This window comes from Lepisosteus oculatus, chromosome 13 (assembly GCF_040954835.1).
Source record: "Lepisosteus oculatus isolate fLepOcu1 chromosome 13, fLepOcu1.hap2, whole genome shotgun sequence".
NCBI classification, from domain to species: Eukaryota; Metazoa; Chordata; class Actinopteri; order Semionotiformes; family Lepisosteidae; genus Lepisosteus; species Lepisosteus oculatus.
In genome coordinates, this window is record NC_090708.1 from 22,793,555 (window position 1) to 22,865,643 (window position 72,089).

General features: G+C 37.5%; 1 protein-coding gene across 2 annotated transcripts; it reads left to right on the plus strand.

Moving 5' to 3' along the window:
• Nucleotides 1-5,110: 5,110 nt before the first annotated feature.
• On the plus strand, nucleotides 5,111-21,249 carry pudp (pseudouridine 5'-phosphatase). Of its 2 annotated transcripts, XR_001480148.2 has the most exons (5): nucleotides 5,111-5,217; nucleotides 6,318-6,536; nucleotides 8,997-9,226; nucleotides 15,795-15,914; nucleotides 20,908-20,994. XR_001480148.2 is itself a non-coding variant. In XM_006637912.3 (4 exons), exons 1-4 carry the CDS (start codon nucleotides 5,148-5,150, stop codon nucleotides 21,082-21,084), a joined length of 696 nt encoding a protein of 231 aa, XP_006637975.1. In that variant the 5' UTR covers nucleotides 5,111-5,147; the 3' UTR covers nucleotides 21,085-21,249. The 2 variants fall into 2 exon arrangements, 1 of the variants encoding a protein (XP_006637975.1); XM_006637912.3 differs by lacking the exon at nucleotides 15,795-15,914 and having other exon boundaries at nucleotides 20,908-21,249.
• The last annotated feature ends 50,840 nt before the right edge of the window (nucleotides 21,250-72,089 follow it).

Sequence of the window (72,089 nt, forward strand, 5' to 3'; positions counted from 1 at the left end):
AGGAGCTATTCATCACACATCAGTAGTATCACCACCTAAACTTCTTAAATCCTTACGCTGGTGTGGTACTTTCCAATTGCTTGAATGACAGCCTTTTATATAATATAGTCAAAATGAAAAAACAAGAAACCATAAAAATGTGTGCATAATGCATTCTTGCAGCAAAATGTAACTTCAGTTTTGAGTATCATGTAACCAACATGCTGTGAACTTAACTAAATATACATAAATTCAGTGTGTCATTATTCCTAAGAGGTCTTGAGTGTCACATCACACGATATTAGTCTAATATGTGATATCATTCATCCTGAAAAACCAGCAGTGCTAAGTGACAGCCAAAAGCATTTGCTTCTAAAACAACCCACCAGATATCAGAGAGCCCCACACTGCTGAAACTGGTACTGAACCAATAGGCCTCATGGGATATTAAACATTATAAGACTGCAGGGTGCAATGCTGTTGTGTCATTTTCATGGCTGTGAAATAGCAATACAGTAGAATTACATTCTGTCTGCAAGCCATTTGACTGTAAGAATTCAATCAGAGTAAACTGTATGTGCAGCACGATGATAATCAGCATATTATCCTTAGTGATTTCTGTTTAATCCTTAGTGATTTCTGTTTAGTGACCACATCACATTTAAAAATATTTCACTTTTGAAAACCTCTTTGATGGATGCTGTAGTACCACCTACAGTATGTAGCTTTATAAGCAATGATATTGCTCATTTGACAGTTAGGCCCTTTGTCCCTGCAAGGTATGATCTGGAGTAACGGAATCATTCAGAGTAATTTGAGGATGAAAGAAGACAAAAACATGTTCCCAGGACTCAGTTCTTTGTGCTGGTGTTATGACTGCTGTACTATTTTCATGTTTTAGATGTCACATTTCAAACATTATTCAGAATGAGACTACTACTATTACTGCAATTAAAAGTAGATTCATGTTCTGCATACTGTTAAGTTTCTAAAACACATTATTGAGTGTGGTCCACAATTTACAGAGTTTGGAAAGTAAAAAAAAACTAAAAAGTGAATGCAAAAAATAAAGAAAAGTTCAAAATTCCAGTTTCTCTTAATCTTCAGTTTCTTCTTACCAGATCACTTATTTTAATGATAATAAGCTGCTAATGGTTACTTTAGGGGATGGTTGAGGAGTTTTGTGAGGAATGTGCACAGGTGCTGAAGACCATTAAATGCAATGATTCCTCATAAGTACTTGGTCATCAAAGATAAAGTTGGGATTATAGTTGTGCATACCTTTTATGTTCTGTCAGCATCATGCGTTAAAGCCTCTCAATCTTTCATTGCTAATATTAAAAGGCTTGCACTTCTGTCTCTTCATGTGCAGATTTAAACATTATTTGCAGATTTCCCCAATTACATACAATATCGATTTTTCCCAGGGCTTCAGTGACAAAAGACACACTTGACTTTTAAATCTCAGTCTGTCTTTATCATAATAGATTTTATCATATGGTTCAGTGAATCTATTTCTCATTTATTTAGTACAGTATGTAAAACAGTGCAATACAGCTGCAGACAAAGTAAGCTCATATTTAATTGAAATATAGAAAACTTTAACTTTCAGATGCAGAAGTAATATTCTGAGTTTCTTTCCCGTGCGATTCAGATATTTTGACTAAAATCAAGCTGCTTTTTTATTAGTAAATACTTACTATATTTAGCTTAATTTAAAACTAACCTACCTACATTCAATTTAGGTTTCCACAAAGGAAAGTACCCATGTGAAGTCTGTCCTCCGGTCCCTTTGTTTTAACAACAAATTTAAAAGTGTATCTATGTAGAAACCATCTTTATACACCTAGCAAGGATGTGAACAGAAGTTCAATGGTCTTTACATCCGCTGATCATTTCAGCAAGAAGTGCACAAAGCTCCAGTCCTGGAGGGCTGCAGTGTCTCTGAGTTTTCATCCTACTTCTGCTCTTACCGACCTAACTGAGCTGATCATTATCTTAATTGTACCGGTTCAACACTCTTCAAAGGTCATCAGCAAACCTGCTGGATTATGACCCCCGAGGACTGGAGCTTTGCAGCTATGATACGCTTGGCAGTCTTCATGCTAACTCGAGTGCCGTAACTTAGTAGCTACTTGTGCGCTTGTGCACCTGACCCAATGTTACACTGCTTCTTCCATGACGCACAGAAATAGCTGAACACAAAAAAACGCTAGTTAACGTTCCCACATCAAGCCTGAGACCCATGCATTTGGACGCTATCTTGCACATCCAGGCTGCACACTTTACCTTTCACACATCACACTCAAACAGGCCTCCCCCACCTGGAAGGGTAAACTGTTGCAAGAGAAGCTGTGAGGCCGGACAATTACACAGTTGAAAGGGAAACCCCCTGCCAAGAAAGCAAAAAGTGTCTGGCTTTGTATCACCCTCATTTCTGCTTTAAATCTCAGCCTCCAGGGCAGCAAGCACTTGGCATCTCTGAACACATGGGTCTTCACACATTCATGCACTCTTTCTATTGTCATGTCTTTAAAGGTACAACAGCAGGGAAAACAATGTGTCCATCTGGAGAAATCATATTTTGCACATGTACAACAATTAAGTATTACCCAAGAAAGGGTTTCATTCATTTTACTTGGACTAAAGTGAATTTACATTGTACATAAATAAATGGCAGGGTATATAAATGCTTCATCAAAACCAATAAAACTGTATTATGTTTAAAATGGTCTAAAAATAATTAATTTCGCACAACCTTGTTCCTATAGCATTCTTTATTATGCCAAGGTGTTTTGTCATTGGGATGTGTGTCATTAAGAAATTTCACCATTCAAGCATAAATCATACAAGAAAAAAATCAGAATGTGAGTAGTTTCAAAGGCAGTCAATGCCGTGCAATCTATTCATAACTGATTTTTTTTGTGTATAAATCAGCAAATTAGCAAGTCTGTCCTTAATATAACCAATTACAACGAGCATTGAAACCTACCTCATCCTTAGTATTGTGATCTTTACGTCAGAGTGCTGACATTTGTTGATATCCTCTATATTTCGATTCTATTTTAATATAAATCATGTAATATACTGTGACCAATAAATTGCTGTAAACTGAGAAGGGTAACAAATTTACATTTATGAAACACATTCTTTGATGTTCTAGTTTAGAAGTGGTGATGATAGTGTGACTAATGGAATTTCAGGCAGTATCTGTTTTTCTCTAAAGGCAAAACCATGAAAGCTTTGGAGATTTAGTACCACAGAAAGCATTTAGAAGTCTTTGTAAACAAAGAAATCATTGCCTTTTTGTATTAGAAATATATTTTCCATGGGCTGCATGAAAAGGTTACAACAATACCTGTGAAAGGAAAACCAACACAAAGAAATGTTTTGTGTAGGAAAATACAGTATGAATCCTATGTATGAGTACAAAGTTTTACCAAATTTCTTGAAAGCTGCCAAGGAATATTAAAATGTTGTTATGTATTTAACCTAATCTGTCAAAATTTAAAAAATGTAGGACAACTATTAGACCACATTTTAAACCGTCATTCAACTGTTAACTATGTTAGATGTTAGATGTTAAATATATGTTTTCCATTCACTTTGACATTTTCACATTTCTAAAATGTACTTTTCATCACTGATGAAACTCATACCTCCCTATACAGGAGTAAATTTGGTTGAGTCACTCAAGTGTCATCATTAATTCATTTTTTATATAGTTTCATTTTTTTTCATTTTCATGGATATTCTAAAGTGAAATTTTAATATCTGTCCAAAAATAAAAATTGACCTAAAATATTGTAACGCTTACGGCCAACAGGCACTGTGTAAGAGCCGGCGTACCAGAGCGGTGACGTCACCGCCCTTCCCTGTGATAGCAGGACCACAGCTACTGGGCTGTGGAGAGATCTCTCTTTGGCTCACGGGGCTAGGTCGCTGCAGAGAGACGTGGAAGTCCCGGGTTCGAGCCCCGGACGGTGCAGGGGCCGACCTAATGCGGCAAGGGCGCCCGCCTGAGCCCCCGTTGCGTTACATTGGTGTCAGAAGTGGGATGGGATAGCCCTTCGCCGGGGACGGCGATTTAAGCGGGGGAGAGTGTAACGCTTACGGCCGACAGGCACTGTGTAAGAGCCGGCGTACCAGAGCGGGTGACGTCACCGCCCTTCCCTGTGATAGCAGGACCACAGCTACTGGGCTGTGGAGAGATCTCTCTTTGGCTCACGGGGCTAGGTCGCTGCAGAGAGACGCGGAAGTCCCGGGTTCGAGCCCCGGACGGTGCAGGGGCCGACCTAATGCGGCAAGGGCGCCCGCCTGAGCCCCCGTTGCGTTACAATATGAACAACAGGACCAAAAAATCACAAAGCGACTAAACCCCATCACCTCATAAAGAACAGTTGCATATGGAGTGGGTAATTATGGTGGCTTTTACCGAAACAATTTTGTTTTATTATGCAATGATTCCGCATGAATTTGTTTATAATAAATAATAAATGTAATTTAAAATGTATTTTAAATTTATTATACATTTATAATAAATAAAATGTATAATACATAAAAAATAAATGTATTATTTATTATAAACAAACCTTTATTTTATTATACATTTGATTTATTATACATTTATAATTGATTTGTTTATTGTATTATTCTTATCATTATTTTCATTTATACATCACTTTCCAATTTAACATTTAAAGAAGTATTATTGATCTTATTTTCTAGTGGAAAAGGTAAGGTTATTTATAAAACAACAGGTTGCGAGAGTTACTTAAGATTTTTTTTTCCCGTAACAAGCACCAACCATCAGAAAAAACAAATCTGACAATTTCCGAGTAGGTTAGTAGAAATACTCCTAAAGCTACCAAAACAGTGGTGGACGTATATTGTTTGGACTACGTTTCCCATCAGTCACCACGATAGGCCAAGTATAAAAATAACGGAGTGACTGTAATATAAAACATTTACAGCGTTCATCCCCCCTTTAATTATTTAATATCTCTATATATAACTATTCTAACGTCTAAACAGGACTTAGATTTTGTTAAATTTATTTAAAAATATCGGTGATCATGTAAATATTTTCAGTAGGCCATCGGTTCTGCAAAAGCAACTTTAAACTGAGGTAGACTTCCTGTAATTTTTTAGTAGTACTGAGCGGAAGTATGGAAGATACAGTAATGAAATTTCAGCCCGTAACTCATGTTATTTTCGACATGGACGGGCTCTTGCTGGGTTTGTACACACTATTTAACTGACTATTATATTTTTTGGTTTTAATATTCCTGATTTGAAATACATATCTTTAATCTAAGTACTGCACTGTAAACTGCAAATGTACAGCACTTTCCTAAGCAGGATAATAAGACGTCTAAAGAAACCGTTTCTCTTTTCTGTTACTATTGGTTACGATTTTCGTTACCTTCTTTCTTAACTGTATTCCAAGTATGATATGTAGAGAGAGTAATGCTGATCAGAGTTTATTTTTTAATAAAGTGTGTGGACATTTCACACAAAGAACGTGCTCATGTCCATACATATCATATCACGTAGCGGCAGGCACCGTTGAAAACTCCCAATACCCAATTAGTAGAGCTGTGAAGACCCCTTTAGCAAAAAAAAAAAAAGATTTTTCTACTAACTTCTATTATATTTGAGAGCATCTCCGTTTCCTTTCGGTCTGACTGCCTTCTTGGCTGTCTTGCTCCTACAGTGTTCCTCCCTTTTCATTCATTATTTTAGAAAGATGTTTCCCCTGCATTGTCCTTTGGTGATCTTGCTTCTCGGTCACTCTCAGTCAACTCTCAGTGCTTATGCCACTCGTTCCTTTCTGTCTTATTCAAGCACAGGATAAAATCTATTATTTGTATTTTTTTCCCTACAGCTTATTTAACATTTTGGTTATTCTTTTTTTATGTGAAGAAAATATCAGAGTAATAAAGCATTTATTAACGACAGTACCTTGTTTTTGTTTTTAATAAGTGCTGGGTTATTTTTGATTACCAGTTTGTTTTTGTTTTTTGTTTTTTTCAATTTAGGTGATAAAACCTTTTTCAGAATATAAACTAACCTAAAGCAACCTCCTTGGTGAATGTGTAAGTTAAGGTGTATATCGACTGAGAAATTAATTTAAATGTAATGATAACAAATTTCATTTTAAAATGTGTAAAAGTTCATAGTGTTTTGATATATATAATTCACTGTTTCAATGTGCATTAAAACAGTAAGGTTAATGGTGAGCTTAAAATCACAGAACATTGAGTATTTTAATATGTGCTTGATTAACTGGTTGAAAGGCAGAAAATCAAAATATTACCCTTGATCTCTTTTTGCAGATACAGAAAGACTGTATACAGTTTCATTTCAGGAGATCTGTGATCGTTTTGGAAAGAAGTATACATGGGAAGTTAAATCCTCAGTAATGGGCAAGAAAGCATTAGAAGCTGCTAAAATAATACGAGATTCCCTGGAGCTCCCAATGACCGCTGAAGAACTTTTAGAAGAAAGTCAGAAAAAACAAGAAAAATTATTTCCTTCAGCTCAACTGATGCCAGGTTCTTTTATTATTACTTTATTATTTGAAATACTGCTGTTTCTGTTTGATGTTGATTGTGCACAACATGAGAGTGCTCTCATTTCTAACGTTCTCTTTTGTAGCACTATACAGAAGCCAGAAGTGGATAAGCAGAATGTACACTTTATTGAGTAATTAGTTATTTCTTTATTTGAATGTAAATGATCATAGAAAAGATCAGCTCAGCCTCTTTTTATATCTTGTGTGTGTGTCTCAAAGACATTACTAATTTTACTACTAGGGAACATATCATTATTTACAATACAGCCTGCAAAATGTTAATGTGACACATGATTCCTAGCCATTAGGAATCTACAGATCAACCTTGATGTCCTGTTGTTCCCTTTAGGGCAGTGGTTCTCAACCTTTTTATCAACCGGGCTGCCACCTGGCTAAAAGCAAGTCTCGCGGGCCGCATATATTAATCACTACTAGGCCTACCTTATCTGCATGCATAATAGCTATTATTATATTATAATGTATATAATATATATCATTATAATATTAATAGTAATGTATAATATTGTATATATTATAATATTAATAGTAATATATCATAGTAATTATATAATAATAGCTATTAGCCATGTGTGTATATACATATATTAGGTTTATTCCATGCTGTAAAGAGAAGAAAGAAAACACAACGTTTTGGCCATGGAGCCTTCTTCAAAAGTTTACATTCATGTGGAAATTTACATTTCCTGTGTGGAAAAATCAAATTGCACTTACTGAATCAGTTAAGTATTACTTAGGTCAAAACTGTGTTTTATAACACTTTTGACTTTTATTTCACAGTGTTAACTTTTAGTCAGCCTTATAATACATATCATATCATATGTATTATTGTTGCGCAACATTTTGAAACCAGTGCAAAAGCAGTGTTGTTTTGTTTAGAGCTGTCTGCTCTGACTTTACCATAACAGATGTATAACTGATACAAGACAAAGGCAAGATACATTTCTAAGGGGAGATTAAAGATTTAACTGAATTGTCCTGATAGGTTCACATCTTTCAATTTTAATTAACAGTTCTGCTTTGAAGTAGTTTGGGTATAGTGTCTTAATATTTTTTTTTACTGTCCACTAAAAAACTTTTATAATTCTGTATGCAAATGCTTAGACTGACCTTGTTACTGAAAATAAGGTTCTAATAATGAGAAAAGAGAGAGAGAGACTGCCTTGTAAGGCACCCATTAACTTAAACTGACTTTTCCTCTTGAAATCCTGTAAACTATTTGATTTGTGCTTTTTGTGTGTATAAAGTGGATTATTAAGAAAACAATAATGCATACCCATTTCTATCCAAAACTCTGCAGTACAAAAAGGGGTCATTTTACATGAATGAACCTTGCTTGCTACATAACAGAATTAAATACCCATACAGCTTACAGCTGAGTCAATTTTCACTCTCTTGTGTATAGTAGCAGCACATTCACTAGTGCAAACAGAGTCCTTGTTAGGAAACACAGTACAAATCTCCACAGATTGTTTCTCCCAGAAACATGCAATCCGTATGCATAATGTATATGAATATGAAAATAGGTACTTTTAGATACTTAAGAAGTACTTTTATTTGGTTTACAGGCAATTCTAAGTGCATAGATGGTTTATTGTTGCTATGCATAAAAGCCTAAAATATTCATGTTTCCTTAATAGGTCATCCTGTGCCAAATCAACCTCAGTTCTGTGAAAATATCAACTTACATTTTTGGATTTGGAATAAAATTGTTATGACATTAGCAAAAGCGAAAATCTTAACTGTACAGAAATTACTTTCTGTACCCTAAGTGGAATATAATACACCTGGAAAATGCACATTTGCTTTAAAAAAAATCATATACAGTAATTGATTTATTTGTCTCGGGAACAAACGTTTTTTTTGTATGTAAATCTGAGGTGGATGCTCCTATTCCACATCTCTTTTACTACCCATTTATGCCACTGCTAAAAAAATATCTTGCTGACCCACAGAGCTGTTATTTAGCCTTGGAAAGTATGTTTTCCAATTCTCTTTGAAGTTTCAAGGGCTCTTTTTACTGTCATTAATTTCTTAGTGTTGGTAAAGGAGAGAAATCAATGTTGATATTCATAGTTTAATACTGATGTACATTGTCTCATTGGTTTTTGATTTGTGTTATTGTGTTATTCCTTTTAATCTGTACAGTTGCTCAGAACTTTGCCAAGATGTTAAGGTGGTAAAGAGAATTTTATAACAGTTTTCTGTGGACTTTTAGGATGTGTTTCACTACGGAGCCGCGTTGTAACTCTTTTTGAGGTGGTTGACTAATTATCTACTTAAGTGTAGGCTAGGATATTTTATCGCAGACAAAAGTTCTTAGTCCACCCGTATGGAACTGCCATACACCAATAACATAGACACAGGGCGCCTGGAGTACAAATGTGCAGTTTCTTATTGATAGTCTCTTCCTTATGTGCAGGAGCTGAAAAGCTGATCCACCATCTGCACAAACACCACATTCCCATGGCTGTCGGCACCAGCTCTGCGAGAGTGACATTTGAAATGAAAACAAGCAGACACAAAGAATTTTTTCATTTGTTTAATCACATTGTGCTGGGAGACGACCCCCAAGTAAAGAATGGCAAGCCACATCCTGATGCTTTTCTGGTCTGTGCTGAAAGATTTAACCCACCACCTTCCCTGGAAAAGGTAAGAGATGCCAAACACATAAGGTGGAAAAAAGAAGTATAGTTATATTAGCTATCAGTATAGCATTAGTCAGAAACATGTGACTTTTTGGACATTCAGGATTTTACTCGGAGTTTAATGTCCAATACCCAGTGACAACTTTCCAAACCAAATCTGAAGGTATCTGATGCTTTTGATTTTGAATTTAATTATTGGACTTTTTTGTTTTTAGATAAAGCTTTCTTCAGTCTACAATGCATTGTGAAGTTTACAAAAATTGCGGACATATAAGACCTTTATTTTTGTGCTGATTAAAGTGTCTTTGTTTTTTTGCTTAAATATAAGGTAAACTGTGCCTGTTATTAGTACATTTTATGTGAATGTTTCACCTCCTAGCCATCAAGACATTCTTTTAATATTTAATCCTGGGAACATCCCCAGCCCTTGAATTTTCATTAAGAATTTATAGATAAGGACCCTTTTCCTTAAAATATTTCTTAAATTAGAATCCGGCACAGTTTAAAGAAAACACAATATTGTATCTCAAAGCTAACACATTGGTTTCAAACCAGCTTAATCAGAATAAATAATCAGAAATATCAATGTTGTTTTCAGTACAGGTGATCTAAGAAAAGGTCATTTTTTTCACAAAATGTCTTATCCTGGTAATCTTGGAATGAACATGAAATGTTTTCCAACAAAGAGAAATGCATAATGTATGTCCCAAAAACATTGATTTAACCAATCTACCCTGGACAAACAATATAATACATTATAGTATGATACTTCCCAAGTGTAGCTAAACAGTAACAACTAAAATACTTGCAGATGTGTAGCATTAATTACCGTACACAGCTGTGCAGAGTTTATATAGGCATTTTGGCAAAGATGTTTCTTTTGTAAGGGTTGTCTTATAAGATGCGAATTATAGCCTAATAGGGTCTTGTTCTTCAGGGCACCCTGATTTTGACTTGCATTTGTCTTGATAAAGTATGAACCAGCTGCTAAGGGACTTGACAAAACGTGTTGCGGAATAATAAATTACATTCCACAGCCCTCTGCCCTTCAACGTGACAGGCGTTCCTGAGAACCCAGCAGCAGCTTTTACTTAATAAGCCTCATTCATATGTTGCAGGTTGTTGGAGCTAAATTAGCAATTGTTGTAATGAATCCACAATGAATATAATCACTATTAATCATGGTAACCAACCGGAAGGGAAAAAAAATGTTTCTGTGATAAAATGTAGCTCACTTCTTCAGAGACCCGCAGCAGTTTTTTGGTGTAAGTGGTTGCAAGGAATAATTAGGCTCTAATTAATCATGATTCTCTATTCTCCAACTGGTTAGCATAAGCTATGGGTAATAGTCAGATGAGTTAAAAATTAAGTGTATGCAGTAAGACAGATTATAATTATCTTGCTTTCTATCCCATTTTAGTTATAAAATGTATTATATGTATTTTTGCAAAACCAGCAGTACTTGTATTTGTGAAAAAAGATTTATAAAATGCACTCATTACCAGCGATTAAGGCGAGCCTGAAAAATGTTTTTTTAATTCCTCATGACCTTGACAGTAAAAAACATCCTTTGTTGTTATTTTATTATGGCTTCATTATGGGGTCTGTGTCAGTTCGGTTTAGGTTCTTAGAATGGCTGTAAATATTGGCTCATTGTTGGTTACAGAATGGAAGCTTTCGCCACGTGAATCATTGTGAACAGTGTATTGGCAGTGTGACAGTAGATGCATGTGCATGGCTGTTTTCATTGGTTGTTTTGTCCCATAGCCTTGCCTTTAAGTGTTGTAGAGGCTTTAATTATGGGAATGTAAAAACTAAACTTTGAGATATCCATCCATTCATTTATTCATCTGTTTTCGAACTGCTTTATCCAATACAGGGTCCTGGGGTCCCAGCAAGGTGCGCAAGGTGGGACACACCCTGGATGGGACTCCAGTCTATCACAGGGAACACAGAGACACAGACACGCACACTCACACCAGGGCCAGTTTACTCAGAAGCAAGGCAGCAATGCTAACCCCCGCACCAGTGTGCCTCTTAAAACTTATAAACTCTTGGAAATATCTCAAATATCAAAATAATCTTTTCATTTGTCAATTAGAATAAATGGAGTATTCTGATGTTAAAAATCAGAACTCTTGAATGTATAGTTTCTAATGGTGCAACCCCTTTTATGATAATGTTAGTGATTTCTTGCTTTCTATATGATCATCAAATTAAACCACACCTTTTAATTTAAATATCTTAAACACCAATAATGATGTTCTTGATTTATTCCTCTAATACATGTGAGGGTTGGTTGTTCATTTTTTTAACTTCATTACATAATTAAAAGAACAGATTAAGGAGTGTCACAAGTTACATAGGCTTCATGTACAGTAGGTCTGTAAGGCACCACTGAAGAATTTGGATGCTATACATTAAATGGAACAGAAGGAGTGTCTAAAATTACCAGATCAACATGTATCTTCCTTCTGTTGCAAAAGGATGCCAAATTTCAACAGAGGCATTCTTCCAGAGGAGTTCATTTTCTTAAGTACTGTACATTCTGTTTGTAAAGTAGGTTGTTGTTGGCTTATATTGGCTTAAAGTAGCTTCATTCGGATGTGAAATGATTGGTGCCTAAAGTTTACCAAAAATGATCCAAGTCTAAGTTCAAACTGTTTGACATTCAGAAATGGTTTTTATCTTGTTAGAGGAATTCTGTAGGATAGAAGCTGTTTTGGATTTACTTCAAACATGAAGCAAGAAGAAACACTTAGTTTTTGTTTCATACCTGGAAAGCTGCTGAAACGAAACATTTGTAATTCTGCGAAAATTACAGGAAGAGACTAATACAACTCCGAAACATGGCTGTATTCCATTGTTTCCCCGTTACACGCATACAAATAAAAAATGACAAGCTTTACAAAGTTAAAGAGGATTAAGTGTGTGATATGAGTTCTTGTATAGCTTTGATTTGGACTTCTGAATAATTCTCGCTCAAATGATTCAGAAGATATAATATAAATACTAATGAAGTTGGAGAGCTAACTGTACACATTTACGGGTACACATCTCATGAACCAGTGAGCTGAAAGAAAGTTTTTTTCCTTCTAAAAACACATTTGCTTTTCCTTGTTTCATTGCTTTTTTCAGTAGAAATTCAGTTCTCTCTTATAGCCTTCAAATTCCAGATGTATCATGGTGGTATAATGGTGTTGTGCCTTCTTAAAATCACTATTTCACCCTGTAGTGCATGACAGAGATGTTTTTGGTGCTTGCCTTGTCATGTCTGCAGTCTTATTCATCAGCCTCCTGGATATAATATTATCCTGTAGGCTAATGAGCATTAATTAAATTACTTATACAACTACAGTGTTCTTTTTATCTGTGTTTCACTGTCATTGTGGTTCATCGAGAAAAAAAGCCATGTGGGTGCTTAATAAATAATTTCTGTTCTACTGACATTTGTGACTGTGAGGTTTTGAAAAAGAAACCCCAGTACCTTGAGTTAATAAAACAGTACTTGTAAAAATCACTCACTTTTCAGTTCTGAAGACCAGAAAAGAGATTAGAATAGATTTTAAGATAATAACTGAAAATGGCATGACTTTTCTCTATGGGAAAACTCAATGTTTGTAGTAGTGATATGTGGACAATGTAATATAAAGTTCTTAAGGAGATTTACAAAATTTTGTATCTAGGTAAGTATAGTTGAACTGTATACAGGATAGTTTTTTCATCACTGGACCATGCATTCTTTTCTGTAAGATTTTAGAGATTCGTTTTTTCCATGCACCTTCTAAGAAAGGTGGTTTTCCAGTGCAAAATGTTTGTAATACAATTTTAGAACCTTGTCTTCGCTTTAGGTATCCTGTTAATAATGAGCATTTTTTGCCACCTTGTAACTGGATATTAAAAGACTGGAGATGGATCTCTTTATCATGTGGCATGAACATTTATTTCACTTTAAAGTAAAGTGATGTCTACATGAAAGAAGAAATAAATATTAATTTAGATTAATTCATTATTTTTATTTAATTAAGTAGACTAACAGTTTTTTGTGTAGGGTTTTGACTTTTTGTAGATACATATGTCACACTGTGACATTCTGTATCAGTCAAAGAAAAAGGCGACAGAATTGTTAAATGTACAATATTCTTTGAGACCTTTGAATCCTACCCAAGTTGAATATTTTCAGCAGCTTTGAAGAAACAGAACATATGCGCTACATGTCTTTGTGATGCTTTAGTTGACTTTGGGAGCAGTGTACTGCCACAGACGTGTTGGTAAAAGAGCAATGCAATGCTCAATGGTCTCATTATATAGATCTTAGTGTACTTTTGTGCAATAATACTCTTCAAATTCATTGCCTTTGCTGTTTAGACATATTGGTGTGTGTTAAAAAACTCTAATATCTTTCTTAATGTCAGCAGAGCAATAACTTCAACCATAACCTTGCACTTTGAAGGCTGACATCAATGTTAAATGCATTCATCCTCTGATTTGTACAGTATTAGAAAGCTCCAGGTGTTTTACATAATAATAAGCTACTCCTGTGTGAATTAAGTTTTTCATCTGAAGTACACGATTTTCCATTATATTGATGATAAAAGGTTATATGTCTTCTTCAGCTTGCCGTGGGCTTAGTGATCAGTTAAAAGATATAGTGTATAATTTGTCACTGTCTCTGGTTTTCTGTGAGTTTCTCTGTTCACTGCATAATGTTTTTTTTTTATCTTCACCAGTTCTTTTTCAGACTGATCTCTGCATTTTTTACCCTACGATGCATCTGTTTTAATGAATAAAATGTAATGATAATGCAGTTTTGCAAAAAACACATGTACTTTAAGTTCTTTTTCTCTGCTATTCATACAATTAATATAGTGGTATATACAGTAGTTGTGTACACAACAGAATCAGTTATGGGAAGTTCATAATTTAGACATCTTTCAGTTTCTCTTATATCATATATTTAGGTTTCTCCCCAGTAATAAATTACTTTAAGTTTTAGAATAATTGCACAGTTCTTAATAATAACATTTATTAATAACAGATGTTTGACATTTTGCTTTAGTGATTTTAAACTTCCAAATGTTTTACAATTTTATACCCTCTCTTTCATTTTGAATCTGCCAATCATTACTGAACATTACTGTTCAATGCTACAACAGCTCCCCACCCAGCCATGCAGCGGAACAAGGATAACACCAGCACTCTCCCGCACTAACACAGTCGAGCAGTTTGCCATTTTACATGCCGTGATCTCTGAAGTGTTTTTATTGTGGGACTTTGTATCATTTGGAATGATCAAAAGTTTGGGGCTAGCTCACATCGGCCAAACAGGTCCCATGAGTAACTGTTGCTTGGCATGACGTGTAGAATTCCAGCCTACCTCACCTTGCATTGCAGCTTGGGCATAGCGATGTCACATAAGAAATGTGTCTGACGAGAGGAGGCTTCTAGGTCTACCTAGCCCACTTGGCAGGATGTCACTTTCAACGACATGGCTGGGTATCTTGTTCCAGATTCCCAGAATGTGCTGTCAGTGGCTATCACTGTCTGCTAATGACTTCTCCAAAGCTCAGGGCAGTGGTATCTGTCCATTGAAGCTCAATATAAACTCTAAGCAAGCAAAATTGCGACTTGAGCCATGTAAGAATGATGAATTTTTCGTCTCTCTTTGAGTAAATCATCTATTTAATTTCAGCTGCTAAAAAGTTCCTGGGGTATGCTTTCATTGTTCATTGTACATTCTTCATTGTTCAGAGTCATAGGCTCTTTAGAATCATTATCACTCGGGCACAATTTTGTCATGAAAAAAATGTCTTTTAATGTACTGGGCTGCAAGTGGATCTCCAGTTAAGGACAAAAGGATGAGCTGGTGCAGGATTAGACGTCTAACTGTAAATCTCTTGAACCACAGCAAGAGTGACTGACAGCCAACTTGTCTGATGTGTGGGAGACATTTTGCTGTTGATCCTGACAACTTTTGCTCTGCTGTTCTGAAACAGTTAGAAGTGTCTGGATTTAAACCAGGGACATTTGGAAAAAAAGAACAGCTTGAGAGAACAAATAGGAATCAAAGTGGTAGACTTGTCACGGGGGGAAATGGCTTTCATGAGGAGACAAAGCTTGCGGATCATTGTGGATGCATAAAAATTCAGCAACAGTGTTTTAAATGTGTCACATTCTGTATCTGTTCTTTAATATTTATTTGTGCTTTGAGAAAATTCAGACATAATTACATTGTATCATATTGCCCGTTATGATATTGTAGCTGATGTCTGAGAGTGAGGACTGGCAAAAGGAAATATGACACAGTCAAGTGCTGATAATTATGTGTGAAGTTTAAAACAATTTCCATTAGTTAAATATGTAATACTTTTCTTAAATCCTACCATAAGCCTTTTATTAGCTCTTCTAGTAAAGCACTACTTCCTTGCTGTAAAAAGGCAAAACTTGCAATCCTAAATTGTCCAGTTGGAATCTTCTCAGACTTAGACTCTGATCATGATGGGAGAGTGTGGTTCCTTCAAAAGATAAGAAATGAGAGAAAATGATTGTTTTGCCCCACTGTGCTTTACTAGGGTGATGAAGCTTCCGTTGGCAGAGGCTATCTACTGTGTTTCAGTCCCCCAGAGTGGTAGCAGCTGGATGGTATGAAAGCTGTAATAAACACACCATTCACCAGTCCTCTCAGGTCACAGGTATGGCACACCTCTCATTTTGGACTTTTTAAAATAACGCTTGTATCCAATTCACTTCATCTGAAACATATGGAGAATAACACAATGTGCCAGTAAGGAGAATACTGCACTTCTCCCTCTATAAAAACAGATTTTATAATGTACCTTTTATTTTAGTTCCTTGGCGATTTTAGCAGAATCTCCTGATTCACATTACATGTTTTTGTCTTGGTCCAGGAGCGGGATGCAATTGGCTCTCTGGTCTCCTTCCACTACACTGTAGTGTATTTTCCTTCAGAGCTCCTGTCTATATTTCACTTGGTCTGGGGATTTATGTTCTTACATTAATTTATGACTGTGAGAAAAAAAATCAATAAAACTGCTTCAAGCTAGGATTAATGCATATGACAGTTTAGGCATTTTTTAAAGAAACATTTGCAATTAGTTCACATACTTAATTTTCTGTTTTAAATAAATTTTGATTTTTTCCCCCAAATCAGAGAATGTACAGTATATGAAGAATATTCTACATTATTCGAAAAGAAAGTCTTTAAATCAAGATGTTCAGTCTTATTCTTCAGTTTCATAACAACACTATAAAAACTGTAACATGCATATGTATTGAATATGTGCATACAGTATATAGAAAAATCAATGTAGCCATAGTTGGAGATACAAAAGGATACTGCATTAAATACTGATCCAATTTCAGGAATATCATCACAACAGATTAAGTCCTTTGATCAGATTTATTTCATAATAAATATATGAAAGTGTGTATTTAATTTACCCTTTAGAACACTAAATCAATACAAATACTATCACCATAATCACCAAATTCCACACTGACCCGGCCCATTCCATTCATTCAGGTTGCTCTTCACAAATCCCTGAAGCCCATTTAAGGAATTACAAGGTGGGACCCTGGATGGGACACCAACCCATAATTCTGGGCTAAGGGTATACAATTATAATAGAAATAGACTGATATTTTGTGATATGGTAAAATTATCTAATACACATTAACAGTATTACTTGAGATTAAATTACTATGCAAGGGCATTGTTTCAAAAGGAGACTTTACACTCATTAGCTAGTGCCCTTTACTAATGAAGTGTAGACAATTACTCTTTTAAAATTAACTTGAATAAGAAAAAGTCGCCTCTACGGTGTACAGTATATACAGTATATAGTGTATATATACTGTTGTTGCATAATTACCATCAGAAGAAACTTATCACTATTATAATTCATAGATGTTTTCAAAAAGTAATGTATGAAGAATTTGGAGATTGATTAACTTTTTTTGTCTTCACTGTGATAAATTGATCATTCGTAACTGACCGCAATACACTCAAGTGAATTTGATTCATTAGAGAGGGAGCTGATAGGGCACAAGTCAGACTTGTGAGACTTAACTTGTTCAACCAAGGAACCAATAAGCCAAACATATTTAGAGAACAATGCCTTCATGCATAAGTTGGAATGAAACCTCAGGTGGATTCTCCAGCAGTAGGGCCAAATGCAATTTAGGGATGAATCAAGGTCTTTAGTAGACCACCCTGATGGACATCGATGAGTGACACTTAGATGTGCAGAATGACACACTGCATTTGTGACAAGAGCTGGAAGGCTCAGACAACACTGAACAGCTACAGTACATGCTTATCAAAGCTTTACAAGAGGAAAGGGACAGATTTCCACAGGATAGAATCATCAGACTGGTGTAGACCTATTGCAATAAAATTGCAATAATTTGTGTTTACGCAATAGTTTCCACTGCTGTATCTATAGCATTTTCTAGCTATATATTTTCACATTATAACTCACATTATTAACCAGATCGTCTTTTGATCCACTATAAATGATCCAGCAAAATACATTTGTAATATACTGTAGAACCACTGTAGTTTGAGTGATATTATTTCAGGTTTTGGGAATCAATAGATATTTTTAGGCCTAAGGTTTTAGCTGTATATGTACAGTATACTTCAGTTCAGTAACAGAAAAGGGCAGTTTAATGAGATTTGCTTTCCTGCTGCTCTTGCTATATTTAATGATACTTTTTATGTTCTTTGAAGTGATGTTTTGAGTATTAGTCACATTCTTGCAGGGTATGGAATAATAATCTGCTGCCTGACATTTGAAGTCTGCCTTCAGCTCAGAATGGTCCACTTTTCCTTTGTCAGGTCAAGTTAATATCACGTGCAAATGATGGGCATTATTTATAACACAGGTCCTGCACGTGAAAGAGTTGTAGCAATTGATCTATTGAAAATATTTGTACTTATTTTGTAAAAGATATATGTTGGACCTTAAATATTTTGACCATACTTAATGGGGACAAAGTCCCCAAATAATTTAATTCCATTAACCATAAACATGGTAATTCTCTGGAACAAAACCAATAATTGTCACTGTATCCATGCAAACAAGTCTAAAATATATCTATTTTTGCTTCACATTTGATAATATACAATTGTTGAAATTCAGTATAGACAGGTATTTCAATCTAAAAGGTGTCTTATAGTTAGAAATGATAAAATGTATATTCATTATATACTTGATTGATTTAAAAAGCAATTTTTTTGCAGTTCATTTGTAGGACAGACTTTTGCATAGCAAGCTTTGGGAGATGCTAGAGCACTTTGGGTCCTAATGGTTTTGAGCAGTTGTCTTATAGTCCATAATAACTTCTCCTTCTAGTGGAATTGAGTGATTTGTATTTGTTTTGTCTTGTTTTTCTGTAAATCATAATTGATCCATTTTGTTCTTTGCTAATTTGTATATGGCAGGGTGCATGTACTATATTTGTAGCATGCTATGTGCAGTACAAAATACCCTACAGAACAGAATACTTATAGGGTTGAATGTTCCTTGATTACTTAATAGGCTAAAGGGTTTGTGCTGAAGTACAAGGAATTCTGCTTCTTTATCAATCAACTAAATAGATAGGAACTCAAGTGGAATAACAATCTGCAGAAAATGCAACTCTTCAGAAGTTGAGTACCCTTGCAGTATAACTTTAAAGTCCAAGTGCAAATATCAAAATAAATAAAAAATGTTGCTTGTAGATAACATCACACTGGAATGACCAGAACATGTTGTCATGTCATACAGTATTTGAGCAACGATTATTGGACTTTTAAAATATAGTTTATTGGCTTTGCCATATGTATAACATCCACAGAAATCAGTTTTATTACACAAGCTTAAAATGCAGCATTTTGACATTCAGTGAAGATGTTTTGTGACATTTGTGCAAATGTGTGCAGAGGTGTTGAATTTTATGAAAGCCCTTCTTAATTTCCTGAGATTAATGCTTGCTGCTTCCAAAGTAGGTGTCAATACAAAAAAGACTATAAGCATGATGCATTTATTTTCTCTTACAATAAAACCACAGTAATTATGGGTCATTTGCCTAGCTTCTTTAGTAATTAAGAGTTTTAATTGCTTCTAGTTCAAGGGAATTAGTTAAGCCTTTCCATTGTGCATATTACCTTCCGTAATCATCATCTGCTCTCATACAACAAGCTTAGTGACATCACGGAAGTCAATTAGGTCTTTCATGGCAGGCTAGTCAAATACATTTCTTTGTGCTGTCTGGATATAAAAGGTTTCTGAAAAGCTCTGATAATGCCATTTTGTGAAGCTTTAAAGCTACTTTTTTTTTTCCTTTTTAAAGGCAAAGCATATCTGAGATGTGCTTGTGCAGCTTTGAAATCTCATTGAGGGCCTTAGAGGCCTTGGATTTATGCCATAAACGAGGTATATTGTTAACAACAAAACCCCAAGGCAAAGCCTTTCTTGTTTTTGACATCAATTGTTCCAAACATAACAGTGTCAGAAGCGCTGTGGTTTCTAAACTTCTTGACAGGATATTGTTTCCTCATAGAGAGTCCAAAAGAAACTCTAATGAAGATTTCAGGATGTACAGTAGAAAGAGGTTTAAGGCAAAAGAGAACCTTGGACATGGTCCACCTACAACCCCTTACTGAAACTAATTATTTCAGTTTTTACTTGTAAATGAAACCAACACAGTAGAGGAGCTTTGTTTTTTCATTCCGTTATAAGAAATCTTCATGGGATAGCTACATGCAATCTTGTATTTATAAATTGATATTATTCATGTTAATTGTTTGTTAAGATGTAGCAGTATTTTAACTGAGCTTCTGTCTAAGAACACTAACATTAGCAGCTTTTTATATCTGTGAAATGCCATAATGGATAAAAACAGATAAAACTATGCTGATGCTGTTCATGGGTTTTGAAGGATTTGCAGTAATATCCAATGAGAAAGCTACTGAAACTTAAGAGTAAAATAACTGTTAACTCTTATAGTTAATAGTCTTTAGGTGTTTTAATCAGCAACAAACTGTAGGTCCTCTCCTGATTATTACAGTTTTAATTTGTTTGCACCCCTTATTCTATATCTTCATCGTCCTAAACTATGGCATCAAACTCGGCCTCCGTATTGGTTTTGTTGAAAGACTTCTTTCTCTTGACAGTTCATTGACTAAACTCAATAACCAGTACTGCAAATGGATTTTACACCACTCAGTATCCCACCAACATGGAACTGTGCAGACCTCTAAACCGCGTGCATGAGTTGTTTGTGTAGCTGAAGGGAGACATCAAGTACTCATTCTACAAAGTTTATTCAAACTACATTTAAGTTGTGATGCCAAATATTACCAAATATTTTATGAAACAAAGCATTTATTTTCCATCTGTAGAGAGGACACCAAGCACTTATTTTACTTACAATCAATGGGCAGATTTATTTTTCATATACAATTGATTGTCATGACCTTGAACAGACAGCCAGAAACATCTTTGGAAAACTGCGTAACTAAAAAAACCATGAAATATTCAGAGTAATTTGAACATTTGTTCTCATTTGAACATATTTAAATCTATCTATTGGTTAATGTCCTTTTATCTATAGACTTAAACAAACAGTCTATGCTTTGCTTTCTAATAAATGCTGAACATGTGCTTTCCTTTAATACAGTGCCTGGTGTTTGAAGATGCTCCAAATGGTGTCCTTGCGGGTCTGTCTGCAGGAATGCAGGTTGTGATGATCCCTGATGAAAACCTCAACCCAGATCTGACAAAAGAAGCTACCTTAATCCTGAAGACAATGGAGGACTTTAAACCAGAACTGTTTGGTCTTCCACCTTACAACTGAGCTAACATGTTTCCAGCTAAATATTCACATATCACTCCAAACCTGCATACAACCCAGATGTTAATTATTCTTATGATACTCATATTTTGTGTGTAAATACATAATGAACATCCTTTCATTGGATTCACATTGATTTATCAGATGAATAAAGGGTTTTAATACTAATAGTTGTGGCAGATCTAGTGCTTTGCATTTCTTTGTATTTGATGTAGAATATATACTGCTCAAGTTTTGATATTTGTATGCTTTTCATGCTTTAGGAATTCCATACATTCAATTTCTGATTGCTCCAATGTATGATGAAGAATTTTACTGGCCTCCTTGCAAAAGGAGGTTAGCGGTTAATTTAACATTTCAAACAACTAAATCCCAGCAGAATTAATAACATTTTAAAAAGGGTTCTGTTTGTTTGCACACAATCAATTCTGTATTGTGTCTGACATGAGACAATGACAATAAGTGACTTAAACACTCCACTAATCAACCTTAAACCTTCCAAAATCCTTAAACATTCCACTAATCAAATGTGGAACACAGTGTAGATCCTAAAACATATTTGATGTTGACAAGCTTTGTCATTGACCTGGTTAAGCTGACTTCGGTGGTATAACTAAGGATGGAGAATTTCATCCTGGTACTTATCAGAATACTCTCATAGATGAGATTCTTTCTTTTGAAGTTCTTTTTTTCCATTTCATTTAATTGTAGTTGGGTTTGTTGTCCATGAAACTTGGATGTTTGAGATTCAGACCTTTGCTCACTTTGCTAATGAGTCTGTGATGTGTATGTACTTTGAAAACACTCACTATTCAAGCTTCAACTTTTAAATAGAGACTATTTAAAAAGCTAAAGCTCTGATTGTTATTGAATAGGTTGAAGAATATACATTGTGGATTCTAAATTCCATGCATTCTTCATTCAAGTACTGTAGCTGTTTGTCCAAATTTTATTTGGGGCATAAAAAGCTTCGCCCTCTCTAAACGTAGCTGATCAAAAACTAGGAGGTGGAGTATTCACCAGGATGGAGTTGATAGTTTCTGATCTTAAAGCCTTTTTGAGCACGTCATCAATCCACTTGAAAGCATCAGCACATCACTGTCCTGGAGCCATTCATTACACTGAGCGGAGAATCGTCCAGTGTGTCTGTCCTGTCTTTGTCTTGTCTTTTTGTTCTGTAGGAACATGTTACAGAGCTTTCTTGTAATTGCAAAGGAACAAGTAATAGGTTTATTCCATGCTGAAAAAAAGAAGAAAGAGAACACAACGTTTCGGCCGTGGAGCCTTCTTCAGGTGTGAGAGAGACAGGGCAGTAGGCAAAGGTAAAGTAGCGGGAGAACAAAGGTTGAGAGGGAGGAGGAGTGAGAGGCGGGAGCAGGGGACAGAAAGAGAGGCCAATCAAGAGGTGTGAAGTCAGAATGGGTGCAGAGAGGTGTGAAATGAAACTTCCAATGAATGGAGAAAATTTAAAAGAACAGTAATCTGTCGTTAAGGGAAGGGAGAATGTGTGATCCTAGCTGCAGAATAATTTTAGTTTCGGTGGTCTTTCTGATGTATGAGTTCGGAAAACCGTCTTTGAGAACACAGACGGAGAGATTAGAGTGGTCGTGGCCGTCAGAGGTGAAATGAGAAACAATGGGCTTGGAGAGATCTTTAATCTTCACAGCCCTGACGTGTTCTCTGAAGCGGTCTCCGAGTCTCCTTCCTGTTTCCCCAATGTAGATGGCTGGGCATTTACTGCAAGAGATACAGTAAATTTCTTGTAATTGAGCTACTACTGCATGTTGGGAAGGCCATAGACCATACTAAGAAGTCCCCCCCCACACCTTCAATGGAGTGGAGGCAATTTGTTTTGCACCAATCTTGATGGTCTTGTTGACCATTCTTCATTTCCAATTAAAAAGTAGTACAGTGCCAAATTATTTCCATGAACCCTGGTGACTTTCTCATTATTTCAATGTGTATTAATGTTTTTTTATAGCATACATAAAATGCACAGAACGTGTTTGTTCTCATTTTGTTTACCCACAAAACCTGTACCTTTTGCAACCTGATTTGTGACTCAGTGAAAGAAAGAAGAATTGTGTCCTGTTGTTTTTTACCCTCACTTTACACATTTACCCTCACATTTTATCATTTATTATATTCACCTACAGTTATGGTGTTAGCTTGAAAATAAGAACATCATGATGTGATGTGGAAAGTATCAGGGGAATATTCACAAGATGTTCTCTCTTGACACAGAATGGATTATTTCCCATGAGTTTTCCTTTGCAGATTTTGCACCTCCTTTCGTCTTGAAATGAGTGTAATCAAATTCTCCATCCTTTTCATTCATTTACATCACTCTGTCTATTAGAAGTAATTTTCTGGTAGAAGGTTATGAGGCTCCTTTCAGCTCAGAAATAATAAAAAGGTACTTTGATTCTTATTTTATATCTTTATTTTAAGGAGTGTAGAAGTCTGTGAAAGCTCCATTCCTGGTACTTCTGAGGTTCAGAAATGTGAGAAAAGCACTAAAGCGTTAGTTATGATATGTCCCTGAAAAAGAAAAAGGACAGATAATTATTTTTCTTTGCTTTAAGCTGAAAACTTCCTTTAATTCTTCCCTCAGCAATGTGAGAACACAGCAATTTGAGCATGTCAATGAGTAAATCCCTGCACTGACAGCAAAGAGAGTGTTAGTCTTATCATTCACACTGGGGATTCATACATACGCTCAATGTAAAGAAATGTGATTAATGAATACCTTATAATACTATCTTTTTCAGAGATTTAGCCTTTAATGAAGTATGATTAAACGGAACAGTGACTTTAATATGATGTTTTTTTGTGTGTACCAATTTTGTGTGGTTTTGATGCTATAATATACCTGAAATAACATTTCTTCATTTTTTTTTCATTTATGTTCTGTGCAGATGCATTATAAAGAGCTGAGATCTCAATGAGGACAAGAGTAAATTGCTGGGTCTACATTTTTTTACAACATATCTGTAAATATATGTTGAGTTAACTCACAGCAGTCTAAAAGACTGAAGCAAAATATTTTTGTATTTTATCATATGCAGTATGTCTTTGAAAAACCTTGCTGATGTGTGAACTGCATCCAATTTAAAATCCTGTTTACAGTTTTGTTTTAACAATTGCTTCAATGCGTTTTTCAAATGATAATACCAATTTGATGATTAAGACAGTATATCATGTTTATGTTCAAAACTCAGAAATGTTCATTATTAATTCTTTAAATGCTGTTGTCTTAGTATTTCAGTTATAATTTCTATTCATACTAAATGTTCATTATTTTATCCTCTTGTAATAATTGCGGCTCATTACTGCACATGGGCTCAATACATGTGAGAGGCCAAGAAAAAATGAATTGATAGTCACTACATCTCTGACAGACTGTGTGGAAACAGTGGCCGATTTGCTTCATGGATGACACATGAAGTTGCTGGATATGGATGTGGTTGTGGTCGAGGTCAACAACAAATATACGCCATTATCCTGAATGAAATCAGAGCAACTGTAATCGACCATGTTATTAATAGAGCTCTGACAATGAGCTGTACAACTAAATCTGAAGAGGTCAGAACAAGCCTCAGTTCCTAGAACATTTTGGGCCAAGGATCGGTAACACAATACTGAGCTTCTACACGTTCTATTGCATACAGTACATTTCTGAAATAATGTTTATATTGCTGTAGTGATGGTGTGAAATTACTGTATTTTATTGATGAATGTTGAAAGTGTTTAATGGCCAGTGGATAGATTTTGCTGGCTGAGAGGGATATTTGTCTAAAGATTATTAGACACTACTGCATTTTAATCAAGAGGTTATGCCATCAGTACAACCACAACTGGACCCGTTTTGAAAAGAGACAGTTAAGCCATGTTGCACAGCCTAATGGGAGGGTGACCATAGAACCCCATCGTTTTTCAGAGAAGGATAGAATTTTTCATACTACTGTCGACCACCTCTATTTTGATTCAGTGAGCTTCAGTCAGGGCAAAAGATGGCACTGTGGCTGGAATCATTTTGGCCAGCATATGGTGGGACAACATGGAGAAAGTAGCACGAAATGTGCTGCCATACATAAAATGGACTATAGTGTGAAGCCTAGAGCATTACTTTTCTGCCTATCTGCTGCTTTTTCTGGACATGCTACGCAATTACTTTCTGCATTTAAATGCTGGGATTACTGTTTTAGTTCATGCTATTTTATTTGGTGTTGGATTACCCATATGTTCTGGTCTTATTTTCACTTTTTAAATTAATTTAGTTTTACCCTACAATACCTTTGCAATTGGTTGCTTATATATTAATTAAATGTCTTTTTATGTTCTAAGTTATCTGCACAACATCTTATAAAATGAATAATAATTATGTAGGAAAATAAAATCTGAAAGGACATCACTGATAAGAAGGGAGATGGCTAGCAGATAATTCACTAAACAAATTAGTATTGCACCCTGATGTGAAATATCAATTTAGAAACTTTAGAAACGTACTCTTAAGCAAAACATACGTATGTTACTGAATTTTCTCTTACTCTAGGATGTATTTGTACAGGATATTTGTATTGGCATAATTAGAAAGCATAGCAGATAGGATTCTGAGAGAAAACCAAATCCTGTTGAATACAAAAGAAAGGAAAACTGTCAAGCCCAAAACTTGGGGAAATGGGGAAAATGCAGGTGATATAAACTACTGTACGCCTTTGAAGCCTGACATTTTTGCATTACTACATTTAACTGACAATCGCAGTCATCAAAGTTGAGAAACTTTGAACCAGAATTAGCATAATTCCATGTTCCCTTTGGAAGCTTTGAAGACTTGACCTCTGTAGGTCTGCACAGCTACTGGCTGCTTATGACCCAACATTGATCATAGAAAATATGAAGTCTAATTCCATACCATCAAAATCATGACTTCAGGGTACTGTTTGCTGAGCATTGCTTCATACTGCTTTTTCCATGGTTTCTTTGAAGGCAGGAAAGAGGCAAACATGAAGAAAAAAAATGGGTTTTTAATGAGAATGTGGACGAGGTGTATATGGGCAACTGTAGCATTGAATTCTTCAATCTCATATGCTTCTGACAGTAGACTAAGTTTCAAATGGGTTGTATTAAGAAATCATGTTAGATTGTGTCCTAGATTTTGTTAAGGTTGTATTAGGACAATTGTTACAGGAAGCATTGGTGTTAAGGTTTTATTTGGATTGCTCAAGAGCAACACTTGGGTGATTTGACTATAGGACTCAAATGACATTTAAGGTGAGGGTAACATTTTGAGTTTATTTTGGGTTAGGTCTGAGTTTGGGGTAGCACCCATTACATTTAGACATTACATTCAGTTAATGTTATGGCTTCATTTTATCTGCAGATTACTCTTAGTTTCAAATGTTTTAATCACTGATAGATACGGAGTAAGAAGAGGTAATAAAGGGTAAAGGCCAGGTTTGGTTCAGGCTTCAGGTTTGAGTTCTGTTAGGTATGGGTCACAGTTTGAGAAAATATGGTACATGTAAAAAGTGACAAAGTAGTTTCAGGATAGTGTTTTTGTGTTAATCCATCTGGCTGAGGAAATGAGAGCACTGGCCAAAAGCAAACTTTGTCACATCCCCCCTCGGTTACAAGGAATGACCAAGGGAGGCAGTTGCAGAGGTGAAATAGGGGTGGAGGAAAGGATGCTAAAATGTTTTCCGCAGAGATGTGGGCAGCCAGGGTGTGTTTATACATAGTTTATATGCCAGAGGAAGTGCAACATTAGAATTTGACTTTATCCTGAACTTACCCTGATCATAACCTATTTCCATCCTTATGTCTTTTATAACCCTTATGCATTAACTTAGCATTGCCCTACATGTTAAGAAAGGGCTTTAACCAAAAACCTTATACTGTATACTGTATGTATCCAGTTAATCGTATATTTACATGACAAATTTTATAGATCTGAATGAATTGAAAATGTAAAAGTCTGGGCATTAAACATAGTTTAACTGTTGAATTTATATATCAAAATATATTTGAGTTACAGTAGGTTTATTGTGGTAAGAGAAGAAGGTAGACTCGAGACACACAAGGGTTAGGTTTCATCACTTTGTTTCACCTGGTGTAATTTTCTGAAATAATGGGTTTCTATGTAATGCAGCCTGGCTTCATGTCTAAAAGCACCGTGTTTAAATTTCTACCAGAGAAACTTTCAGCAGCTGCATGACATACACCTTAGCTTTTAACCAATACCAGTGAATCAGTGTGACATCGATTGTCAGCTTTTCTTTCACCTCTGACAAGTACTCTAAGCTATTTAATACTGCTTAAATTGTTCCTTGTCATGTACTTACTCTTGATCCAAACAAAATACTTTCCCTGTTCCTTTCCTTAAACTTTCACATTAACCCACTATCTTTGCTTTCATTTTGGAATGCAAATTTTCTAATGAGAAAACAAATTGTTAATCCCTTTCACAAATGTCACACATTTCAATTATTTGCAGGATACAGCTGTGTTTTCTTTTTATGAGAGATCAATACCGGAGGTCAAAATTAGGGACCAGACTATTATTAGGACATTTGTTTTCTTTTATGCTAAAAAGAACAGCATCCTCCCTGGGACAAAGAGTTGGGACTTGGGTTTTGACATATCAGTGTGCCACTGTTTGCCATGCTTCCAAATAAGAAGAAGAGTAAATGATGCCATGCATTGGGGATGTGTGTCCTAGGCTTTGGTGATGGCTCCAGAGACAGTGATCAGATATTATTTTGGAGACCTGTGGAATTCACTTGTTTTTATCAGAAATACTGTACGAGTTAATGTTGCATAAAGTCAGGTCAAAACCTTGACCATTCACAAAAACATCTGAATTTGAAAAACAGATCAACCAAACCAAGATGTGATGACAGTTAACCAGCCGGATTTGCAATAACTAGCCAGCCAGTTGTGCACGCAGGTTGTTGACATTTTGTCTTGCCCTCACTTTCTCCGCTTTCCCATGATTACTCCTTCACTTCCCTGCCTCCCAGTGGTGGAACAGGCAAAAATCAGGACCATATCATCTCCCCGTGTTTCAACACTGTATCAAACCTTCATCAAAATTCACACTGCACTTTTATTTCTTGTGATTGATCAAAGCTTTCTTTGCATTTGAGAATCATCCTGTTGAAAATCTGATTTCACTGTACATATTGCATTTTAGCACTAATTATTACTATTGTATAATTTAAAATTTTAGCTACAAATTGTTTTTTTCTTATTCAACCAGTTGATCATGGAAGAATGTATCAGCTACTGATTTAAGAAACATACACTATTTTAAATGGGCCACAGTATATCATTTGGCAATGGTATAGTTGAACTATACCAACCTTGTGTCACGCCCTCTGTAGCCAGAGGGTGCTCCTTCTCTGTCCTGTCCCTAGTTTCCAGTCTGCTGTCCTTCCTGTCCCTCTCTTTCCCTTGGGCTATATATTTCCGGGTCTTGCACTCTGTCCTCGCTCAGCATTGACGTTCGGATGTCCTGAGACCTGCCTAGCACCAGGGTGCCCCACGTCCGCTCCCTGAGGGCATTGGTTTCTATACGGCATTCCTGAACTCTTTGCACTAATGAGTCCGGGCCTTTTTCCCGTCTCGCCGCTATGCATATGGGTCTTTTTCCGCTCTCCTACTCCCCACGGTTAGTCCCTTTGGACGTCCGTGATACCTTGGTCTTGCTCTTAACTTTGAGCCACATAATCATAAAAATAATAATAATAATAATAATAATAATAATTGTGTACACTTATATAGCTCCACTCAAAACGCTTTACAGGTAATGGGGACTCCCCTCCACCACCACCAATATGCAGCATCCACCTGGATGAAGCCAATTCATAGATGGGGATTATTAGGAGACCATGATTGGTAAGGTCCAATGGGAAATTTGGCCAGGACACCGGGGTTACACCCCTACTCTTTTCGAGAAACACCCTGGGATTTTTAATGACCACAGAGAGTCAGGACCTCAGTTTTACGTCTTATCCGAAGGACGGCGCCTGTTTACAGTATAGTGTCCCCGTCACTATACTGGGGCATTAGGACCCACATGGACTGCAGGGTGAGTGCCCCCTGCTGGCCCCACTAACACCTCTTCCAGCAGCAACCTAGTTTTTCCCACAAGGTCTCCCATCCAGGTACTGACCAGGCTTACACCTGCTTAGCTTCAGTGGGTTGCCAGTTGTGCGTTGCCGGCCAACAAATGCATGACAAAATAGCCAGTTTAGCCGAAAGTGAGTCTTTTCTAAGCCACATCACATTACAGTTTTAAAGAGGTGCGATAATGTTCCATGGCCCTTTTGACTGATATCTTTAGGGTGATTCCTATTTTTAAATAAGCTTTTTCTATGTAAGAAAAATATCTGGTGTATTTAGTTATGCTCATTTATTACAAAAGGTGTCAAATCTTCTAGAACTTATTTTTCTCTAAATAATGATTAAATGATTCATAGAAATTAATCCATTGATATGATTAACCCAGTGCTAAAAAAAACACATAATTCCTGCATGCAATACCAGGTCAGGGAAAGATTTTTTTCTACACTGTAACTTTGAAAAAAATATGACTTTTATACAGGAGAACAGAAGTGTCCAGTTGCACTGGATGACTCATTTTCTAACCTTTTTGCATAGCTCTAATTAATGAGTAAAAGTTGTTCAATAGTCTTTGCCCTTTATGAATTCCAACTGCAATTATGTCTGTTTGTGACCCCAAAGACAAAATGCCACATCTATCAAATAGTAGAGCCGAACATTTTTCCCAGGCCGTGCTGTCTGTTATGATGTGCACATCTTAGAACTTTCCACATTCGTCAAGCTTCGAGTCTCTAAGCTAAACTTTGAAGATTAATGTTAACCTTTAGGGCTTCTTCACTTTTCATTTTTGTAAAAAGAAAGAGGAAAGAGCAGGGAAAAAAGATTTGTATAATATTTTTACAATAATTTGTATGATTTCACGCAATTTAAAGACTTTATTACTTATGAGGGACTATTGCTTATCAGGCTCTGCCTAATGACCCCTTATTCCATTATGTTATTTTTTCTACACATCCACTCTTTAATCAGGTGTTTATTCTTTTAAACAACCTTTGTCTTCAGAATATGCTGTCTGTATAAAACTGACTGCATATACAGTAGTACACTTCTGTAAATACAGCACTACCCCTTTACAATACAGCCTGTTAAGGTGCAGAATCACTTATTATTACTCGGTAAAGTTGTAGTTCCCATTTCCACGTTATTAAATTTTCCAACTCAAATGATCTAGGTGAACAATACAAAGCAACAAACAGCAGGAAGCAAACATCTTCCTGTGAAAATTTGGACATTTTGATTCAAAATGTGGTGGACAGTGCATCACTACTATAGCAAAGTTTTCAAAGGACACACATTGCAGAGTCTGCATTGTGTGTTTAGCTTGAAGACAAAAATGTTCCAGAGGAACAGGTAACAGGTTTTTCCATGCTGCAAAGAAAAGAAAGGAAACACAACATTTCAGCTGTGGAGCCTTCTTCGGGTGTGAGAAACATAGGGTAGACGGCAAAGATTAAATGGCTCAGGAGAACAAAAGCTGGAAAATGGAGGAGGGAGAGGGGAGAGGCAGAGAGGCCACTCAGGAAGTGCAAAACCTGCATGAGAATTGAAAAGATTACATGAAATTAAATCTGCCACTTAGAGAAGGGGGAAGGTATGAACCTACTTTCTGGATGAGTTTTGTTTCTGTTGTCTGTTGCTGTGGGAGTTGAGAAACCCTTCTTTGAGAACAGACAGAGAGATCAGTGTAATCATGGTCATGTGAGGTGTAATGAAAAACTATGGGCTTGGAGAAATCTTTAATCTTCACAGCCCTAACATGTTCTCAGAAGTGGTCTCCTAGTCTCCTTCCCGTTTCCCCAACTTAGAGAGTTACGGATTGTTTGTACGAGATACAGTAAGTGAGGTTGCAGGAGATACATGATGTTGTCTGGGTGATCCAGAATTGACCTGAGGGGCCCTGAATGAACGTGTTGTTAGATATGTATTTGCAGGTGATGCCTGGTGGGGATCGACTGTGGTCGAGGGAGCTGCGAACAAGAAGTTTACGTAGATTGGACGGTCGGGAAAAAAGATGGAGGGATCGCCCTGTAAAATGGAGTAGTAGTAGATGGTCCTGAGGATAGAAAGTGTGTTAGAGTGGTAGGGTAGCACCAAGGGAATGCAGTTGTGAAACTGGGAGTTCCTGATCGAGTTGATGATCCGAGGGCTGTTTTTGGCTTGGGTGAAGACCCTATCGATAACCTGGGTGGGGTATCCTCTGTTGATGAAAAAAATAATGCATTTTGAGTGCTTCCTTCTGGAAATCCATTAAATGTTCCTGGTGAGATTGATAGTAAAAACACAACTGTGCTACAGATAGAAATCAGAGAGATTTCCATAGTTTGGTAAATACTGCAGTGGCACAGAAAGTTCAAAAGCAACCAATGTTTTTTTCTAATGTAAGTAAATGGTTTCTGTGCATAGGAAAATAAAATCATCAGATCACAAAAAAACAATTTATAAAATACCCTTTCCTTAAAATAGAAAACAGGCTATTTCAAATTAATAGTTGTTGGGTAGATGTGCAGTAATCAAACACCTGAACAAACCAGCTGTGATGTTATAGTGAGTTGTGCTTACTTTTAAAGGTCTTTTACTCTAAAAGGTTTACAATGATTTGCTAAATGTAACCTCATCCATAACATGAGAGATTTTGAATTCAAAACACATTCATCAGCTCTTTAAAACTAACAGCATAGCTGTAATGCATTTATTGAGACTCCAATTTGAGCATTTTCAGAAAATGCTAATGTTTAATCACTACGCCTCTATGCTATTGTGACAAAATTAGGCGATTCAAACGGACTTTCATTTTAAGGTTAATAAAAATGTACAGCTATTGTACAATTCAATTTTAAATGGATAGGTTTCTAAATCAATTCAGTCCATGGTGAAAGGACCTATCCGTTGCAACTTACACTTAAAAAAAGTAAGCAATTTAAGTTTTAATTGTTTATACATTATTGTGCTTAAATAAATCATGAAACTAAAACATACATGGTTTATACAGTCCCAATGCTGGGATTTGATTTTTCCTACCATAATAAATATGCCATTTAAATTAAAGAGTTATTATGTGAGCTAAAATTATTTAAAACACATATAAATATTGTTGAATAATGACGCATGCTACTAAAATGTAATCCATTACAGTTACAAGTTACTTGTCTAAAGATACTTTTAATATTCTTATAATTAATCAGAAGTAAGGTGACAATTACTTTTAAGAGGTAATATATATATATATTATATAGAGGTAACTACACTTGACCATCACTCCATAAATTACTGTATTTTAAAAAATATTTTCCTTTTATTTTTAAAAATTAATCCCTTACAAAGTCATTGTAATGGATTACTTTGCAAAACCATCTTTCCCCAGCACAGAATATAATGTTTTCATCAGAGTGTCAGTTTGTCAAACTAATATTGAGATTATTGTATCAGCAAAAAAATGTACTTGGAGCTTATTGTACAAAACTAATTAGTAACTCAATTATAACTAGTAAACCAGCTGGAAGTGATGATGTCATAGGGGATACACAAGGGGTTGTTTGCAGCACAGTTTTTGGCCGATCAATTTCAGTATGTTTGTTTTTCTTTTGAATTGCACTGTGAGGTCAAATGTTCAAAAAACAGAGGCAGTTCAGTCTTTACTGAAAGAAAAGGTCTTCGCACCAGCAGAGTTTCTTTTAATGCTTTATGTTCAAAAGCTCCATTTCTGTAAAATACGCCAGTGATATTTTTTTCCTTTAATTGTAATCATAAAACAACTCTTTTAACATAACAAACTACTTTATCTTCTTTGTCAGCTCATTTCAGGGCATCACACATGATAGCTGATGCTCAATATGTATTGCTCGGTCAAAATGATATGTAAGACTAGGCCACATTGCCAATCTTGATGTTTTCATTAAAAATAGAATTTTTCAAAAAATGTTTTTACTCTCATTTAGTATTTTCACTTTTTCTCTGTCATTTAATCATTGTGCAATGTGATAATCCTACAGTTTGTAGGTATTGCCTATGCAAATGCAATGCATACATAATGTAATAAGAACATCTCTTAATATCACGGTCCCCATCCTTCTCCTAGTGGGCCCTTTAATTGGCTATCCTTCGAACTTTATTATTATCTGGTGCGTATTGTTTTTGTGCTGTTATTTAAACGCCAAGCCTTGGGTGTTTCGGGGCTGAACATTTACAAGACTGACACTCGGAAGCCCGCCTATCAGCAGGTCCAGGAGTGGCCCGATGGCACAGGGTTCAACATGGCGTCCTGACCACTGAGTCTGGGACTCGGCCTCCCCAGTCCTGTTCCTGTTCCGTGTCAATGTGTCTGTGTTCTGCTTCCCACCTTCTGGGGATTTCATCCTGTGTTTGTCCCGGACAGATTACCTGGCTTTTCTGATCTTGGACTACCCTGACTTCCCACCTGGACCTATCTGGACTTGAATGCCTAAGGCTGCTTTCCCCTGCGCACCGGATCATGAATTGTAACCCCTCACTGCCTTCACAATAAACCCTTCCCCGAACACTGTCTGTGGTCCTGTTTCTAGAATCGCCGCCTTGCATAGGGTCTAAACACCACCCTCCACAGGAGACCGACCCGGCTCCCATAACACATAAGGCAACTAACTCTAGACTCCATCTAATAAATTTCTATTAAAAATCTAAAATTGTTGGGGGTTTTTGTAAAAAAAAAGGAAATGATGGACCATAATTTAAAAGCAACCCCTGGGTCTTTTAATGGTCTTACTTTTGCGCTTTGAAATGATGAAAGCAAGCAATAAAAAAGGAATAAGAGTGAACAAAAACCCAGACTGTGAGTTCCTTTGGTCTTTTCCAGTTGGCTCTTATCGCCTTCTACCCCTGCTGGGGCGCTGCATGCCTGGGGGCACAGCAGAAACAGTTTCTGTGAGGGCCAGAGTAGCTGCAGGCCTCCTAGAGGCCTCTTTCGTTCTTGCTCCCAGTCTACAATGAGCGCTTCAGGACAGGCAGCGAAGAACCAAAGGTGTGGTCTATGTGCCCCTTCTTCAAAGTTTAAGATTTTACCCAGAAGGGGGTTATTCTCATTAATTCAAACAGCACCTGAGAGCCAGCAGCAAAGACAGAAACTTCAATTTCTCCAGTGAAAGTAGGTTATGGTATTTGTTATAGGGTCATTCATTTTTATTAATCACATTTATTTTAGAGCAAACATCAACATTTTTTTTGAATGAAAACTTTCACACAAAATTCTTTGGGGAAGAACATGAAACAAATGCCAGAATGTGTGAATACTTCTCTGATGAAAAGCTTTCTTCATATTCAGTTCACTGTCGATGTCTCTTTTCTGATAATTGCTTTATAATGAGTTGAAAAGGACAAAAAAAAATCATTTGGTAGAGAGGAGTTGATATAAGGACATCATTCAGTAAATCAGATGCCCTAACCTGGTTAGTTATTTACTCTCTTACTCAATTTCATGGCTAGTATGGCACAACAGGTAATCTTGTTGCCTTTTAACTGGTGGATTGTACTGTAGTTCATGTCCCTGCTGCAGACACTGCTGTCATACCTGAATTCATGTGATGGACTAGCATCCCATCCAGGGGGAGAGTCATGTGCTTGCTGTCACGGACATCCAAAGGGACTAACCGTGGGGAGTAGGAGAGCGGAAAAAGACCCATATGCGTAGCGGCGAGACGGGAAAAAGCCCGGGGCTCATAGTGCAAAGAGTTCAGGAATACCGTATAGAAACATATGCCCTCAGGGAGCGGACGTGGGGCGCCCTGGTGCTAGGCGGGTCTCAGGACATCCGAACGTCAATGCTGAGCCAGGACAGAGTGCAAGACCCGGAAATATATAGCCCAAAGGAAAGAGAGGGACAGGAAGGACAGCAGACTGGAAACTAGGGACATGACAAAAAAGAGCGCCCTCTGGCTGCAGAGGGCGTGACACTTGCTCTATGTATTGCCATGGAAACCAGGATGAGCTCTAGCCCAATGAGTCTTGGACATGGAAATTACCTACCAAACCCCCCCCCATTACCCACTTTGTCTTCAGCTCTTACTTTTCGTGATGAGTTTGGAGCAGCTGCCTGTATTAACTTTGTGAAAGTTGTGAAATGCATTATGTTGCATCTATGTTTGTTTATTGGCAGACACTCTTAACCAATCCACACCTGTTCAAAATGCAAAGGGTGCAGATAGCAGACAATAGTTAAATAACATCCCAACAGAATCTTCTCTATTGCAGTGCAAAGAAATTTTTTTTTTTTTGAGTGAGGAATGCCATTCAGTTCACATTTTTTTTTTCAGAAAAGTGATGTATCTTATATACTGTGATTTTAAACACTGAGCAAGATGTGTTTCATCTTCTAAGTATATTCGGTATTAACAGTAACATTCTACCACATTAACATTCTCTTGGCTGGATTTAAACGTTTTTGTTACTGTATATTAGCCTGCTGATTTCTTCTAGTTCAACACCTCTCCAATTCCCCACTAAAATGGAAATATTTAACCCTTTTAAAGATTAAATTTAGTTTTCCACACATCTTTCCACTACTGTTAAAGCCTTGATCCTTTATTCACTAATGTTCTAGTGTTATTTTTTAATGTAATGTAAAACTACAAGGCCCTAAAGTTTCCAAACTGATTTATGACGTGAGACTACTTGGCCTTTCATATTTCTGAGATTCTTTGAAAGAGACAATTGAAAAATGTCACTGCGGAATCATTATACAATGTCAACCTGATTTTTCAGAGTCATTGTGACTTCTATAATTTATAGTGGTGGTATTCCTCTGGTAGTAGCAGCTGTCCCAAATTAATTTTAGAATAACACCATGCCAGGCTAAGTGACAAATTCCTTGAAAATGATGCTTTTGCTAGAAACTATCAGCTAATATCAGTCCTACTGAAGCATCTGTAGTAGTCTCGGAACTACTGCATCAGTGTGTTACGCGTTCTACACGTCTCTGTCCCGTCTTACATTCCCACGCACACTGTGTTTAAATAAATGCTCAAGCCGCCAGTAATGTACCTATCGCCGTTCACACCCATAACTATTTTAGTTCCCCTCTTTCCTCACTTCCCCACTCACTATTGCGGATTCTCCTCGAGCTCCCAAGTGCGCACTTTTCATGACTAGTTTATATTCGGTATCAGACCTTCTAGCTTGCCCCTTGTTTACGATTTAGTCTTGCGTTTCGGATTGTTGCTCTCTAGTGTCTCTATCATTTTCTGACCTTCTGCTTGTTTCTTGGATTACGTTTTGCTTAGCGATTTGGTTTGGTGTTCTCTCTCTCTCCTGAAGTCCTGCACAGGATCCATACTTCCTACCTGCCCATTGTTACACAGTGGACACAATGCCAAGAACAGAGCTGAGAAATCGTCCTATTAAAATGTATCAATCCCCCAGCTGATAATGCAGTTTTCACTGTAAGGTTTGAGTAGTAGCTCAGTGTAACCACTTTTGAAATTGGTCATTGCTTTTGTAATATTCTTGACCTAAGATTTAAAAATATATTATGAAATATGAAGAGATTTTGTTGTTGTAACTGGAGCACAGGGAATCCTTTCTTTTGTATTTGTACTTTTTGTAGGTGTATATAAAATATGTATGAAAAATGCAAAGGGGCATACTTTTCTCTGTATAACATGAATTTTATCATCCAAGAGATAACTACCTCTTGACTTGTAAGTTCAAAGCCTTTCTCCTTCAAAGACAGTTTTAGAAGGGGTCCTTTTATCTGCTGATATTTCATCCTCTTACTTTTTTCCTTTCTGCCGAATGAAACGGAAACTGACCCTTTCAGAAGTTTGAGTCAAGAGACAATTCGACAAGAATAGAGAATGCTCTTTATCCAATATGATTCTTTCCAAACAAAGGCCACAGCTTTTAAAAAAAATTTCTGACATAATTCAGATTAATCTCCATCTCACATTAAGCAAAAATAATAAATGAGAAAGATTATGGTGCATGAAGATGCATGAAGTAATGTGGCATATTCTGTTTTAGAATTGGACAGCAAAAGCAATGTTTTGGAAAACACACAATACTCGGGATGCTTTACTTTAAAAAGTGTTAATATTACAATTAAGGCCAGCCCCTGTACTGTATGTACAGTATGCATACCTGTATAAGTATGATTATACAGTACAGTATGTGTGGTATGTGTGTATTCCTTCTGGAGATCCACTAACCTTGCCTTATGGATAATAGTTTGCTCTTCCCTTGAAATCTTTTAATTTGTATTTAATCAGTGTTTCTTTATGCTTGCTGAGGATCTCCTCTACACTTTCATTGTGTTTTTACAGGCTTTTATGTTTTATATAATGTATATTTACATTACTGCCTACTAATGTTGTGAGTTTATTGCATGTACACTGTACAGTGTATTTCTTTGTGCTAACATGAGGGAATGAAAGACATTGACAGTGTCTCAATGCTTTTATTTGATGTACTAAAAAGTATTAAAATATGTTAAGCTTCGAAACTGCTGCAATTTAAGTACTGACTGCATAATGGCTTTTCACATATTTTCAAAGAAGGTCTTTTATAAGGTACTGTACAACTATTTTACTTTTTGAATCAGCCCTTTTTATCTTCTTAAAAATACTGAAAACAATCATATCAAACATATGTTAGAATATTTTAGAAGACATTTCATCCCCATTGCTGTCTCAGAACCTTCTGTGTTGCATTTGTTTAAATCCTGTATTACTCTGTATCTTCTTCACTCGGAATGAAATCCAATCTTCATTTTTAGAAGAGAGCACAAAAGGCAGCTTCTGTAAGATCTGATACAATCATTGTGTTACCAGAGACAGGTTTGCTACTTTATAGATTTTGTTTATTCTGGCTCACCAGAACTAGTTATTAAAATACAAGTAAACATCTGACCATGAAAATAAATGTTTTAAGATGTAGCTTAAGATATAGAAAAAAGGAGCCCAGTAGACTGTTGTGTGTGGCATTAAAAACCTTGGGAAAAATACATAATCATATCAATTATTTTTGTCCTTACTGTTTTCATTACTCCTGGACTTTGAAAATCACAGCTAATATACAACACAGTAAAGGCTTAATACTAAACTACATTCAAAGTTAAATTCCACAGCAGGAGAAAGACTAGCAGGCACATGTTTTCTGTGCCAGATGTTAATTTTTCTAACAGCATGCTAACCTAAAGGCAATACAAAGACAATTCCATAAACAGAATTTTGCTGCACATGCCTAAAATCTTTAAGATGCGAGATAATTCATTTTTTATTTTAATCAGGATTTGTCTTGAAATTCATTAGCAAAGAACAGAGGCCCATGCAAAACCATTGAACTAAAGAAAGTTGGTTTCTGATTGTTATTATCGATAGGTTTGGCAGACACAGTTATCCAAGGCCACAGCAACACAATCCAATAGAAGAAATCCAACTAGCTGAATGATAACAAGTCAAGCCCTGTAATGCCTTCTGGTCACACAACGAGCTGCTGCCAAACCACACTATAATACCACACCTGAGCGCACTGTCAATAATGCACCTGTAAAATGTAGTAAGGACAATTAAAGATAGACCAGTTGTTATCTCTGAGAAAGTAAAGGTGCTGTTGTGCCTTCTTTGTACATTAGCTTCAGTTATATGCTGTGACACGTTAAATCATTAGTGATAAAGGTACCCTGGAACTTGAAGCTGCTAACCATCTCTACAGCCACCCCATTGATGTGAACAGGGTTGTATTCCCCACATTGCCTTTTAAAATCGATGACTTGCTGACGTTGAGGGAGAGATTGTCAAAGCACCACTATACCAGGCTCCTGCCTTCATCCCTGTAGACTGTCTCATCATTACCGGTGATTTGGCCAATGATAGGCCATCAGCATATTTGTGGATGGAGTTGGAGCTGTGTCTTGCCACACAATCATGGGTAAACAAGGAAAACTGCAAGGGGCTAAGAACACAGCCCTGAGGGGCACCTACTGTATATTGATGAATCCTTACACGAAACTATAACAAACTGCATGCTGGGCATTTATTTTAATAATAATAATAATAATAATAATAATAATAATAATAATAATAATAATAATAAATTAGGCCTCACAGGGACTAATTCTTTCCCATTCCAAAATACCAGTGCAGATGTAGTGTGAATAGAGTGTGAAATGGTGCATTTTTGTGTGCAATGTTTGCACAAACCTGTATGGAAGACTGACAAGTTGCTCTGTATTTAAAATACCAAGGCATGTAAATCCTCATTGCTTTCTTTTACTTACAGCCCAATGTTTACAGAGCACACAAAGAGATCAGGCAGCTGCTGGCATTTTGAAGAGACTGTATTCTGATCAAGCACACTGTCATTACATTGCAGATTTGTGATGCAAGATTCACATGACTGTTTTATACTTGGATAGACAGGGATTTTATAAAAGTTATCAAATTAATTTAAACATTATAGCATAAAACATACTGCAGATCATTAATACTATTGTAATAGTTACAGTAATTAACAATATTACAACTGTATTAACTTCTAGAAAAGCACTGAAATCATTTGAATTATACAGTATGATTTTAACATTTTGAAACCCTTAGGTGGAACTTCCAGTATATATTAGCTCATAACCCCGTTGCCACTATTTTTACTTAGCCTTAAGGAGAACATGTAATTGTGTCATGGTTTCTCCTTTTCAAAATTGCAAAAACTCAGAATATTTATTTTCTAACATTATAAGTATTCTTTCCTTTCATGTACAGGAGGAGCAGGTGTAGTTTTGAATTTAAATTAATATTAAAATATGGGGAATTAAAAATAAATGAATTTAAAGAATAAAAGCTTAAAAAAATATTTACATCTTCTCTCAGTAATCCAGTTCTAAGTAAGGAAAGCTACCTGTTTAAGCTTTTCTGTGATTTTTACCAAAAACTAAATAAAGGAAATGTATGCAATCTCTTCATGCAGTATGTGACAGTATTATCAATGAACACCTTTGCCTGAGATCTATAAGGAATCTAATTTAACATGTTAACTGGTTGTTTATTTCAAATACGGGCAAACGTATCAATGACACTGAAGCCAATACATCTTAAACTCAGAAGTAACAATGTCGCTTTTCATATTACTTAACTCTTAATGTGTTTTTAACATGCCCCCAACATTTCAGTACCACTAGGATAAAGGATAATATTTCAATAATCATTTTTGTATTGCTTAAACTGTTAAAAACCAAAGCTTGTGACTTGGATACTTATTAAGAAGGTTTACCTTAGATATCCTCCTCAAACTAGGCATTTACTTATTTTCAAGTAAAGGTTGTAATGTGTGAAGTGTCACACTAAGCTTGTTCGTTTGGCAACACTGACATTAATGATTTCCTATCTTGCTTACTGCACTGTATATAAGCTGGGAAGCTGCCTTTGTTACTTGGAGCTTCACTGTGCAGTTCTGCTGGTGGTGCTCCTGTATGCATACATAAAGACTCTTTTTCTCTGATGAAACCTGGGTTGAGTCTCTGATTCAACATTTCTAAGGTACTCCTCACTGCAACTACTCCAACCAAAATTGAATTATTTCCTGGAAAAAAAACTACTGTGATGCAGGGATCCTGTGGCCAATGTGTTACTTTCACTGCAGCACAGAATGCTATTTCTTCCCTTCGGCCACCTGCAGAGTGTCTATCCCTGCCTCTCAGCACAAGACTGACGATACCACAGTCATCCTACATCGGCGCCAACCTGAAAAATATACTCCTTATACCATGCCTGGATTCCACTCCACTGCCCCCTGACTCCCCAAGGCTGGCCAGATAAGCACTACTTAACACCTGCTCTGTGAACAATAAGGCTCTTCTCATACGTGACATTATTACAAAAAAAAACTTGACATTCTGTGCTTAACCGAAACCTGGCACACACAAAATAATGGTCTCCTATTCAACCAACTAGTCCCTCTGGGGTAATGGTTGTTTTACCTCCCTCATCTTTAAGGCAGAGGTAGGGGCATTACTGTTATTTATAACCTTCTTTACATTTTAAGTCCTGTAACTGTACCTCTTCTCTCTTCTTTTAAGTGTCTTGTTTTATATATCGCTGTTCCCCACTCAACCATCATTGCCATGGTGTATAGACCACCCAAACCTAAAGAAGCCTTTTTAAGTGAGTTTGCCAATTTACCTAAGTTTTTATGCCTCAGATTTAAGAGGATCCTTATTTTAGGAGACTTTTATATACATATTGGCTCACAGTCTTCCAGTTTAGCTAAGGATTTTCTAGCTCTGTTAGGATGCTTCAATATGACCCAGTTTGTTCTCAGCCCAACTTATAACAAAGGACAAACCCTTGATTTAATCATTGCAAATGACTTTGTGTTTCACACAAAATTAGTTTCTTTTGTTCAGTTTGGCCTCTCTGTTCACTTAGCTATTCCTTTCAGTATGGAATTACCTGTTTCTAACATTTCCTCCTCATGCTCCGTAAGTTTTCCCAACTGGTGGTCAGTTGATCGGATTAGGTTCCCAAATTTTGTTCTATCCTCCTTATTTTGATTCTCTACTTCTGATCCTCTAGGGCACACAATACATTTGCTTCAAAGTACTCTTTTATCTACCCTTGACACCTTCGCTCCTCTGAAAACTCGAATCATCTCTTTCTCTTGCTCTGTCCCCTGGTACACCAACCGTCTACGATCAATGAAGACAGTTTCCTGGAAATTTGAATGTAGGTGGTGTCTTTCTGAACTAAACATATATTATCAGGCTTGGAAACATTACTAGTCTGAATACAAAGATACGATAGAGTCTTCTAGATCCCGCTACTTCTCTCACATCATTGAAAATAACCATAACAACCCCAGGCATCTTTTCTCCACCATCCACAGACTGCTAAAGCCTAACTGCCCCACCACATTATTTGCCTCATTGCAACTTTGCAACACATTTTTAGATTTCAGCTCCAAGGCTGACAACATCCAGCATCACATTGTCTCCACAATGTACAGTATGTCACTTCCACTCCTCCTCCCTGCTTGCCTAGCTTTACTTCTGCCCTTCTCTCTAACTTCTTTCTTCTTGACTCTGCAAACATTAGTAAACTGGTTTTGCCAATGAAATCCACCACCTGCCTATTAGATCCCTTGCCCACCACTTTATTTCAGTCCTGTTTCAGGACTATGTCTATTGTGACCCACTATGCCTTCCTCCAAATCTTTTTCTAGATCTCTTCATCATACCTTCTCCTCCTCCCTGGGCCACTTGCCCACTTCTCTCACTAAACCAGCATTCTGTCTCTTCACAGCTACTGTATCTGTTCCAAAACCGGGCTTTCTAACCACCTTCTATTCCTTCACAGATGTCGTCGACAAAATATAATTCATAAAGGATTTTGCCTGAAATTTAATACCTTTTCTTTTGACTCTGATACCACCCAGAGTAACACTCAAAGACTTCTAAAACAATTTTCTAGGAAACTAATGCTTTCTACTATTTTCTACCTCAAGAAACAGATTATCCTTTCCAACAACAACATCAAAGAGGCAAGGAATTTCGACAGCTAACAGCTCCACATCATCTTCCTTTTATAACTAACCTCATTAGATCTCTCAACCAGTTTCTCACTACAGAGAAGGATATAAAACTCAGTCATCTTCTACAGAAGAAAACCATCAACACCCCTAACACCTTCACCAACCCTAACCTTGTTGTCACCATACCTTCTGACCTTTCCCTTTCACAGGATGAGCGATCCCTCCTCAGCAAAGGGCTCAGTTTTGTACCAGTTCCCAGGAAGCTGGACATACCCCAGACCAATGTTGACCTTAACCGCTTTTACCGCAGGATCCATCTCAGAGCACATTTTGCTGACAATTCCTCTTCACAGGCAGCTGAGAACAATCTAGTTATTGATGTCATTAACAATATTAATCCAAAACAGAGCTGTTGGACTCCTCTGGCCCTCTGGCCATTTTCCACCAGTCGATTTTTTCATTAACCAATGCACCAGTCAAGCTCCCAAGACAACTCTCTATACCCAGTAAACACAGGTCCAACCTCACCCAAGGAGAAATTCAGGCGCTCCATTCTCTCTGCAGCAGAGATGATATCCTCATCAAACCAGCAGACAAAGGAGGCACTGTTGTGGTGTGTTGTAAGAACCTATATATCTTTGAAGCCTCTAGACAACTAACTGACACTTCTGCCTACCTTCCTCTCCAACATGACCCTACCACTGACTACCAAAAGGAAGTGGTATCCACCATCTCCCTTCTTCAGCAGTAAGGAGCTCCCCCAGGAGGCGAACCGGCTCATCATTTAACATCCGCAGGTATCTCAATTTTACATCTTCCCCAAAATCCACAAACCGGACACCCCTGGACACCCCATCGTATCAGCATGCAACTGTCTGACTACTTACACCTCAGCCTTGGCATTGGCCTCATTAGACCACTGGTTGAACATCTTCCCTCATATGACAATGACAGCAACCACACGCTCCAACTTTTTAATGATTTCCAATTTCAGGACCCAGAATGCTACATTTTTACCATGGAAATCACATCTCTTTACACCATCATTCCCCATAATGACAGTCTTACAGCCCTCAAACCCATGCTTGACAACCGCACAGTGCTTGATCCACCCACCCACACCCTGGTACGCCTTGCAGAATTGGTTCTCACACTGGATGCATTCTCATTCAATAACCTTTTTTACTAACAGGTTAGTGGAGTCGCCATGGACACCAGAATGGGATCCAACTATGCCAATATTTTTGTCGGCTAGGTAGAAGAACGCTTCTTCGCTTCCTACACTGGCTATGTCCCTGACCTCTACAAGCGATACATTGATAACTTCTCCATTAACTACCCCTGACTATCTACTTCGGTCTATTTCAAACCCACGGATTCACAGAGTGATCTCCTGTATAGCTCATTTCACCCCAAACACACTAAAAACTCTCTCCCTTTTTCACAGTTTCTTTGGCTACAATTATCCCGCGACGACACCGATTTCCAGAACCAAGCCCTCAAAATGTACTCCTTTTTCATCAACAGAGCATACCCTAGCAGTGTTATTGACAGGGCCCTTGCCCAAGCCAGAAACACCCCTCGGACCATCAACAATCAGGAACTCCTGCCATAACAACCGCATTCCTTTGGTGCTTCCCTACCACCCCAACACACTTCATGTCCCCAGGACTATTAACGACAACTTTTCCCATCCAACAGGATGATCCTTCCATTGGGGCCCTCTTATCTGATCGCACCATCATCTCATATCTATGACCACCTAATCTGCGTAACCTTCTTGTTCACAGCTCCCTTGACCGCCCTCAGCAACCATCCACCCCAGGCACTTTATCTTGCAACAGAGCTCGCTGTATCACCTGCAAGTACACATCTAACGCCACACTCATTCAAGGCCCCTCAGGCCAATTCCGGATCACCCAGATGGCATCTTGTACCTCCAGCTACCTTATATACTGTATCTCTTGCAGTAAATGCCCAGCCATCTACACTGGAGAAACAGGAAGGAGACTCGGAGACCACTTGAGAGAACATGTTAGATCTCTCCAAGCCCATTGTTTCTCATTTCACCTCTGTTGGCCATGAACACTGTCTGTGTTCTCAAAGATGGTATTCCGAACTCATACATCAGAAAGACTACAGAAACCGAAATTATCCTGCAACTAGGATCACACCTTCCCCCTTTTCTTAATGACAGACTAATTTTCTTCTAAATTCTCTCTATTCATTGTAGGTTTCATTTCACACTTCTCTTCACTTATCCTGACTTCACACCTCCAGATTGGCCTCTCCTTCTGTCCCCTGCTCCCGCCCCTCGCTCCTCCTCTTTCCCAGCTTTCGTTCTCCCGCTACATTACCTTTGTATACTGCCCTGTCTTTCTCACATCTGAAGATACAGACATCAGGGGAAGATACAGCAGAGTTAGAACAGGTTGAGAGACAGGAGAAAGGCGACCAAGTCCAAACGAGTCCAAAAGGGGTGATCAGGGCCCAGTCCGTAATCCAAAGGCCGGGAGATCCATCCAAGACGAAAACACTTAAAATCCCCGGGAAGGGGAACCCAGACCAGGAACAAAAAGAACTAAAAGCATAATGGGACCAGGCACTCTGAGCACTGGACTCAGGAGGTCAGGACACCGGGCTGAAGCCTATGCTGTTGGCCCACTCCTGGACCCGTTGGTAGACGGGTTTCCAGGCGTCCGTCTTCCAGTGTTGAGCCAGGAACTGTGGAGACGCTAAGCTTTTAACCAAAATACAAACAAGACACACCAGGAAGTAATCGAAACTAATCATTACAAAAAAGGGTAGGGGTGCCCTCTAGTGGAGGGATGTGGAACGTAACAGTGTTCTCATTGTGCATGTCTTGTATATTTTTTATTGTTGTTGTCATTCTGTAAAGCTCTTTGAGAAGCCACCTTTAAAGGAGCTATATAAAATAAAGCTTATTATTATTAAAATACTTTATTGGCAATTTATTTATTGTTTGTTTGTCTTGGGCTAGGCTGCTGTAACACATCAATTTCCCTCAGGATCAATAAATTCTTATCAATCTTATCTATCTATCTTATGCAGCAAGCAGTGTAACATACTGTTCGACATATATAGGAATAAACAAAAACAGCAGATGGACAATAAAATGATTATGATAATAATATTGTAAGGACTCTGTCCCATACTACAAAATAATAATTAGATCATTAGATATTTAAGAAAGTATTAGATGTTTAAATACATGTACATTTGTTGAGGGGACTGTATGCAGTAGAGATCATAGTGGTAAAACCTAATTACATTAACTGTTTGCAAGCCTGATGGCCACTGGAACAAAGCTAAATTTTCTTTTGTTGGTCTAGCATTGTGGACAGTGAAAGTGTCTTCATGGAGGTAAACATTCAAAAGACTTCAGTTATGGCATAGACCTTTCTCAAGATCTCATGGACATACTGTAAAGTGTGTCAGGGGTCTTAAAGGCTCACCAATGATTTTATTACTCACTTTTAATAATTTCCTATCTTTATGGCTCTTCAATCTTCAATCTTCTTCTCTATGCTTTTGGATTTGCAGAAAAATAAATTAATTGGTTTACATTAAAATGAAAAGGGTTCCTGAATAATGCAGTGCCTGCTACAATCTGCAGCTGGACAGACTGCAATTAGAGACTGTGTAGCATATGAAAGTGTGTCTATGCACAAACCTCAGCAAAATGAACCAACAGCAGTTTCAAAATATTTAAATACATGTTATTTGAAAAATAATTTTAAATTTAAACACAAGAACATTACACATGTGTAGCTCTGATCCTGCACAAAAGATTTTATCAATATTTCTTGAAAAGTCTCAGTTCCTGGTCCACTCTGTCAATTTCTTTATGCCCCAAAACGAGCCTCCTATGTGATTTTGAGGTTTTGAAGCTATTGAAGGTCCTAGGGGATTATCACAGTAATGGGCTCAAAGACTTAATGAGCCCCCATAAACCATCCCCCTCTGTTTTGTCCAAGTAACCCATTCTAGAATGCAAAAATATTTAAAAATGAGGTGTGACTTTTTTTTAGACAAAGAGAATACATACCAATGTGATTTGACATCTAAGCTTTATCTTCTAGATGTTATCTAGAAAAATAATTTACATTTAGCTATAATCAGATTAGATACAAAGGCATCCCTTTACCTCATATCTGAAATCTTTGTTGGCAAGCTTTAAAGTAACCAGATGTTTTGTAACTCATTGCCCAGTAATTGTATTGCAATATTGGAAGTGTGTCAATCTTTTTGGCCTACAATCTGTTCCTCAGGCATGCATCCAAGGTGATTTCTGAAATCTTTTAATGTTGTAAACCACGGTACCTCTGGTAAAATTCTTGCATTTAGAGAAACTTAACAACATGCTTTACTTACCAAAGCAAGTTATACGTTTTTATGTCCCTTAAAAGTCAGCAATGGACTAAGGGCATGTTTCTCTCATTTAAATGATGCAAATCCATTTTTGATAAGACGAGAGGTCGTAATTGATTTAGGAGAGACATGTTTAAAGAATTTCATTATCCAGTTAAATGAACAGCACTATTATCTAAACATGCCTCTCAGCAGAAACATCAGTGGCAGAGTCTTTGTGTAAAGGCATTCTTTAGTCTGTCAAGATTCCTCAATACACACTTCTCACAACTCATACTTAACATTCTTGTTTCCTTCTGGTGACCCAACCACAGCACAAATGGCTCAAGTATGAGTTAAGGCATCTCTTCTGCTTAATATTAGAATAACGTTTCCCAGTGATGACATAAATGTCAGTCCTGTTCAGTCATTTTGCATTTTTGCACTTTTGGTTAGCATGTTTGATCATGGCCATGCAATGTTGCCATCAGGTGAACCTTTTCAGTGAAAAAGCTCAGACAGAGTTGAGATGCCTGAGATATTTGCTGAAACCTCAATGTTTGGAGTAAAATCTTATGTTGTTTATCTATTGTTATAATTGTACAATATTTTCATTTAACAGTATGCAGACAAGTGTGTCATGCTGAAACCACAGAAAGACTTCTTAATACGCTGTTAAACAAGTAATTGAATGTATGATTTAATACTTATATCTAAATGATGTAAAAAAGCATATGGTTTGACAGTCAATTTTATTATTACAGTCCACATACTGTACACTGCAGTAGGAATGTCTAATACATTTTAGGTTGTTCTATTTTTTCCCACGCAGTGTCATTTCTTATTTAAGCAGAAACAAGTCTATTTAGATCTTCTTCTGATAATTTGTCCATTAACAGTCAATCTTGATAAGTCTGTATTTAATAGTAGAAAACTTCAAGCTGTATGGATGTGTTTTCAGAGGAGCCACTGATGTTAATGGCAAAGAGCACAAAAAGCTAGTCAAAAAGCTAGTCAGATTTGATTGGTACTGTAAATGTAGTGGATCAGCTGCTACAATAGTTCACATTGGCTGCTCATGTGCTGTATACATGTAGGTTATCTGATCAATATCTTAAAGATTGATAAACAGCAAGCTTTGTATCTTCTCAGCCAAACTAGGAGTTTAGAGTTATTAACAACTACAGCTACACCATTGAAACTGTTATAATAGTAGAAAATACTAGGGGAGACATGGAGTAAAATGTTAACACCCATGGAAATATTGTAATTACAGATTATGTCTTAATATTTATTTTACATTTCTTAAAAGACTTTTATACTGCATTGTATAAATGTATAGGTAATGTAACTGCACTGCCATTACTGAAAAGAAACATGCCTTTTTCAATATTTTAAACAAATGTATACCACTACATGCAAACATACTGTGACTGCATATTAATTAATAATAATAAATTAATACAGAAGGATTAGTCTGCATAAGCACAAAGCACATTTTCATCTAAAATATTTCAATATTTTCCTTTCTATGAGACACTGTCTGATTACAACTCATTTTGTGGACATATTATTGCATGCTCGAACACCACAGGCAAAGATAAAGTGATCCAGAGAAATCTTGTAGTCACACATTGGTATTTTTATAACGTTTGGCAATGTCTTTTGACAATTCCCTTACAAGCCAAGCAAATGTCTAACAGCCTAGTTTTCATACTGCTGCCAATTTAGTACCAGCAGTTCATTTTTTGGCAAAATATATGATTATTCAGACAAACAATAACAGCTGATCATGTGACATCTGAACCCAACTGTGCAATTTCTGATCGTATGAAAGGGTGAACGGCAATGCTATGTATGACAGTACCTAATCCATTAGGTTTAACAATCAAAAGTTGAATTTCTCTTGATATTTAGTGTAGTTGCAATGTAATCTGACATTGTTGATAAAAACATCTGGTGAGTCTACCAGAAGGAGAGATCCACTGGTTTGTTGAAATTTCTGATAGGCTTTGTCTGTATTAGTGGGTTCATACAAGCATTTTTTGGAAAAATATTAGCAAATGCTTTATACAATACGTAGGGTGGGAACTCAGGGAACCATTGAAATTGTTCTTCTGAAAATGTTACATTTGTTCTATGTTTGTGAAAATACATATAAAAATGGACAATGGTTTGATATACAGTATGAATTTAAATTGGACAGCCCTCCATTGGATTTTACATTTAATTAACAAAGAGTGAATGAAAGTTTGCTGAGAAATCCAGATACTGTAGGTCCTTAAGTTGAAAACCAATAATATTAGATTTGGGTATTCTAATACCAACTGTATCAGGCTGAAATACAATTCAATTGCTATTCTGTATCCCACCTGCAGACACAAGTCCTACAGTATATCTTAATAACTTAATTCACTAGGTCATGTAATTAGATTAACCCCATTTATAAAATTTCACAAGGGGAATCATTGGTCAAATGACAAAGATTGACAAGCAATTATTATCACACAATGAATGATTAATGATTAAAATATAATGATAAAACATTATCATCAAATATTCTGTGACAAAATGTATTATTTCTATTTTTTCTACTTTCTTTGTAGCTCACAGCTGCTTTTTTATATCATTTGTCATCTTGTATCATATCCCTGTACATTTTATTAGTCCATTTCAGCTTACATATTTGTTTAAGGTCAACCAGATTAGATATGCTTTACACACAGTTTTTTGGCAAGTATTTTTTTTTTCAAATCAACTCAAATTGTAGGATTTGTAGGATTTAAATCTAGTGCCTAAGATAACACTTTTATCTTGCTCTTTTTTAAGATTTGTTAAGTTGACTTTGAAGTGTGCTGTGGTTTACTATCATGCTGAAAAGTGTTTCTTTTAATGAGGTTATGGACAGATGTTAACTTTGCTGCTTTCTGTATCTTTTGATAGCTGGCTGGGATAATTTGGTTTTGTAACACACAAATGTCACCAGTCCTGAGCTTCAAAGATATCCCTACGTCTTAAAAAAACCTCTTCAGTGTTCAACTTTAAATTTTGTATTTACCATTGAAAATACTTGCTGTAAAACAGAATGTTGTTTCTTTGGGGGGGAATGGATCTATTTCTTTTTTATCATTACAACTACTCAGTGTTGTACATCTGAACACATATGCTTAGCTTTCCTCCTGGATCTCTTTCAATAGATAAAAATGGCTTCTTCTTTTCCAGATTTGAAAAGTCTTTGTAAAATTCTTTAGAAACACTGATATTTTGGAAAAATATTTCTGTTTGCAGTACAGACAATTTGGACATGCAGTTCTCAGAATAAATTTGGTCAAGTTAGGTGTTTTTATTCTTTTTATATACTTCCTACTGCTGTTTTAAGGTTCTTATCAGGATTTGATGACCTTGAATAAAACAGGACATTATTTTGATAGGAATTTATATGTGTTTGCATTGTTTGGGCACTTCCTAACTACAGCTTAGAGTACCTATCTTAAGGAAGTAATTTAGCTATGATGGCGTCAATAAAGAAAGCACCACATTAACTCCCAGTATTGTTATTGCTATACTGTATGTGTAAATATAGCATATAACAATCTGCCGATGAGGAACAAAATCATGTTACTACACAAGGTTCTCCCCACATGTCTGGATGGTGCCCGGGCTGAGCACCACCTGAGTTGGATGCTGCATCGCTGCCATGTATCCAAGAGGTACAGTACATTGTGGATATAGCTATCGTTTAGGAGGATTTTGCTGGTCTACAGAGATCTGCATGGAGTACTGACATACAGAAGACATGATAGATGGATTAATACCCCCATTCATTTATTTCCTTTTTTAAAAAATTATATAATGTTAGCATGCCAGAAGGGGTTGGGCAGCCAGTTGACCTTGGACCCCTAGAGGTTTCTTTACTCCTTATTATGGAATTATTGGTTTCTTCTGGTCTTCTGTTCTGTATTCACAAAATGTGTGGTTACTTGCATTGTTAATCACCTTTGGGCAACCTTGTTGTGAAAAGCACTATATAAAAAATAAATTGAATTGAATTAAATTATAATGGAGTATGTGAATAGTGAAAAGGGCTCTGGACTCAAGCTAGAAGGTTGCAGGTTCACATCCAAGGTAGACCAGTTGTACCTTTCAGCAAAGTATATAACATCAACTGCCTCAGTAATATGCCCAACTAGACACAGAAGTACAAGAGAAGAAGTCATTGTGAATAGAAGAACCAGCAAAATAAACTGCTAATGATTTTCAAAGCAGTAAAATGCATGGTAATTTTGTGCAGCACCCGGAGGAAAGTGTTAACATGGAAAATGACAATACTGTCGTCGATATTTCTATCAGCAATGCATGCATGACTTCAGTTCTGGAGGTCACTGGTAAATGTACTACTGTGAGCAATTGTCCCATTTTTATGTAAGTCACATTTCAATGCTCTGTAGTACACTTTTCTCAATACAGTTGTTTTAAATTAATAGGCTAACTAACTTTCTAAGTACCCTCTGTGTGAGAAAGAGGTGTTCATATAAATCATAGGAACAGGGGTGCGTTCCCATACTTATTCAAGTTGTAATGATTGATTATTCTGTCTCTGCTCTTATTGGTCTCCTTTACCTTGTGTGAGTAAGTTCCTGATGCCTACTCTACTGGTAAAGATATTCCCTTCTCAAGTACCAGATAGATCAATATTATTTCTCAATACCTATTCATTCTAATGAAAATGTTAATAAGTATATCATGAATCTTATGATCATTCTCTATTGTTATCAGCATGCTGCAGGCCCAATGTCACAAGTTGTCAGCATATTGCCTATCATGCTTGTCACTGGCAAAGATACCTTATCTCCCCTATACAATCACCTCTGTTGTAGATTTTAACATGATCAGGATACAATTTTTGTGCAATCTGGAGTTCAGAACTTTCAATTTTTCTAACCAGCTGTTTCATTTTCACCCACTTCCTGTTCTGATGTATCTTTTTGGCAGCTGATAATGGTTTTAATTTCACACATTTTCATTGGTGGTTATTCTGAAATAATTTTTCCTCCGTGAATTTTTTTTTAAATTTATTTTATTTGCGGCATTAACACCCCTCCCCCCTCCACACACACACAATATTGTAGCTTAAATGTACATATAATAGGTTTCAAAAAGGTGTTTGAAACCTATTATATGTATGTAGTGTTATACAGTAAGTGGTTTTTAACTATTATTTGTTTGATGGTTTTAATGAAACTCAGATTTATTCTTATGAAATAATTTATTATAATTTATTATTACAGAAATGTAATAGCTTTAACTACTTCATTATTAAACCCAATGCCTAGTATTAGTAAGATACTGTTTTATTTTTGATAAACTCATATTCTTACTTAATAAGACATGCTTTTGTCACAGAGTGAAAAAAAATGGGTGTGGGACAACAGGTGTTAGGAACCATACTGACTTTAAGTTTGTATAGACAAGTTTGTATAGACAGTATCTCCCTAAGGCTGATGTGTCTCTTTTTCTCCTTGGAGCTTCCCATTGGTCAAACGTACTCCTTGTGCAGACACTCGTTCATTATCACACAGTTCAGAGGTGACATGTGATTGCAAGATATGTAGGTCTAACTGGTCCACACACTGAGGGAGGCTCTGGAAAAGATTGATATGGAACATAATACACATTTGTGCAGCCAGCTGATCAACGAGCCTTGAGCAGTTAGCTCTGCCCACGCTCAAGACACCACAGGGACACTTCCACCCCCCAAAGAACACAACCTGAGCCCTGGTTAGGGGGACTTCAAAAACACCAGTGATGAGAACTCAAAGAGCACATAGGGACAGAAAAACCTGGAGGAAACAGTTTGCACTGTAGGAGGTTTTGTGTATTTACTGGAACAATTATTAATTCCAGCAGTAAGTCACAAAATGATTCTTTGATGGCTATTAGAAAACCGACCTTGTGGAATAACTCAGCAATGCACACACACAGATACTTATACACGACAATACATTTATTGATACATAAAATGTGCATATAAACATAACAGATCTTGTGAGGGTTAGCAGAATACAAAAGGTATATAAAAAGTATATATTCAATCACGAAGAGTTACAAACCAAGAGAGACATACATTCAGTATACCATTTCATTTATACCGTTTCGTTAATGAGCTTTGATTACAACTTCTACACTAGATACTCAAACTCATAGGAATTAAATTGATTTCAACTGGGGTTGAGGTAACAATTGAATTCTCGAGCTGTAATGCAGAGTAATGAATACCCATTCAATCTACTGTATGTGGATTCAGAGTTTATTTGCTGTGGAAATATTAGGCATGCTGGGTCACCAACTGGGGGGTGGTTTCAGGAGAATGATGCTGCTGGACGTTTCTTTTTTGGACACTGGTTTTGGTAATTGAGGTCCACAGAGTTCTTGTGCTGGTCTGGAATGTTTTCTGTGAATAAGTGCCTCTGGTGCATCCGATGTATTATGTGTTCTGTTGGGTAGGTCACAATAGATACTATAATTGCTAGGTAATAAGAAGGGTGGGATCTGTCTAGTCCGTGGGTGCAATGGTTGTTCTGGGAGATGAAAAGAAGCACCCTTAAAATTGGTTATATTTTCTTTAAAAAGTGTGTAATGCTAGAGTATTACAGTGGAATGTGTAACAATAACCAGCAGGTTTCCATTGGCACAAGACCAGTCTCCAGTAATGTGAAAATAAGTTTTTATATAGTGAGAGAAAAAGAAAATAAAAAAAAGATCAGTGAACTTTTCTAGGCAATCTCTTCTGGTATTTCAGATTAATAAGGAGAAATTAAAAAAATAAATGAAAAAGTGAATGCAGACAGTTTATATGAAGACACAAATGATATAACCCTTGTTCTGATAAATTTCTATGCCTGGAAAATGTCCAGACCAGCACAAGAAGCTAGGAGGAATAGCATTGCCTTAAAACATATATCATTGGAAGTGAACACCTTTGTCTTGGAGAGTTAAAGAACTAGCCAAGCTTTAAATGGTGATGAATGGGCTGTGTGCACTGGCTCCGGGCCCACAGTGCTTAACTATAGCTAACGTAGTTTTATGCTTTAACACATTCTATTAAAAGACCATTTAAAAAGGCAAAGAGCTTTTGTTGAGACAAAATAATAATACATTGGCATTAATTCTGTAACCTCTGACTTTTAGCAAAGGCGATGTCACTCATCACTGAATCCCAATGCCCTTTCATTATAATTCTGCCAACTAGTATTATAAAGCTACAATCAAGAAAATAATGCTCTTTACATATGAATATGCAGTAATGCTCAATGAATAATAATGATCTACAGTTGATCAGTACTAGCATATTGTATTGAAAGGAGACAGGAGAAGCAGGGCATGATTACTGGAGTTCAGCATGCACAATTATGAACTGCTGAAAGATGCACATCACACATTTAATCAAGAGTGGAGGCCCTTTCAGTTAGAGCAATCTATCATCAAATAGACATGGAATGTGATGGATGAAGGGACTCAGGAGAGGCTGATTCTCACAGTCACACCAAGCTGCAGAGGTAAGGCATCTGTGAAACAGAGCTGAATTTCACCCTAGAGAATCGTACAGAAATTAAACAGCAGACACACTATTCAGAATTAACAAGGGATATGTTGAGTGGTGGTAAGGATTCATAATTGTAGCAGAAATGTAATTATATGGGGGCAAGATGAGATATAGGCATGTTACAGGTTACAGCCTACTCTTTCACACACCTTGCACAACACATAGTGCTTTCGTTTCTAATTCAGCATCACTGTCCAGATATGTACCTAATTGACAGATAGGTTTTAGGAGATATTTATAAGATATACATGCATTTTTACAGGTACTGTATGTGGGTTGATAGCCTGATACTGATATGCATATGTACTGTATACTGTGACAGAATGCTCTGTCCCCTGCTCACTGAAGCACACCCACACACAACTACATACACTTTACCACTAGGCTCTTATTTTAAAGATACAAATATTTAATTTATCTCATTAAATTTTACTGCTTTGTAACTAGCAATTCTTTTCATGGGCGCACACATTAATCATGTAGTTCAGGTGGGTAGCTGCGTCAGCATGCGAAGTCTGCAAAAGAACAAGTAATAGGTTTATTCCATGCTAAAAACACAACATTTTTGGCTGTGAAGCCTTCTTCAGGTGTGAGAAAGATAGGGCAGACGGCAAAGATTAAATAGGACAGAAGAAAAAAGCTGGGAGAGGGGAGGAGGCAGGAGTGGCAGAGAGGCCACTCAGGAAGTGCAAAGTGGAGAAGGGTGAAGAAAGGTGGAAAGTCAAAACCTGCATGAGAAGATTTCACATCGGTCTTTTACTTTTCCCTCTTTCCTGTGCTGTCTGCAATTCCATCCATTGCCAGCTGCTCAGTGTTATAGTACCTTCCCCTTGCTCTTCAGTCTATTGCATCTGCTCTCTCTTCTCTAGCACCCCTAAGCTGGAACCAACTTCCTGAAGCCTTTGAAACTGCACAGTTTTTTTAACATCTTCTTCAAATCTCATATTTTTCAGAATGCACCTTCCTACACTGTATCTTGAAACCTACAATTCTTTGTGGGTACAGGGCTGCTTGAAATCTACAGCCTGTAGACAGAATTTCACTGCTTAATTGCTCACCTCTTAAATATCAAGTAGAGGGTCTCAGATTGTACAGTATGTGCTGAAGTATTTACTGCACTTTATCTTTCTAAATTTCACTATCTTCCTGATTTAAACACATAGCTTCCTTTTAAAGTAAGCATATTAAATTCCCATTTGCAAATTCAGTTAAAGGTTTAATTATAGTTTTATATGTTAAATACAGTTTGTATCAAAATAACAATAGAATTAGAAGGAAATTCATAAAATGAACAGATGATATCAAAACATGCACAATAACATAAGCATAAAATGTTTTAAACTGTCTTGTTTCAATAAAGAAAGGCAACAATAGCCATTCCAAAGGGAAATTAACACACAAATCAAGGTTAATCAACACAGCCTATGACAGAGTTTAATATGACCTATTTTTTATAAGAAATTCTACGATTACTGTATTATATATAACCATTCAGTTTGGTAGGTCACAAATTCTGTGATATGGCTTCCTTTTAAAGTCAGCATATACAGTAATTCATTTTTGTATGCAAACCCAGTTTAATGCTTCTTTACTAAAAGTGCCCATCATAGGACTAAATAAATGCAAAAACAATATCCTCCAAAGTCCCTGTGACAATTGACATTGCTATTTTTTTCTGGTAATACACATCCAGAAAGAAAAAATAAAAATAAAGCCACAAATCTGTAGAACTGAACAGAATTGAAAAGAAATTATTAAGAAGGATAGATGAAGTCAAAGTATGCACAATGCATCAAAGTCAGATTAAGTGAAAGTATAAAATAAGTATAAAATGAAAGTTTTGTTTCAGGTAAGTATTTGGCGGCATGGCTGTGCAGTTGCTAGCATTGCTGTCTCACAGAGCTAGAACCGTGTGTTTAATTCCGAACCCAGGGTGCTATCTGCATGTAGTCCCATGTATGTGTTGGTTTCCTCTGGGTGTTCCTGTTTCCTCCCACAGTCCAGAGTACTGGTAAGTTAATTGGCTCCTGGGAAAACTGGCCTTGGTTTGAACGTATCCGTATCTGCCCTGTGACATACTGGTGCACCATCCAGGTTTATCCCACCTTGTGCCCAATGCTTGCCAGGAAAGGCTCTGGCTATCCCATGACACAGAATTGGATAAAGCAGTTAGTAGATGGATGGATGGATAGTAAAGTATTCTAAATTAAAAGTGTAAAAATACACAAAAATGTTTAGCAGTGTCATATTTTAAAAGGGAAAATGGGTATATACAAGCCATGTTTAATACCCCTTGACAGGGAAGATATGACCTTTTGTTTGGGAGGTCATACCTGTATTTTAAGAGGTTTTGCCCAGGACACACCAGTGTATTCAGACACGATAGTCTTGAAACTTAGGATATGTGAAATACTGTCGGAGATCATATTGCATAGTTCACTTTGTAGGCTTTCCCATCTGGACCTGTTATTGGAGATTGTGTTTAATGAGTTATCCGAAGAATTACAAGGGATAAAACCTATATCCCCTAATTTCCCCCTCATTAATTAGACGGAAGCTACATTCATCAAAGAAATTGGGAGTCCTTTCTCTGTAAGAACTTAAAGGAAAGGGAAATTCTTTGAAAAGCAGGAGACCAACCCCTGGAGTCATTCTCAGCTTGGCAGCAGACTCATGTAAAATATAGCTAAAGGCAGGAAATTAAAAGTAGGTTGGTTTAGTAACAAGAAAAGGACCAGGGAAAATATAATTTAATTGTACAGTCGATAAACTTCATAACTTACATTTACAGAGATACACAGCAAGCACTTTGAGGTTTATATATGGTGGTACAAAAAGGTTTCCATAAATATTTCTAATAGTGTATATTTACTGTACATTGTTACATTTATGTATTTCTTATGTAGTGTAAATTTATGTTGCAGTCTAATGTGTATTGGAAGCTTGTCATGATACTGTTAATGATTTTTTTCACTTTGTGTTTCCATAATATTAATAATTTCCATGATAATTTAAGTTGCCAGATTTAATCATGATTTAGTTTTCTCAATTCATTGTATGAAACATTGTTACTATAAAAAGTTCTTTGCTTGTTTGTGAGTTATGCAAAATCCAAACAAAAAGAAATCACTTGTCACAAATGCACAGTGGTCAAATGTCAAAAGAGTGAAACGTGAGAGTGAAACTGATGTCTAAGTGGACCGGAGTCTTTGAGGGACACCTGTTGAGGCAGACCCTTGAACTTTTAATAATTATTCAAACCCAATTTACACATTAGAATAAAAACATAAACTATGAAAAAAAGTGAGACTTAAATCATAATGCAGGTAAAGATAATTTTGATGTAGTATCCTTAAGTTCCTGTGCTGTTTCTATGATCAGTTAAATGATGTGAGCAAGTTCTGGTTCTGTAAACTTATTATGTCTCGTACATAATAAGACACTTGATGGCATGATTTACCAGTCATTCCCAATAGCCCAGTAAAGCTCCCCCTCCTTCCCGCCTCCCTTACAAGATAGTAGGAGGGAAAAGACACTTTTAAATACTGATTGTGTGTGGATGAGCATAAGAAAAGGTTTCAGATTAGCGTGCAGTATGATAGGAGAAAACTGCAGTTGAGTAAGATTAAGAATGTGACTGAAGAAGCTTTTCTATTCCAGAAGATATGCTGAAAGACTAAAGAAAGATGAGATGCAAAACCATCCAAATCTTTTGTGTGATTCCCTTTCTTGCCTTATTAATTTCTTTGAATTTTTATATACACACATTTGTATATATACACACATTTATAAATCCACAGTGTACACAGTGTGCGGTATATACACGTACTGTAATATGGATGCTGTACATATGTGCATGCCATAACATGAAATAAATCAGACACTTCTTGTTACACTTTGTATAATACCTGAAAAGATAAAGCACCATAGGGCATTTGGATAGACTCTTCACACAGCCGGTTTGAGGTATAAATCCTCACTAATAAAGAATGACTGAGTTCTGTTAGGGATTCAGCTAGTGAAACCGAAACCAAGTAGTGAACTCACTTGCGGGAGCCGATAGAGACAAGTCGTGATCCAAATACCGTAGTTGAAGGAGAGAGCCCAGGGGAAGCCAGTGATCCAAACAGAGAGAGAGTAGCCAAAGCCAGACCGTAATCCAAAACTGTAGACGAAGGAGAGAGCCGAGAGTCCAGGGGAAGCCAGAGAACCAAAGTAGGAGAAAGCAACCGAAGCCAAGCCGTAATCCAAAAGACGTAGTAAAAGGGGATAAACCAAAGTCAGAACCAGAACAGTACAAGGAGGTAGAAGGCGTAGCGCAACTAAGTAGCTCGAAAGGGGGTAGGGAGGGGGTAGGGAAAGACTAATGCTTTAATACCAGATGAGACGGAGGTGTGGTGGTGAAAGCGTACACTGATAGGTGGACTAATGAACTAAGGCTACGCCTTCTTCTGCCTCTTTCGTTGCATTACCCCCCTCTCTACGGGCGGCTCCCGGCACCCTAGCTGGATGATTAGGGAAACTCTGATGGAAATCCCGGATCAGGTTTGAATCCAGTATATCTTTTTCCGGTACCCACGACTGCTCCTCTGGACGTAGCCTTCCCAATCCACTAGGTATTGCAGGGATCCACGAGACCATCGGGAATCTAAGATTTTATTTACGGTTGTAGCGGCAATGCTTTTTAATAAGACAGAATTAAGTGTTACGGTGCTTTCCCAAATGAGGCCTCATTTCTCTGTTCATCTCTGTGGTGCAGCCACAGAGAAACTATTCATGCAGGCTGATTTAAGGTTTCCTTTGATAAGGGACAGCTCCCAAAGGGGGATGCACTTAGCTAAGCCTGGCTATCATGTTCAATGGTCATCCATTGGCGCCTATCTGTCTAGGGACTGCCAGATGGACATCTGGACTGCATTCCTAAGTGTCAGGAGTAAGTGACTCATATCTCACCTTGATCTACCAATCAGGGACTGGTAGGGCTGAATAACCCACGTGGGACTCTGATGCCTATGGAACTTTCAGCCAATCAACGAGCTGAAGTTCCTCCAGGTAAAAACAGGCAACACAGAGAGTCTGTAGGAGAATTCAGGAGAATTCTGGAGGGAATTCTGTGGACAATTCTAAAGGGAATTCTGTGGACAATTCTAAAGGGAATTCAAAGGACAATTCCAGGGCAGGACGGCCTAGGAGCAGAAGGCTCCCAAGGGCAGGACATTCTCGCAGCGCGCCTCCTGACCATCCTGAGACTCAGCCCGGACAACCACGGAACGGCCAGTGTGTCCGAGTGCCAGAACATTCCTTTGTTCTAAGAGTCTAGAGCGGAGGTTGCCAGAGAGTAACCAGAGGATCCACCCGAGGTTAGCATCAGTAGCAAGGCTCGTGAACAGGTCGGAACTGTGGACAGCTGAATCACTATTCAGAACTAGCGCTTCATCAGGAACGAACTGGTCCTCTTCCTGACTTGCTGGGACCCACAGTCATCTTTTCTCCTGTGCATAAACTTTGCTAGTTAAAGCCAACACTAACTAGCCGGTCAGTGAACATCAGCAGCGCACCGTCGCAAGACGCACAGCACAGCCTGGCACCGAGCCAGAGAGCGCGGATTGGACAGCAACAGCCTGCAACTACTTCTTTGAGTCCGCAGGAGATCTGAATCCCCAGAGATTGGATGAGTATTCAACTTCAATGCATTACAGCTCGAGAATTCAATTGTTATCCCAACCAGTTGATATCAATTTAATTCCTAAGAGTTATGTACTTGTTTTGAGTATCTAATGTAGAAGTTGTAACCAAGTTCAATTACGAAACGATCTAAATGAATGATATACTGAACGTATGTCCTCTTGATATATGTAACTCTTTGTAACTGACTGAATATATACCTTTTGTATTCTGATAACCCTCTCGATAATATCTGTTAGGTTTATATGCATATTCTATGTTTAAATAAATGTATCCTCGTGTATTAGTACCCGTGTGTGTGTGCATTGTTTGAGTTATATCGCATGGTTAGATTCTAAAGCCATCAAAAGAATCATTTTGTGATTTACTGCTACAATCAATAATTGTCCCAGTAAAAGCCCAAACCGTACAGGACTGGTGCCTTCAGAGAGCACACTACACGGTGTAGGTAGGGAGTCCATCAATTACTCGAGGTGGTGGGGTTTTTTGTTGCGGTTTAGACAGAATGGATCTGCGAAAGGGCTTAAGGAGGGAAACATGGAATGTAGGGTGAATCCTGAGGGTAGGAGGCAAGGCCAGCCGATAAGTTACAGGGGTAACCTGGGTGAGGACACGAAAAGGACCGATGAACTTGAGAGGAAGCTTGCCAGAAGGTTGCTTAAGAGGAAGGTTGTGGGTAGACAACTAGACAAATTGTCCACGTCGAAATCTGGTTATGGTTCGACGGTGCCGACCAGCCACAGTCTTCTGCCTAGCTGCAGTGTGAAGAAGGGCGGCTTTAGCCTTCTTCCAGAAGTCCTGCAGGTTAGTGATATACTCCTGAACAGAAGGAACTTCTGTGTCCGGCGGGGAGTCCAGGAAAAGAGGAGGCTGATAACCTAAGGCACACTTGAATGGTGACATGCCAGTCGAAGAGGTATACAAAGAATTATGAGCATATTCTGCCCATGGAAGCAATGACACCCAGTTATCTTGGGTAGATGAGATATATGCCCGTAAGTAGGTTAGCAGTTCTTGATTCATACGCTCAGTTTGACCATTGGCCTGAGGGTGGTAAGCTGAAGTAAGCGAAACTGAGGCTCCCAGTGACTTACAGAAGGCCTTCCAAAATCGTGAAATAAACTGGGGGCCCCTATCGGAAACAATGTCTTTAGGGATGCCATGAAGATGGAAGATATGCAGTACGAACAGGTCGTAAACATACAGTATATGGCTGGTCTCGGTACTTTAAAGAAAACATACACACCAGTATTCCATTTCTCCCTAAACATTTTAAGCATCGAAGTCTTTAACTAACGTGATACCGGAGTCAACAAGCATACTTTTAGAATTTGATTAAAAGGGAATATAATATGGAATCCCGTATCTCAAGAAATTAATAACGATATAATTATATTCATGTTGCAAAAAAACTGCAACGGACATAAAAACTCCCTTGCTTTTAGCAAGGCGTTCCATAATTTCTAACTACGAAAATGATTTAAACTGCGACACTTATCATTCACCAAGAGCTCGAAATATCACAAGGATCCTCTAGCGCACAGCAAAGACTGTATTAGAAGAATTGCGTATCTCAAAAAATTAATAAGATATAATTATATTCGTGTACTGCGAAAAGGCTGTGTAGGGCTGTTTCACCTCTGTCTTCATGTGACTCGATTCAAAAGCCATTTAGCAAAGAGGGGATGAGAAGAGTGACAAACTAGTATACGGTACAGTACTTCAGATCTTTTTTTCTGAACCGGGGAAATTCTGATCATGTTTCTCTATAACAATAATAAAAAACATTGCCACACCCGGACTGTTAAACCAACGCATTAGCACGTCGAACCCCATTGAGGAGCCGGGCGCAATAACTGTTTTGTCCCTTGATTTACTGATTTGCATTAAATACAGAAATCGAGTTCTCCTCTTTGCAGATGAACTGGTCCTGCTGTCGCCCACAGAACAGAGGCTGGAGCAGCACTGTCAGACCTGGGCGCTGACAGTCAATCTGGACAAGACCAGAGTTATGGTTTTCCAGAAAAAAAGCCAGACCCCCATTAGTCTTCCTGAGATCGTCAGGTTATGAACGAATAAAAGCATCTTATTAAAAATGCGTTTGCTTTTGTCTGGGTATTTACTTTGTAATCTGTGGTTTACATCTACTGTATTGTTTTGAGATGCCACTTTTAAAGGTGATATGTAAAATAAAGTTTTTTATTATTGTTATAGAGAAATATGATCAGATTTTCTTTCCAAGAAGTTTCTGCTTTGTGCTAAGACATTAACGAGTACAACCCCCCTCTCTGTGGGAGGGCTGGCTGTGACGAATTAAATCGGTTTCACAGGTATTTTCAAAGTAGGAAGTACAGTAGGACAGCACAAAAAAAACAGACATTGTGTGGTACAGCACGGAGCTCAGTCAATTCAAACAAGTTCAGTTTCAAAAGAACTGCAACGGACATAAAAACTCCCTTGCTTTTAACAGAGCGTTTCATAATTGCCAACTACAAATTTATTTAAACTGCAACACTTATCATTCAACCAGAGCTCGAATATCACAAGGATCCTCTAGAGCACAGCAAAGACTGTATTAAAAGAATCGCGTATCTCAAGAAATTAATAAGATATAATTATATTCGTGTAATTCGTATAATTATATAATGCCAGCAAACTCTTGTTTTTATGTCCACTATCTCCTTTGCTTTTAACCGAGCGTTTAATAATTTCCTAAAATGAAAATGATTTACTTTATTTCCCTTACGGGATCAATAAAAGTATCTATCATCTGTCTAAACTATGGGACAGAATTCTGGGGTCTCCCCATACCAGAGATTATGGTAGGGCTTCAGAATGGTGATTGGCTGACACCATCTGACACCCCTCTGATTGGAGAAAAAAGACGCGCTGGTTTGCTATACATACAGCACTGTACCAGGAAGAGGATTTCTTTCTATTCGAAACGTGTATTTTAAAAGTTTAAGAAGTGAAAACCTTACAGCGTACACAGATTTCGTTATCTTTGTCTTATGCATAATAATGTTCACCGCTCTGTCTAGCAAATTAATAATAAACTTTATTTTATATAGCATTTTAAACGAATAAGTAATTAGATTGCTCATAAACCTAATCACTTGCTTTTCTTTTTATTTAGACTCAGATTTCAACTATAGATCGTATTATTAATAACCATAATAACAACCAACCAACAAAAACAACCATATAAACATAATACCAACCAAAAACATAGATAACGACCACAATACAAAATCAAATATATCAAACCATTATACTCTCGCAAATTGCTCCAATTATCATAATCCCGCCCCTTACGCAAAACCAAACCCTCCTCCCATCCCAGTTTATCCTCTTTATCATCCTCAAAATCAATCAACATAAAGCATTACTGCTTACTGGGTTTTTGAGGGGGGGGGGGAGGTTTCTTTCGCTGGAAATCTCGCCTGCTCCTACTTTTACAACGAGTACAACCCCCTCTCTGCCGTAGTGCTGGCTGTGACCAATTAAACCGGTTTCACAGGTATTTTCAAAGTAGGAAGTACAGTGTAAACTGGTAGCTGGGCTCCTCAATGGAATCGCTTTAACATGCTAATGCATTGGTTTAACAGTCCGGGAGTGGCAAGCTTCCAATGTCAACTCGACTCGATTGGAAGACAATGAACGTATTTTAGCCCTAAATGAATTAATAGTTTAGAATACAGTTAGTCTAAGCTCTATCAGCTTTATTTATGGGTTGCAATTTAGAAAAAGTAAAAAACCGCACTCAAAATGCAATTTAGAGCTTTCTGGCAAGAGGAGACACCCAAATTATAATGTAACATGCCACTGTTTGTGCATGAACAAAGTTATACTGCAATTTTTCTTCGTTACGCGATTAAAAAAAAATTTTTTTTTGAATCCCCGGCGGAACACACTCCATAGGAATCAGCGCTTTTATACAGTATATCGCCTTTAAACACATATATTTAAACACGCATTTACGATTTAAATCAAAACGCGATTCAAATCAATATAAATGTTTATTTTGTAACACATAGGTGACTATTCATTGTTATTAAAAAGACTTAAATTCGATCATATATAGAAATATAAATTTGTTTGGTGTGAGTGAGGTTTTATTTAATCTCTGACCAAGGGAAACGTTTCATTTTTTCAAAGAAATGTTTGTTAAAAAATAAAGTCATAGTTCCATGAGATTCAATCACAGACCATGTGACATGGGAGTCAGGAAACTAACACAAAGCACCACCGGATTTGATAACGCTATAAAAACGCTATAAAATAATGTGACTAGGCACAGAACAAGTTTCCAGCACAGTATAATAATAAATGCTGACCATGACTTTAGAAGCATAAATTGCCTTACACTCAATTTAAACACAAGCTGTCTTTAGCCCTCTAAGCTGGTTCATACAGAAATGTAGAGATCCAGGCTCAGAACACACAGCTTCATTAGCGAATACATATGCAGGACAACTAGAGAAGACATTTTACAGAGGATGGATTTTTAGAAACATCCCATCAGTGACATCACTGAAGTCAACTCCTAGGTACTGTAACTGTCGTGTGGATAGTTTCACAAGAATCAGACAAAGGTTTAAGCATCGCTTGTTCTAGATAAAACTGCAAAAAAAAAAACAACAACAACCCATAATGTACTTCTTTGCGGCTCTGTTTGCCCAAATCATATATTCACAACGTGAAATCTAGAAAATAATATTACGTAACCAAAATCCGCAATATGGAAACAGAACCTGTGTAATTGTTGATAGATGATGTACTCGTAACATTTTTTCAAGACGAACTACAACATTTAAAAAATGACTTGTATGTACTTGATATCTCTAATCAATCCACGGGTCCCAGCACAAAACGAAACTAAAACGCATACCATTTCGCGCTTCTTATTAGTTGCTCAAAAGTAATTTGACCGTATGAAATGCATAATATAAACCTAGAAACATATACGTGAGCAGTATTTACGCACTGTAGTATCGGTGTTAAGACATACCTCTCAAATACTGTAAATCAAGTTAAAAATATCTCAAGACCGATTCTGGTCATAATGAAACCATGTTTCGTGTATGTTTTCTTTAAAGTACCGAGACCAGCCATATACTGTATGTTTATGTTCCAAAATTAATATCATTTATGGCCTTCACACGCGTTGCAGTATGCTCCTATTCTTTTTATGCTCAGCTACTAAGATTTCCCTTCAGTGGTAAAATTAGATATGAATATTCAATACTTAAACGGGCACAGTTAAGACATTAAATATACATATACATACTGTATACAGTACAGTTTTCATACGGTAATATGTTTATGTTCCTAAATCAATCTCTTTTATGAGCATGTGAAAGGCATGGTGAATCGATTCTCAAAAATTACTGTACTTTGCATGATTGGAAACAAATGCGTGATTGCGAAATGCTGTGGTGTTACTTTTACAAAGAGGGTCAATGAAAAAAAGAATGTGGACCAGGGCAATACTTTGAGTTTACACTTACAGCTTGTCCAAGGTCATTCATTATTAATACTATTAGTAATATCTTCATTAAAGACTTTGATGGCCACAGCTCAAACATGAGAGGTTGAGCTTTATTAGCTCCACCTTGCGGAAATTCCAGATACTATTATTTTGCTTGTCGTATTATAGGAGAATGTACGGTAACTAGCGGTATTTACCGGTAACTCGCGGTATTTACCGGGAGCTTGCGGTAGACTGCGTACAGCTTACCGGAAAATAATGCGGTATCGCCCGTGCATTTTGAATGGCTGCATCTGTATGTCCCATCTGACAGCTGCCAGGAATTTATCAGAAGTTATGATGGGTTCAGGAAGCAGTCCAGCCTCAGGGGGGTCGTGGATCCGTGAGAGAGCGTCAGCTTTGATGTTTTTAGAGCCTGGAGTGTAGGTGATAAGGAAATTAAATCTGGTGAAAAAGAGGGACCATCTGGCCTGGCGAGGACATAGACGTTTGGCCGATTGTAAATTTTTGTGATCTGTGTATATCAAGAATGGATGATGAGCTCCCTCCAGCCAGTGCCTCCATTCCTCCAATGCTAACTTAATAGCCAGAAGCTCACGGTTACCAACATCATAGTTCATCTGTGCAGGGGATAACTTCTTAGAAAAGAAGGCGCAAGGGTGAAGAATCTGTTTTTCTCCATGAAATTGAGAGACAACAGCACCCACACCATGGCCAGAAGCGTCCACCTCAACAACAAAAGGCAAAGAAGGATCAGGGTGTTTCAGGATGGGGGCAGTGGTGAAAAGGTGTTTCAGGTGCTGAAATGCCTCTTCTGCTTGAGGGGTCCATTTACCCTGTCTGGGTCCTTTGCGAGTTAAAGAGGTTATGGGAGCAACCACCGAGCTGAAGTTTCAAATAAACCTTCTATAGAAGTTGGCAAAGCCAAGAAACCGTTGTATGTGTTTAAGGTTCTTGGGTGTGGGCCAATCAGTAATTGCGGAGACTTTACTTGAGTCCATTTCTACCGCTTCTGGAGAGATGATGTAACCTAAAAAGTGAATCCTAGAAGCATTAAAAGTGCATTTCTCCAGTTTGACATAAAGTTTATTCTTTATGAGTCGGGAGAGTACTTTTCTGACATGGAGAACATGATCCTGGAAGGTATTAGAGAAAATTAGAATGTCATCCAGGTATACCAAGACAAACCTTTGTAGCAGATCATGGAAAATATCATTAATAAAGGTATGAAACACTGCCGGGGCATTTACCAAACCAAAAGGCATGACTAGATATTCATAATGTCCATGGGTTGTCATAAATGCCGTTTTCCACTCGTCCCCTTCCCGAATACGGATTAAATTATAGGCCCCTCGTAGATCCAGTTTGGTGAAGATCTTGGCCCCATGCTCGGACTCAAGTGCTGCCGGAATTAGAGGCAAAAGGTACCGGTTTTTAATAGTGATCTCGTTAAGGCCACGATAATCAATACAGGGACAGAGCCCACCATCCTTCTTTTCCACAAAAAAGAAACTGGCACAAGCAGGTGAAGTAGATGGGCATAAAATTCCAGCCTTCAGAGAATCTTGTATATATACTTTCAGGGCCTCGGATTCCATATTGGAGAGCGGAAATATACGACCTTTAGGAGGAATAGTTCCTGGCAAAAGCTTGATGGCACAGTCATAAGGTCGGTGGGGTGGGAGGGCCAAGGCCTCTTGCTCATTAAAGGCTTCCTGTAGATCAGAATATTGGGGGGGTATCGTAGGGACACCAGAAGGGGGTGTTTCCATGAGTGCAACTCTTACAGGCAGACGACAGCAACTACCAATACATTGGGGTCCCCAAGATAAACTTTCTCTACAGGACCATGAAATGTTAGGGTCATGCTGTTGGAGCCAGGGAAAGCCTAGTACAAGGGGATGTGATGGGGTCTCGAGGAGATAAAACCAGATATCTTCCACATGTGTGGCGCCAGTTTGCCATCTATAAGTCCTGGAGACACTGGGGAACCATCAATAGATTGTACACGAAGAGGATGAGTCACCTGTGTCAGGGGCAGTTTCGAAGCTTGAGCTAAGGAGGCGTTGATAAAGTTCCCCGCTGCCCCCGAGTCAACAAAAGCAAGAAGTGGCGTCTGTTTATAACCCTAAAACAATGTGGAGATAATAGAAAATCCTGACGAAAACTTAGAGGATTGAGTTAACTCACTCACCACAGGATCTTGAGCAGTTGGAAGGCGCCTCAAAGACGAACATAAAGCAGGGCAGTCAGCCTTAAAGTGTCCTACTTTTCCACAGTACATACAGCGGCCCTCTCGTCTGCGTCTCTCTCTCTTTCTTCTGGAGTTAACCGGGCGTGGGCAATTTCCATAGGTTGTTCCGAGTCTAGAGTGTTGGTAGGTGGTGGCTGAGGAACCTCTTGTATCTGTGTCTAAGATCTTTCTCTATTCCTTTGATGATTTCTAAACTCCAACTCCAACACCTGGGAAATTACTTCCTCCAAAGTTCTGCCCGACTGTTGCATAGTTACCAGGTGATCCTTTATTTCTTCACATAATCCTTGCAGAAAAAGAAAAATTAGGACCTCATCCCAGTGAGTCTCTGCTGCTGCTACTTGAAAGTCTATGGCATAATCCTGTGCAGACCTGCGGCCCTGGCGGGTAGATGAGAGGCGGTAGGCTGAGTCTTGTCCAGCTGAGGAACGACAAAAAACCCCCTTAAATTTCTCTAAAAAGAGATCATAGTCCTTTACCTCAGGAGCCCCGCGATCTAGTAAGGCAGTAGCCCATTCCAGAGCATGGCCAGTTAACAGAGAAACTACGAAGGCAATCTTGTCTTGAGGAGAAAAAAAAGTTACCGGATGGAGCCTAAAAACCAGCCCACACTGTGCCAAGAAGCCCCGACATTTCGTAGGGTTGCCGTCAAACCTGTCAGGGGGTGTAAGTGGAAGCAGGAGCAGGTGTAGAAGCTGGCGGGGGAGGAGCCGAAGCTGCAGCTCCAGTGTTACTTTCACTATTACTGGTAGGCGGCATTGCCGACAGGTGCGCTGAAATCTGTTGGACGGAAGCCTGTAACTGGAGTAAAGCTTGCCAGTGCTGATCCAAAACCGAGCGAAATTCCTCTTGCTCCACTGGGTCCATGTTAAGGGGCTCAGTATTCTGTTAGGGATTCGGCTAGTGAAACCGAAACCAAGTAGTGAACCCACTTGCGGGAGCCGATAGAGACAAGTCGTGATCCAAATACAGTAGTCGAAGGAGAGAGCCCAGGGGAAGCCAGTGATCCAAACAGGGAGAGAGTAGCCAAAGCCAGACTGTAATCCAAAACCGTAGACGAAGGAGAGAGCCGAGAGTCCAGGGGAAGCCAGAGAACCAAACTAGGAGAAAGCAACCGAAGCCGAGCCGTAATCCAAAAGACGTAGTAAAAGGGGGTAAACCAAAGTTGGAACCAGAACAGTACAAGGAGGTAGAAGGCGTAGCGCAACTAAGTAGCTCGAAAGGGAAACCAATACTGAGCGAGGGGGTAGGGAAAGACTAATGCTTAAATACCAGATGAGACGAAAGTGTGGTGGTGAAAGCGTACACTGATAGGTAGACTAATGAACTAAGGCTACGCCTTCTTCTGCCTCTTTTGTTGCCGAGAGGCAGGGATCGTAACAGTTCTTATTCAGGATGCGATCATTTGGACTTTTGGCTTGAAAGTTCATCTCTTGCTAAGAAGTACAAAAAAATGTCTGTGTTCTGTTGCTGACAAAATGTGCTTCTCACTAAAACAAAGTTTAGTTAAAGCCCTCTAAATAAAATAACTGTAATGGCAGCAGCTCCTGTTATTGATTAAAATGTGTCATTACCACAGGTTCAATTTCTCTTCAGATTGCTTCATAATGAAAATATTGTTCAAAACTCCTATTAAAATACAATAACACAGTCTGATATTGACAAACCTAAAAAAATATTTTTTAAAATTAATGCACAGCACAGAGCTATTTTTTATATATAGATTATTTCAACAGCTGTATAAAATAGAAAGGCTAGTTTTTCTCAGCAATTTAAAAGTGAGCATGATGTATCAAAAGGGTTGTGGAAAAGAGTTTGGGATTCTAACAAGAGGGGAAAAGTCCCATTTTCCTACTCAGAGACAAAGGTAATTGACTGCTAGGACTACTTGTACTTGCTGGTATTGATCAGTGACAATAAGAGATGTTTTTCACAATCACTCCTCCTGTGAGGCCTAATTAACAAAGGCTTGGCTGCTGAATAAGATAAGAGCTACTGTCCAGCGAAAGCAATGAAATTGTGTTAGAGCAGGCTCACTTCAGTGGGGATGGGAAGAGGTTTATATGAAGCAAAATAAGCAGTGAAGGTAAAACCGGCTAATGGATATTCTTGTTTTCAGGGATTGAAACAATTTTAAGAAAGTATTTTGTTATAAAATACACATATTGTTTTTTAAGTTAGATATCATTTCATTTCTAACACAAGAAAGCTATAGTTGTGTTCTCATTTGCAGTTATGTGTTTATAAAATAGTGTGCCTGTTTGTTGTGCATACAAAAAGGTGACTTCTGTAAATACAAGTAGAATTTACCATTGCTTTTCTCCTGCTCTACAGATTTCCACACAGGTAAACCAAATAATATGCTCTTAAAGACAGCTTTGAACAGAAAAGGGAATGACTCATTTCTGTACTGGCAAGTGTTTTAATTGCCTTTAAAAACACTCAGAAGTGAGCTAGGGAAAGTACTGTACCTTATCTCATCATGACACCGCTTGAGTCACCATATGTTCTGTGATTTTTGCTGTGTTTCCCATCCTGTCTTCTCATTTGTGTTGCTACTCTCCTACATCTTAACTCTTGCTGTATCTCCATCTGGCACTATATCCATATTCCAGGCTGAATAAAATGATCTACATTTAAAGGCACTATCATTTACAAATATCTTAAAAAGGGACATGGTTCTAACTTACATCAGGTCTTCAATTATTATCATTTCACATGCTGCACTAATTTATAGATGCTCTACAGTAATGAGAGTACTTTAAAGACACCCACACTACAATAGACATTTTAAAACCAACTGCTTGGCGTACAGTCTGGTTAACCACATTCTGCAATAGGTTGCCATACTTAGCAGCCTACTTGCATTAACACTTGCTATACAGTAGCTGCATCAATGTAACCCTGCTGCAGAGGATGATCTACTTTGTGCTACACAGTCCAATGATCTACAAAAATGATTTTGGAGGGCTTGGAGCTCAACTCGAAATGATCTGTATTATAGTCTTTATTGTCTTAAATACCTAGGAAACATGCAGAAACATGCAGGCCTTCTACGGCCAGATTTGGACACTCCTTGCATAGCATTTTGAACACTTTTAGACTGAAGACTTTACTTGCCTTTATCTGTGCAATGGTTTGAAAGGAAAAGCATCTTATGTCATTAAGGTTGATATTTTTTTATATTCTGGTTACATCCTTTGATTACTCTAATCAGAACATTTCTAGCATCAATATTTCTGAGGTGTAAGAGGCCTGGATGTGAAAGCAGTGGATCTTAAACCTGAATCCTACTGTAGCCATTCCCTAGGAATCACTGTAAAACAATCTGAATCTCAAGTCAAAACCATAATATTAGTAACTTTGTGCGGGACATTGAAGCATGCCAAGCCAGATACACCCATGCCACACGAGGCTTACTTCTGAGTTAATCAGGCACTTTTAATTTCTAATAATGAATAATTGTTTTCATTTTTGTTACACTTTTCATCCCAAAGGATGCCCTCCACTGCCAAAGTACAGCACCTCTCCTGGGTTTTGCTACAGTAATTATGCACCTGAAGCTTCACTTAGCTGCAGATCTGGAAAAGTGTGAAACTGCCTCATGAAATCAATTGAGGGATAAATTTAAGGAGACCAGAATGAATGAGCCCACAGTGGAATTCAACCAGGGCTACTGAAAAACCACCACTATTCTTACAAGCAGTGATATGGGATCTTTAATGACCAAGTAACCAGGACCTTGGTTCTATTGGCCAGGCCCAGCCTTGCTTAACTTCCGAGACAGGATGGCATTAAGCTCCAAGATTTTAATTCTGCTGTTAAATGAAGAGATGTACTGTAACCATGTCAAAATGAAGAGTGGCTAAAAGTATTTCGTAGACTTGTAAAAAATGTTTATTAAATGAATTCCAACTCCCCATTAGTTAACATTGGTCAAAACTGAGCAATAAATATGCATTTGCATTCAAGTTCTACTTTTATATAATGAC

Coding starts and splice junctions, on each gene's coding strand:
- pudp (XM_006637912.3), top strand. CDS start 5,148: ATGGAAGATACAGTAATGAAATTTCAGCCCGTAACTCATGTTATTTTC. Junction 5,218..6,317: donor CATGGACGGGCTCTTGCTGG/GTTTGTACACAC, acceptor CTCTTTTTGCAG/ATACAGAAAGACTGTATACA. Junction 6,537..8,996: donor TTCAGCTCAACTGATGCCAG/GTTCTTTTATTA, acceptor CCTTATGTGCAG/GAGCTGAAAAGCTGATCCAC.